The sequence below is a fragment of the Pipistrellus hanaki genome (assembly GCF_964339955.1).
Source record: "Pipistrellus hanaki genome assembly, chromosome: 2".
Taxonomy (NCBI): Eukaryota; Metazoa; Chordata; class Mammalia; order Chiroptera; family Vespertilionidae; genus Pipistrellus; species Pipistrellus hanaki.
Window position 1 is genome coordinate 39,343,462 of NC_140504.1, and position 69,898 is coordinate 39,413,359.

The 69,898-nt window shown below is 54.5% G+C and overlaps 1 protein-coding gene across 2 annotated transcripts; it reads left to right on the forward strand.

Moving 5' to 3' along the window:
* The first annotated feature begins 23,256 nt into the window (after positions 1 to 23,256).
* Positions 23,257 to 43,453, forward strand: EPHB3 (EPH receptor B3). 2 transcript variants are annotated; one of them, XM_084872988.1, is made up of 16 exons: positions 23,521 to 23,761; positions 32,232 to 32,296; positions 33,532 to 34,204; positions 36,466 to 36,621; positions 37,971 to 38,321; positions 38,484 to 38,608; positions 38,805 to 38,964; positions 39,046 to 39,154; positions 39,523 to 39,575; positions 40,549 to 40,671; positions 40,789 to 41,036; positions 41,468 to 41,683; positions 41,795 to 41,944; positions 42,036 to 42,229; positions 42,333 to 42,488; positions 42,594 to 43,453. In XM_084872988.1, the coding sequence occupies exons 1-16, from the start codon at positions 23,659 to 23,661 to the stop codon at positions 42,700 to 42,702; spliced, it is 2,991 nt and encodes a 996-aa protein (XP_084729114.1). In that variant the 5' UTR covers positions 23,521 to 23,658; the 3' UTR covers positions 42,703 to 43,453. The 2 variants fall into 2 exon arrangements, with proteins under 2 accessions (XP_084729115.1, XP_084729114.1); XM_084872989.1 differs by having other exon boundaries at positions 23,257 to 23,761; positions 41,468 to 41,944.
* Positions 43,454 to 69,898: the final 26,445 nt, after the last annotated feature.

The following is a 69,898-nucleotide window of genomic DNA, read 5'->3' on the forward strand; positions in this document are numbered from 1 at the left end:
AGTCCTCCAAGTGGTGATATGAGAGTCTGTCTTGGCCTCCACATCTCCATCGAGTGCTTCCCAAGATGCGAGCATCTGTCTGCACCAAGCCAGCCAGCAGCCGGGTGAGAGCTTGGAAGAGGCCCTGCCTGGGAGGTTTCAATGGGCCACGCCTGGCTGGGGCATGACTGCTGCTCTCACTCGGCTGGCTCCGATGTAGTCACACACAGGACTGAAAGGCAGGCTGGTAATTGTAGTCCGGACAAGAGCCATCGGAGAAGATGAAAAAGGTTTGTAAGTGAGCAGTTTCTATCACACCGTATTAAACTCTCATACGAGCTAACACGTGTTAAACCTATACTATTCATGAGCAACTGTTTAAGAGCTTTACCATCTTCAAAAATTCTTTGAGATACATACTAGTTTAATCCCTGTTTTGCAAGCGAGGAAACAGAGGCATAAAGAGATTGAGTTATCCAAGTCATTCGGCTCTTAAGAGGAGGAGCTTGGATTTGAACTCAGGCAGCCTAAGGCCAGAGCCGGTGACCATAACCATTACTTTATGATGCATCCATTTAAAGATTGCACAAAAATTTTAGATGAGTCAAATTTTTACTTAACCATCTTTATATTGTTAGAGATGTAGGTTATATATTGAGTAGGTAGGGCTGCAAATAATGCATTGCTGAATATCTTCAAGTTCCCTCCTCCCCACATTATGGATTGACTCTTCAGAATTCCTTTTTATTTTTTAAAGCTTGCTAACTTAGGCAGACAGGACTCTGCTTCCTCTCTGAGTTATGTACTGCATACAAATGACCTCATTATCGACAGGACATTCATCATGAGATGTTAAATGTTTTTGGTTCAGCTCTCTCAATTTGCAAATTGTTCTCTACAGAATATTAATCTGCTTTTGGTTGATATTTGGCCCTGAAGGCACTTGAGTAGACAGATAGTTTCCCACTTTACACAACAGAGTTATGAATTTTTCATTGGGAAAGATCTCATAGCCTCGCTGGTCCAATTCTTTAGCTGATGAAGAAGGATAGATCTAAAAATGTCAGGACAAAAATAGACATTTTAGAAGTGGAATCACATTATTTTACTTGCTAGAGGAGCTTGCTTTCAAAGGGAGGCCACGAGAAATGCTGCAGCAAGCGAGGATGTAGCTTGTGGACAATTAACAGCTGTGACAGTCAAGATGCAGAAAGGGACCAAACTTTGAACTGACAAACTGGACCTCAGCTGTAAGTGGAAGTGACTCGGCTGTTATAAGACGGTTACCATAGTCCCAGTCCTAGCGTGCGCAACACTTTGCTCACATTCTTTGTCTCATGTGTCCTTGCAGCAAACCTATGGGGCATATATCGTTAGTATCCGTGTTGTACAAACAAGGATATGGAAACCTGCAGAGGTTAGAGGCTGATGCATTACTTTTATTTATTTTAATATATATATATATATATATATATATATATATATATATATATATATATATATATTATTGATTCTTTACAGAGAGAGGAAGGGAGAGGGACAGAGAGCCAAAAATATCGATGAGAGAGAAACATTGACGAGCTGCCTCCTGCACACCCCCAACTGGGGATGTGCTCGCAACCAATGTACATGCCCTTGACTGGGATAGAACCTGGAACCCCTCAGTCCGCAGACCAATGCTCTCTCCGCTGAGCCAAACCAGTTTTGGTGATGCATTACTTTTAAAAGCAGAAAACTATCCCCACCAAAAATAATTTGTGGAACCTCATTTAAACAATATCTTTTATTATTATTATTTTTTAAAACCATACTTTTATTATTTTCAGAGAGGAAGGGAGAGGGTGAGAGAGATAGAAACATCGATGATGAGAATCATTGATCAGTTGCCTCCTGCATGCCCCCTGCTGGGGATCAAGCCCACAACCCAGGTATGTGCCCTTGACCAGAATCAAACCCAGGACCATTCAGTCCATAGGCCGATGCTCTATCCACTGAGCCAAACCAGCCAGGGCAAAACTATATCTTTTTAAATTCTTTGTTTGTCAGTCAGGGTGGACTAGGAATTCTACTCAGAAGATTATTCCCAAACCCTAAAATTCTCTTAGTTTCTCAGGAAAAAATAAATAAAAAAGGAATAGGATAAAACATTAACTGGGGGGGGGGGGGCAATGGTAAAATATGTACACAGATAATAATTTAATAAAAAAATAAATAAATAAATAAAATATATTTTTTTAAAAACCAAAAAACGTTAACTAGAATGGTAAAAATCTAAGCTTTCTTGAACTCAGAGTGGGAGAAACAGGCTACTAGTTACTAATTGGTTGATGACCTTTTAGGAAAGGCTGACCCACCAGGAAGTCTATTGTAGTTTCCATTCTCTGTCACTTGCTCTTTCTGTGTCAAAGCCCTCCTACCAGGTGTCTGGGGGAGCGGGGGTCCCTCCTTCCTTTCTTTTCTCCTTCACCTTCTCCCACAGCCTCTTCCCAGCTTCTTTCAGGCACAGCCTTCCCTGCCAGTCTCAGTCCTTCCCTCTCATTCAAGCCACAACCCTGGGGAATCTTCCTGAACTTTTCAGAAGGTAGAGGCTGGCTTCCATTAGCCTCCATCTGTTAAAATGCGAAATTTCTTCCCAGACGCCAACCCTTATCCCAAAGCTCCCTCTCCTTGGAACACAGGTGTGTCCCAGGGGTTGTCTGTTTCCCTGATGTTTGTCCTACAGTCTGAGGCACCACCGGAGGCTGAGCTGTCGCTCACAGGGGCCAATGGGGGAGGCAGGTTGCAGAGATAAGGAGCAAGGGGTTCTTTCTGGTGCTCCCGTGGGCACTGTGTGGAGCTGAGGGCAGCCAGGCAGGATGAGAACTTGGCTTGCGGGTAACCTCCTGTATCCCAGCCTCAGGGCCTCTGGTGTCCTCACCTGGACTGTGGCAGAGGAGATTCCAGGGAGAACGGGCTCAGGGGGATTGGACAGCGGGGTGGGGACTGTGTGGAGGGAGCCTCCGTGCCAGCCACCCGAGTCCAAGCCCGTGCAGCCCAGCCAAGGCGGTTGGGACATGTGGTCTGGGGTTAGTATTGGCTGGGGCGCTGGGAGGTCCCAGGAGGAGTCACACAGGCTGACTTCCTCGGGAAGCTCACGGTCTCCTTAGGAAGGAAAGGCATATGCCTGCAGGCTTGCTCACGCACACCGTGCTCACACACACAAAACGCAAACGACGTGAAGACACCCGAGCACAGTGAGGAGCGGACCGGCTCATGCGGCAGTGACTGGACTCCGCTACCGTGGGCTGGTGCCGGGTCTGCCGGCCCCAACGGCCTTGTAGTCTCACCAGACCCAGCTCCCAAGGGGCAGTCTGGCGGCGTGGGCACTTGGCCCCTGAGGGAGTCCGTGTTGTTTGGTTGGCGGATGCATAGATCTCTGCTGCGTGTGGCGTGGCCTTGATGGAGAATCCCAGGGGTCTCCTGGTGAGTCTGCCAGAGGAACGTGTCACCAACCCCACAAGACAGCTTTCCGGTCGCTGACATCTTCAGCGCCATGGCAGCGGGTTACGAGGCCCAGGTGACAGAGCTGCTTGTATCTCAGGAAGCAGGGGGCCACTTGGAGACAGGGGGGTGGGGCAGCCTGAGTGGGGGTTTCCCCTACCTTCTCAGCTGAAGCTGTGCAGACTAAACACGTTCTTAGAAAGAAAAGAAGTTGCTCTTTCCTGTATTATCTTGTTGGATCCTTTTATTTACCCACCTCCCAACTAACTGAATTCCTCTAAGGCAAGATTAGAATTCCAGCCGAGCCGGCACCGGTTTGGCTCAGTGGTAAGAGCGTCGGTCTGCGGACTGAAAGGTCCTGGGTTCGATTCTGGTCAAGGGCATGTACCTTGGTTGCAGGCACATCCCCGGTAGGGGGTGTGCAAGAGGCAGCTGGTCGATGTTTCTCTCTCTTCAATGTTTCTAACTCTCTATCCCTCTCTCTTCCTCTCTGTGAAAAATCAATAAAATATATTAAAAAAAGAAAAAAGAATTCCAGCCGATCTCCTTACCTACCATATAGTATGTAATCCTGGGCAAGTCACCTCACTTCTCTGAGCCTCAGCATCCCCTCTGAAAACGGGGGGTAATGTTGGGGCCCAGGGCCCAGGGGTGCTGTGAGCGCTGAGAGAGAGAAAGCTCACAGGACCTGGCACCGTGTCCGCACACAGTCTGTTCTCCGTAAACGCTGGCTATCGTTCTCCTTCCCCGTGGCCCTCTGACAAAAGATTCCCCACGCCAGGCCCAGCACGCAGTAAATCTGTGCTAATGTGTTAGTGGGTGTTGATGAGTTCATGTAACCCTTGGGGTCACATGTGGTTAGCATGTGTGCATTTTAATAGGCTCTTTTACAGTGACTCTAATGATGTGTGGATTGTCTGGGGGCTCTGGGGTTGTTCTCTCAAGTTGTAAACTCACCACCGCTCTATTCCACTCTCCTGGGAGTCTCGCCACCTCCTCGGCAGCCCGGCGTCTCTGCAACCCCCATCTCGCAGACGCCAGGGTGTATGTGGTTTGTGTACATGGGTATGTGTGCTGTTTGTATACATGTGTGTTGCCTCTGTGTTGTAGGAATGTGTGTGTGTCCTCTATAGTTCAGTTGCCAGAAGCAGTAAAGAGCTGACCCTTCCTGGGTGCAACTTCCTCACTCACCTCCGAGGGCTCTGAGCCCCTCCCAGCTGCCCCAAACTGGAGTGTTGCAGCATATGTGATCCTTGGTCTTTGTATTTCAGAACTTCAACCAGGACTTTGGCTAAACGGTGCTCAAAACAATGGTACTTTTTAGCTAACTGAATGGAAAAAAGCAGTGCTGAGATAGCGTTGTCTGGGCAATGCTGCAGTGCCCTCTAGTGGATATTTCCAGAACTTTTCAGTGTTTGCAGTTATGTTTGTCTTTGGGCCCAAGAGCTCAGAAGTTTTTCCTGGGAATCCAGCCAGGCTTGGCCTCTGTTGCTGTTGGTCATTCCTCTGCCTCGAAGAGAGCACAGCTCAGTAGGAAGTGGGGGTGAGGCTGGGGTCAGGCTGGGGAAGGAGTTGATTTGAGGAGACCAGATCTGAGCCTGCGCAGCCCAGGAGACAAGGTAGCAGGGGACAGTCAGACCTCTCATTTTCTCTGCATCTCTCTCTTCTTTTTTTCCCCCTCAGGAAATGATTTGACACATGGCTTGATTCTTTTAATGAAAACAAGGATACCTAAAACAAGATGACACATAAAAGTTGTTTCTCTGACCAGGCACATGTAATCCATCAGCCAGTCTTGGACACAGCAAGTTCTGGACCCAAAACATATCTCAAATCCATCCTCACTGCCAGGCCATTGCCTAAGCCACCATCACCTCCTGGATGAATTATCCCCACAAGCCTCCCAGTTCCCACCCTCTGGATTCTACTCTCACTTTCCTATAATCCAGACTACACACACAGTAGTAAAATGTTCTTTCAAAATAATAAACAGATCCCGTTGCCCCCCATTTAATAATGCTTTATTTGTCCTCCATTTCACTCGAAATAAAGTCCACACTCCTCCCTGCATCCTAGAAGGCCTTGTGTGTGGAATGAAGGAAAGCTGCCACTCTAAAGGGTGGAACTAGGACCAAACGATAGAGTTGTAGAGCATAAGAGAGAGCCCCCTCCCGAGGAAGAGAACATTTCTAGTCATCAAAGCTACCCAGGTGGTCTGCTCAGGGCGGGGTGCGGTCCTGCCATGGAGAGTACAGAGCTGCTGCTGAGAGGTTGGCTGCAGACTGGAGGAGGTGCCCCCCTCTTGCCTTCTGCACCAGAATTCTGTATCTGTCAGAATGAGAAATGTGGGAGGAAGTCCCCACTTCACTCGTGGTGAAGAGACGCACAGATAGGATCTGAGCGGATGCAGTAGCTCTTTCGGAAGTGCCAGCCGCGACCTCGTTGGGAACTCTTCTTGCAGGGAGGAGCGCAGTGCCTGGGGGGCAGCCCTTTCTGTCGACACCTCCAGTGTGGGGAAGGCCAAGTCTGCCTCCTCCCTGAAATGTCCTCCTCTCTGGCTCAGTTCTTCCGTCATACAGGGTACCCTCTTCTGAAAGCGTGCCAGAGACTGTGCTGCAGGTCGGGGTCACTGAGATGAAAGGTGTAAACTCTGCTGTTAGGAAGGCCTTGGCTGAGGGGGAGCTGGGCTGGCTGGCAGTTCCAGCACCACAAGGTCACTTGGACGAGGAGTGCGGGGTGGTGAGCGTGAGGGGCAGAGCTCACAGGAACTGGGCCCAGGGAGCCCTGTGGTCCTGGTGTCCCGAGAGTCCCAGGGCGGGGGGCTAAGGCTTTGTTGGTTTTGAAAGATCCCCAGGTGGTTTCTAAGGTGACTATGGTTGTGGAATCCCGGCTTAGTTGGGAAAAGCATTGCCTTTGAGACACCTGGCTTAGAATCCCAGCTTTGTCATTGGGCGCTGGTGTGCCTGTGGCATCCACCTCTCTAGTCCTGTGAGTGAGCAGGAGGAGGACAGGGAGGAGGGAGGGAGACAAGGAGAGATTTGTTGATCAGTGTCCATGGCCAGGGTGTCTTTGCAAATGGCCACATTACACAGGCCCTGCTGTACCCTAGGCCAAGGGTATTGGCAAGGGTACCCATTCAGTCCAGTTCCCATTTCTGAAGCACTTGCTGCCAGGAAGAGCCAAGATGGCGCCTTTATGTAGGGAACACTGTAAATTCTTTAAAAAAAATCATGAAAGGATTTCCCCAGCCACCCTATGTGGTGGGCACTTCGGGATCCCATTACAGAAAAGGAAATGGGTACACTGAGAGGTTGGGAATTGTGTCTAAGGAAACTGAAGTTAGGTACTGGACTGGCATTGGAACGCGGCCTTGTCTCAGTCAAAAGCCTAGAATGAGTCTTGCTTACCCACCATCCAGCTTAATAAATGAAATATTACACGGTTGAAGTCTCTGAATTCCCTTCCTGATCCTCTCAATCCCCTCACCTCTCTCCCTGCAGGCCGCTGTCCTGAATTTGGTGCTTATCATGTTCATGCATGTTTATATACATTCACCACATATACAAAGATCTATAAACGGTGCATAGTATCTGACTCCACATTTAGAGCCTCTTATAGACAGTGTCAGGGAAAAGGAATCCTTTTGCAACTTTGCCTCTCAAAATTGCCTTTGACATTTATCTGTGTTGACACAGATCTCCAGTTTATGCATGATCACTTTTTATTTTTTTTATTTTTATTGGGATATAATTGACATGCAGCACAGTATTAGTTTTATGTGTACAACATAATGCTTTGATATATATATATATATATATATATATATATATATATATATATATATAGTGAAATGATTACAATTTACTTAACACCCATCACCACACATAGTTACAAATCTTGTGATGAGAACTTTTAAGAACTCTCAGCAACTTTCAAATATACTACATAGTATTGCTAGCTGTAGTAATCATACTGTACATTACACCCCCAGGATTATTTATCTTATAATGAGAAGTTTGTATCTTTTGATTGCCTTCACCCATTTCACTCACCTTCTCCTCCCCTCCCCCCAACCTCCCCGCTCTATCTTCTGATACCAACCAATTTGTTCTCTGGATCTGTGAATTCAGGTATGTTCCCCCCCGCTGCCCCCCTTAGAGTCCCCATGTGAGTTAGATTATATGGTATTTGTCTTTGTCTGTCTGGCCTATTTCACTTAGCATCATGCCTTTAAGATCCATCCATGTTGTTGCAAATGGCTGAAATCTGTGGTGGGAGAAGGCGGCCGCCCCCCGTAACCAAGGTATCCAGTTAACAGCTGTGGGTGGCCTTAGAAGTAAGTCCACAAAGAACTTCCAACTCAGCCGCCTAGCCTTCTACTTTAAAGAGTAGACCCACTGAGGGTCACTCCCACCAATGGCGTTTCAAGACCCCCCTGGGGGTCGCCGCCTTCACGCAGCCTTTTTTATGGCTGAGTAATATCCAGTTGTATACATGTGCCATATTTTATTTATTTGTTCATTTGTAGATGGACATTTAGGTTGTTCCCATGTCTTGGCTATTGTAAAAAAAAAAAAAAAAAATTAAAAAAATGCTGCCATAAACATGAGGGTGTAAATACCATTTTGAGATAGTGATTAAGTTTCTTTCAGAGACATACCCAGCAGTGGACTTGCTGGGTCATATGGCAGTTCTATTTTTTTTTAAAAAAATTTTTAAGTCAATATTTTTATTAATTTAAGAGAGGAAGGGAGAGGAAGAGAGAGAGATAGAAACATCTATGATGAGAGAGAATCATGGATCGGCTGCCTCCTGCATGCTTCATACTGAGGATCCAGCCTGCAATCTGGGCATGTGCCTTGACAGGGAATTGAACCATGACCTCCTGGTTTAGAGGGCAATGCTCAACCACTGAGCCACGATGACCAGGCTGGCAGTTCTATTTTTAATTATTTCAGGAACCTCCATGCTGTTTTCCATATGGCTGCACCGATTTACATTCCCACCAACGGCACACAAGGGTTCCCTTTCTCCACATCCTCGCCAACACCTGTTATCGCTTGTCTTTTTGACTACGGCCATTCTAACAGGTGTGAAGTGATAACTCATTGCGGTTTGATTTGCATTTCCCTGATGATTTGTGATGTTAAGTGTTTTTCCCGTGTACCTGTTGGCCATCTGTGTGTCTTCTTTGGAAAAATGACTATTCTGATTCTCTGCCTATTTTTTTTTTAATGGGATCGTTTGATTTTATCATCACTTTTTAAAACCCATGACTCTGTTGATGGACCTTTAGGTTATTATCACGTACTTTTTTTAGACAACGTTGCTTCACACACTTTTGTTCAGGTAACCTTTTGCACACGCATAAGCGTTTCACAAGGGTGTACACCCGGAAGTGGAATTCCTGGGCAGAGGGCATGGGGCTCTTTACATTCATTTTGCATTTCCCCTTGTGTCAGCAGCATGCCAGAGTTTCTGTTGCTTTATGTCCTCACCCACACTAGGATTGCCAGATCTCACACGTACAAGCCTACCTTCTTGTTCTATGCTTAATAGCCTTTTGTGATTAAAAAAAAAAAAAAAATCAGTGGAAGAATAGTTACCCAAGGAATGCATCCAAATTATGTTCTTGGCTATGTAATCCTCAGAGAAGTCTGGATGGAGGTCTAAGGCAAGCTTGCCATTGTTAATTCAGAACATTCTGCTATGAAACATGGAGTGAGAGACATGAAGCACACAAGAAACTGGACCAGCTTGTTGGAGATCTCCTCCAACAATCTGTCTCAAGGCATCGTCCTTTGGTCGTGACCTTTTGTTTGGGGGAGTACATAACCACAGGCCAAGGGAGCCCAAATGACTGTGTTTTCCTGAGGAGGCCACAGTCCTCTGCCAGCTGTCCCAGAAAACCTTCTAATCGCACCTCTTTGGACTCTTCAAAGTGTTCAAGTTTGAAAGATACATTTTAGGGTCATGTGAAAGATAAAGGTGGCAATTCAGGTCCATTTCCTATCCAGAGTATTTAGACTTCTAATATTCTGCGGTGGTCAGTGTGGATATGATTTAAGGCCAGATCATAGGGGAAGAGCTACAATGGTTGCTACAACAAGGAGATATAGGATGGAAGTAGGAGAACGTGGGATCTTTTCAGAGAGGGAGCTAGCTGACCACAGCTCCGAAGCTCTGTTCCCTGTGCTCTCACTGTGGAGTTTCAGGCCCAGCTCCTTGCTCCCTGCCCCTGGGAGAGCCAGCTCCAGCGGCAGGTGGTGCCGGGAAGCCTGATAGGTGTTCCCCCTCCCAGTCTCCTCAAGATCAGAATCCGTTCCAGGCCACCAGACAGCGCTCCCTTGCCAGCCCTTTCACGACAACAGTTTCTGGATGTGCTCCGTGAGTGGTGGCCAAGCTCTTGTGACAACACCTCCTGGCACAACAAAGGGATCCTTTGTGGGCCGCCAGCTCCAGTTAACAGCCTGTGGATGGCTGGACTCCCTGGCACTTTCTCCTCTAGACGGCACCCCGTCCCCCGTCGCCCATCTATTCAGTTCAAGACAATCCGGGATCCCACACAGATAACTGGGCCATTTGAGCAACCTGAGGAGGTAGGTCAGGGCGGCCTTCCAACGTGAGAACTTCCGGAGGAAATGGCAGGACACAATGGGAGGCCTGTGGTGGGAGGCCCCGCGGCGGTGAAGGCCTCCAGCTCAGCAGCGTGCTCCTGGAACAAAGGCGTAGCCTTAGAAGCAAGTCCACAAAGGATTTCCAGCTCAGCCGCCTAGCTTTTACTTTAAAGAGTAGACCCATTGAGGATCACTCCCACCAGGGGCGTTTCAAGACCCCTCTGGGAGTCACCACCTCCGTGCGGTCTTTGTTGAGCTGCGACCCAGCCTGGCCCACATAACAGTGACTTCTTGCTTTTGTGCTTCCTTCATTATCCACTGTGTGTGTGTGTGTGTGTGTGTGTGTGTGTGTGTGTGTGTATCCACACACATGCATATGCCTATCACAGCACAACGACTCCCTCAAAGACAATGACGGTGTCTTACCTTGTTTCATGCACTAGGAGCCCAACAAAAGGGTGTTAACATTAAGAAACGAATCTGCTATTCCCCTAGAGGGAGTTAGTCCCAGAAGCAAACTGGATAGAGGAACCCAAATGAGATCTCAGGTCTCTTGTTGCCTTCTGCCTTTCTTCTCGGTCTCATTCTCTGTCATGCAGATGGACTGTCCTGGTATTGGAGGAGGCTGGCCACCAGGAAGCCCCAAGTCACAGCATTACAGCCCTGGGAAATGAAGGCAGCTGCATGGTCTCCCCCTAGGCTCATGGTCATCCCAGGGGCCATCGTGTGGGGTCCACTGACTGAAGGGTTCACTGGGATCATATGACTAGACTGGGAAAATGGGGGGATTGAGGAGATCCTGAAGAGACAAGAATAACAGACATTTAGAGCAATAGCATTGGAGCTTGGGGAATTCCTGGGATGACAGATTGAGAGCTGGAGCCCAGGACTGATCCTGTCGGAGGGATGACTCTGGCACCTGTAATAACCACAGGCCAAGGGGGGTTGTTGGTTAGTGCCAAACCTCTGTAAGAACAGCAAGTGGTTATATCTGCAGACTCTGAACATCATCAACAGTAAGCAGATGTTTGAGAACCTACCAAGTGCCAGACACTGTGCAGGCCCATGGGGAGAGGTGGTCACCAGTCAGCAATCCTTGCCTTCATGTGACTTGCCGTCCATTGGATGCCCATGCTCCACTGAATGGCCCCCACTGAGCCTCACTTCCCGGCAGACTTGGCTTCTGGGATGACTGTGGGGGGAGGGGCTGTGGGGCTGTGGGGCTGGAGGTGGGAGCGGGCAGTCATCATTCTGAGAGCTAACATTCTTGGAACTGAAAGCCCCAGTTCATCATGGCAACAGGGCCATGATGTGGATTTGTAGGATGTAGGATAAAAAACAGGCCCTAACTTGAGAGAGAGAGAGAGAGAGAGAGAGAGAGAGAGAGAGAGAGAGAGAGAGAGAGAGAGAGAGAGAGAGAGGAATGAAAGAGGAAAGAAAGAAAGAAAGAAAGAAAGAAAGAAAGGAAGAAGGAAGGAAGGAAGGAAGGAAGGAAGGAAAGAAGGAAGGAAGGAAGGAAGGAAGGAAGGAAGGAAGGAAGGAAGGAAGGAAGGAAGGAAGGAAGGAAGGAGTTGTTGAAGAAAACGATGGACAGCCAGGCACTGGGATGGGTTGGGACAGGACCAGGACTTGCTGTGGTCTGGATCCTGTCTAGAGGATGCTTCTCCTTTGGCTCAGCAGGAGCTGCCTCCAGTCCCTGGGCTGTCTCCTCAGTCCAGCTCCCGGGAGAAGGCTCTGATTGGCCTGACCTGGGCCAATGCCCACCCCTGTGATAGGGAGCAGGCTCAGTGATTGGCAGCCCCTCCATGGGGAGTTGAGGAGAAGCGGGTCACCCATAGGAAGGATGAAAGGGAGGGAAGTATGTTGGATGTGACAGAAACAGCAGTGTGTTGTTTTATCTCCATTTTCTATTACCCAGGTGCTGTTTATCTCGGTTCTCCAGGTGAGGAAACTGAAACTTAGAAAGGTTATATGGCATGCTCAAAGTCACACTGATGTGTGAGAGGACTTAAACCCAAACTAATTGATGCAGAGTCCACACTCTTCATCTCTGTACCAAGGGCGGGTGGCTGGCAGGGGCACCTCACTCAATCACAAACGGTAATTTAACAGAATAACATAGTGGTTAAGAGTTCAGGGACCAGTTAAAAGACAATTGCAATCCAGCAGGCAAGACAGGGAGGACTAACTTATACTGAGGCAGCAGCTAAGATGTACAGGAGGATGTGAATGACTAGAGAACACGAAAAGGTTTGGTAACTGAAATCTGTCATGAGTGACAGCCAATAGGATGCATGAAGGAAGGGCAGGATATGCAGACAGTCACTCAGGTTTCTGGTGTGGGCACCTGGTGGATGGAAGTCCTTCAATGAGATACAGAATTCGGAGGAGGAAGTGGTGGGGTTGGGAGTGGTAGGGAGATGCTTATAATTTTGGACATCTTGGATTTGGAGGTGCCTGAAGGACACCCGAACAGAAACATCCAGGAGCCAGTGGGTAGATGGGGTCAGGAGCATGGGAAAGGGTCATGGGTGTAGCTGGTCCCTCCCCCCGCCCCCCCAGGGGCACTGACAAAGGCCTGAGGGTCTAGCCTGGGGAGTACAACATTTCAGCGCAGTTCAGAGTACTTTCTGGGTTCTGCAATTTTGTGAGACAATATCACAAAGGGTATCTCATTCATTACTGTGCCTCTTCCTGCTCTGCCCCTTCCCTATCTGCCTTACCTCGGTAGGCCAGTCTCCCAGGCTGCCTTACCTGGGTAGGTCAGTCTTAACATGGCATATCCTGAGTAGAGCCTTGTCAGATCTCCTGAAGCTGCTTTATAACATTGTACACTTCTGCACAGCACTCATGCCATTCGAATAATTTAATCTCATCAGTAATGCTTTCCCCTATAGACCAGAAGCTCCATGAAGGCACAGATCATACCTATCTTGCTCTTGTATCCAGTGGGATGTGGAGAACATTCCCCTCCAGGCCTTTTTCTTGATCCCTCAAATCCCCCAACTTCCAAGGATGCTGATTTACTTGGCCAGTTTCCAAGGTACAGACAGGGACAGGGTCACGGCATGTGACAACCCACCTGCATTCCTGTGGCCCTTCTTCTGCGTCCTTCACCTGTGCCTCTGGGTCAGTGACACGGCCTGGGCTTTCTGGGGGCCAGCATCTTCTCCTCTCCTGTTTTCTCCCAGAGCCAGGGCACTTGGAAGGGCTCCTCCCTTGGTCCAGTAGCTCTTGGGGAGGCTCTGTCCGGGGTGTGAGGCTGTAGGAGGTACTGCTCACCGAGAGGCCTTCCTTGGGAAAGCGTGTCCTCTCCCAGCTAATAATAAACTGGCCCTTCGGTTTCTCACTTGTTTTTATCCTTCCAGCCTTGGAAACTTTATGGAAAGAGGGATGACTGGAGGCTAAGATTTGGCCATTTCTGGGCACTCTGGTCAAATTCCATCTACTAGACCTTTCACCTCATTTAATTTCTGCTCAGCAAAGGAAGGAAGGAAGGAAGGAAGGAAGGAAGGAAGGAAGGAAGGAAGGAAGGAAGGAAAGAAAGAAAGAAGGAAGGAAGGAAGGAAAGAAAGAAAGAAAGAAAGAAGGAAGGAAGGGGAAAATACATAAACCAGAGCTGGCTTCTACCCTATAGTCACGATCATTGATGATTTGTCTCTGGGAGGATCAGTCTTAGAACATTTGAATATGATGCAAATCCTGGGTTTTTGCTCTGTGTGTGTAAACTGTGTGCCAGACGACGGTGATGCTACTGCAACTTTTGGGGTTTATCCTGATGCCATTTGAAAGGCCCCTGTCAATCCAACAGCCAGCAGTGGTGGGAAACATCCATAATGAGCCGAAGTCAGTAGGACTGAAGGGCCTGTTAGGTCTTCAGCATTTTCTCAGCCCACGAGTAGCCTTCAGATCTAATAAAAAGCTGCCTGCGTGCTGCATTCATAGCAACTCCACAAGCTGGGCATCACATCTTCTCCTTAGTCTACAGAAGAGGACACGAAAGCTCCAAGAAATTCTGTAATTTAGCAGTGCACCCAGCACTAGTAATAATAATTAACATTAAGTTATAATAGTAAGTGGTAGTACTATTTATTGAAGTCCTACTATGTGCTGGGTACTCTGTTCAGACTTTTACACATTTCCCTCATTTTATCCTGAGAACTGTCTGCTGAGACTGGTGTCGTTATTTTACAAATGAGGGGATGGAGACTCCAATGAAGTGAATTGCTGATGGTCACACAGCTAATGAGAGGTGGGGTCAGGTTTCCAACCCAGGCCGGTCTGGCTCTGGAGCCCTTATTTCTTTCACTCCTTCCACCTGGGAGCAGGGGGTGCAGCAAGGACTCCGAGCAGCAGGAGTGACCCAGCAGGTCTGACAAAATGCATTCTGAAAAGGAAAGCGCAGGTAGGCCTGACTCCAGAGGGTAGCTTCAGAAATCAGGGAGAAGAAAACGCCTCTCTTGTACTTTGCCTGCTGGAACACGGGGGCGGATCAGGTGCTACGTCTGGCTGGGCTGGGAAAGAAGCCCAGGAAGAAGTTGGCCAGAGCCAGTACCTGGGCAGACGCTGGGAATAGGGACGGCGAGGAGGAGGGGCGGGGCATCCCAATGAACCTTTCCCTCCTGAGACCTGCAGCAGGGCCTGGCAAAGGCCTCTAGGTCTGCGGAGGGAAGGAGAGCAGGTCCCATTGACGCTGGTGGTCCGGAGTAGGGAAACTTCCACATGAGGTGAGGATGGGGAAGGGAGGAGGAGAAGTGCAAGACTAGAAGGCATTTTAAGTATATATAGAGAGATTTCAGAGAGGAAGGGAGAGGGAGAGAGAGACAGAAACATCAATGATGACACAGAATCACCAATGGGCCACCTCCCACACACCCCCTACTGAGGATCAAGCCTACGACCTGACCAGGAATCGAATCTGACCTCCTGGTTCATGTGTCGATGCTCAACCACTGAGCCACAACAGCCGGGCTAAAAGGCATTGTTTTAAAAAGCAAATGTGACTGACTTTCCCTCTGCTGGAAACCTTAAAACCCAAATGAGGCTTCCTATGTCCGTAGGGCTGGATTCCAAACTCCTTACCTGGGCTGGTGGAGCCCTGGGCAATATGGCCCTGTTGATCTTGCCAGTGACCCCTGAATTGTCCCCCCAGTGCAGAATTTATGATCTGGCGGTTCTCCCTATGGACCCCTGACTTTAGACCCACCTGGGGAGCTTTTAAAATACATCAGTGGCCAGATTCCGAAAACTGGACAACCAATGAGGTCCTGGCTGCCTGTCACTACCTGAGCCAATGAAGCAGAGACAGGGTTGAATCATATATGAGTGCTTATTCCAATAATGCTGGCAGTATGGGAGAGCAGCAGGTCATCCACAAAAATCTGCTCTGCCCCTCCCCATCAGCCAGCTGCTGATGTTGGGTAGAGGGACAAAGAGTACAATGGAAAGTAAGAATGACAGGCATGGGGAAGTAGGCAAGGTATAATGGTTATAGGTTATAGGCAGAGTGGGTTGGGGAAGGGGGGTTTGCAGAGGGCGGGTGCCTCAGGGCACCTTTAGGACTAGACTGTTTAATCTCTCCCTAATGACAGGCTGTTCTCAGAGAAGGAGGAAGGACTGCATTCTGATATTGGCTCCTGTGTCCCGAGGCGTACAGCTCTCAGCCAGGTTAGAAAGTGCTTTCTCTAATCATAAAGAACCATCACAGTTAGCAGAGCATGGTTAATATTTCTTTTTCTTTTTTTCTCATTTTTTTAAATTAAGGTATTATATGTGTACATACCTTACCAATCCCCACCGCACCCCCAATCCCATGCATGCCCTCCTTCCCCAGAGTTTTTCCGTCCATCGGTTATGCTTATATGCATGTATACAAGTTCTTCGGTTGATCTCTTATCTCCCCCAGATCTCCCTACCCTCCCTACTGTAATTTGATAGTCTGTTTCTTTTACTGTCTCTGTATCTTTTTGTTCATCAGTTTATAATGTTCCTTATTATCCATAAATGAGTGAGATCATGTGGTGTTTTTCTTTCATTGACTGGCTTATTTTATTCAGCATAATGTTCTCCAATTCGGTTAATATTTCTTAACAATAATAGCTAGTCCCTACTATTCCATTTCTGCCCCTAACACTCCATCTCAGACCAGGATCTGGGAGGGGGGAGGAGGAGGAAGTGGGCACCCTTCATTTAAAAAAACTCCTCAGGTAATTCTATTGTGTGTCTAGGGCTGAGGGCCCCGTGGCTCAGCCTTCGCCTTCTGCCATCAGTCCTGGCCAATTCCTCTTCATCTCCAGCCTCAGCTTGGTTGTGTTACGCCCAGACTTCGTGATCCCCAAGGACCACCAGGGAGCCGAGTCCGATGCAATAAACAAAAGAGCCTTTTCCATGCTAGCATGGGCTCTGTCCCACTCACACCGGCAGCATGGCGGAAGAGAGAGCAAATTTCACCCAGTTCAGGGGTTTTACTCCAGTCAGTGGTGATGTCACTGCCTCGGCTAACCCTGATTGGTTGGGTGAGGGCTAGGGTTCAGTTACAGAATGGAGGATAACTCCACCCTGCCCCACAGTGGAGTCCCACCCTGCCCTCTCAGTTGCAGCTCCCAGTCTGCCTTTCATGACCTCTGCCCTGGACCCCCTCCTCAGCAGGGCCGTGCCTGTCTATGCTTGTGGCCCAGAGCACAGAGTAACTGTTCAATAAATGGGCTGAAGTGTTGAGTATCGAGTCAAATGTCTGTCTCCCTAAAAATCTCCTAGTCCTTGCTATTTCCTCCTTTCTAATTAAACATGAAAGCCCCAGTCTTTTCCATTTTTTTTTTTTTTAACTTTCCCCACTGTCTACGGACACTAGCCTTTAATTAGCACTCCTGCACCCCACTGTCCTCCTGAGCAGGGAGCTGGCTCTCTGTTCCTGCAAACATTAGTGTTTCCCCAAATAGCTCCCAGAAAAGGAAGTGCGGCTTCTCCACCAGAAAAAGACGGTTTGCAAACAAGGGCTCTGCACCGGCAGGCTCAAAGGCAAGCGGAGCTCCCCACCTCCCTCCGGGAGGTGTCTAAGGCACCTCCACTTAAGATCACAGAGAGGCTTCGTCAATACTCATCCATTTCCTCCTCCACCCTTCCCCGGGGGAAGCCAGAACCAAGCCCTTGTCAGAGAGGGTACTGGCTGCAGAACAGCATCCAGAGAACGAAGGGGGTGAACCAGGTAGGATCAGAAGATGATGATGAAGGGGAGCAGCGGCCAACAGGGCATTCATTGTCTTTGGTAAAGCTAAGAGCCATGAGAGCTGGCCCAAACAACCCGAGGCAATTTCCGAAAGCAACTGTGGAGAACGGAGCCTGCACCTTTCCCACCTGCTTTGAATGGGTGGCTCGGAAGTTGGGGGAAGAAGCCAGGAATCCACAGGGCATCCTTCTCCTGCCAACTGCCCAGGGCCTGGAGGGAGGCCAGGCTGCCAGCCCCCTGGAGCTTGGGAATGTGTCTGAGTAGAAGGAAGCTTCAGCAACCCCCCCGCCCCCTCCCCATCCTGGAGAAGAGGTGCTGAAGCAAGTGCCCAGGCCCCAGGGAGAGACATGGCTGCTGCCAAAGCGCTGGGTGTGGACAACTAATCATTGTTGGATTTCTGGCGCCATTGGCTGTCCTTCTCCAAGCTCAGTTTCCTCGGCTGAACATGAGGATTTTGTTGGACCAGGTGCCAAAGGTGCTTCCGGCCTTGCCTTCTAGGACTGGTGAGGAAGCAGGGGAAGAAGAGAGAGAGAGAAGTGCAGGAGAGGTTGTGACACAAGAGAAAGAAAGGATCTGAGGCCCTGTCTGGGGGATTTGGCATGTCTGCACATGGCATCCAGCTCTAGACCTTTCATAAAAGAGGGTGGAAAGATGCCCCCACATCTTGGGGGACATCGGATGAGGAAACTGAGCCCAAAGAGCTTTAAAAGCCTCACACGAGGTCACACGAGTAGCAGGCAAGGTACCTTTGCCCACTGTGCCGCAGTGACTATGGGGATGGCAGGTCCGTGACATTTCATGCACCAGCTCTGATGGATTGACAAGCACTGTCATGCTGGGAGGTGTTTAGAGCACCTCCACTTAAGATCACAGAGCTGTTCAGTCAAAACGCTTCCATTTCTTCTCCACCCTTCCCCAGGGGAAGCCAGAACTGAGACCTATGAGCCACGTCTACCACAGGCTTGGGAAGAGGGAGTAAGAGGTAGTAGCAGCATGGATAGCACAGATTCACTGTACTTACTGATTCTTTCAGAGCAGTGGTTCTCAACCTTCCTAACGATGCGACCTTTAATACAGTTCCTCGTGTTGTGGTGACCCCCAACCATAAAATTATTTTTGTTGCTACTTCATAACTGTAATTTTGCTACTGTTATGAATCGTAAATATCTGTTTTCTGATGGTTTTAGGCTCTATAGATATTTACATTAAGATTCATTAACAGTAGCAAAATTACAGTTATGAAGTAGCTACGAAAATAATTTTATGGTTGGGGGTCACCACAACATGAGGAACTGTATTAAAGGGTCGCGGCGTGAGAGAGGTTGAGAACCACTGATTTAGAGAATTGTTGTTGAGATGCTGCTTCATACAGAGCACTGGCACTACACTGGGGATTCAGTGGTAAATGAGACAAGCCCCTGCCCTCAGGAAGCTTACATTCTAGAAAGGGAGAGAGACACGACGCATGTAACCAAATGACTAAATAGCATAATCTCACCTACTGCTGAAGAGTATAAGGAAAATAAAACAGTGCCACAGGCTAGACAGCAATGGTGTGGGGAAGAGGGAGAAGACCAAAAGGGTCAGGGAGGTAACCTGTAAGCAGAGACCTTCATTCTCAAAGGAGACAGCTCTCTAAGAGCTGGAAGAAGAGCAACCAGGCAGAGGGAACAACCAGTGCAAAGGCCCTGAGGAGAGATGAGCCACTGAGGCTGCTTAGAGGGCAAGGAGGGGTTCGGTGGAGGAGATGGGAGTGGTGAAGCCAGCTGTCGGCTCACGGAACTCATTCAGATGTATGACAGGTCGCCCAAACAGCCAGTCCAAAGTGACAGCCTCCGTCCTCAGCACCCTCCTCCCGCCAACCAAATTGTTCCTCCCTCTTTCCTTCTCCTAAAAATGACCACCCATGCCATTGCTCAAACCACTGTGCTACACACACCCCAAGCCCTGTTACCATCAACTCTGGCTGTGGCCTCTTCACTGGTCTCCTGGCCTTTACCTCGATCCTCTACCAAAGCCCCTAAAACTCTCACCGAACCAATCCCACTATCGCTTTATTGCTCCAAAGCTCTCTTCTCTCACTTTGTTTGTATTTCTTGCAACAATCCCAACCCACAAACTCGGGGGCACATATTTATTATCTTTTTAACGGAGAATCTGAAGTTGATCACAGCCACAGGGGCATTGAGCCCCTATTCAGTTCACACACATTCCTTTAGCGGTCCCTAAGCTGACAGTGTTTCCAGCATGGCGCTGGGGACGGGGCATTAATTGTCGTAAGACTGTTTATCAGGCACCCACAGCACTCCTGGCCGTGTGGCCAGAGCTTTACAATGACCCTGCAAGGGAGGTGTGATCATCATCCCATTTGGACTCAGAAAGGTTCGGCTTCTTATCCTAAGTCCCCCAGCTGGCCCTCGCCAGATTGGCACAGTGGATAAACAGAGCATCAACCTGTGGACTGAAGTTCCCTGGTTAGATTCTGGTTAAGGGCACATTGTAGAGGGCCGCCTGAGAAGGCACACAGGCATCTTCCTTAAATTGTCAGCTGAGTCCAAGATAACTGGCAGAGCCGAGGCTCAGACACACATTTCCCCAAGATGGCAGAAAGTGTAATCAGCTTGGCCTTCATATCAAGCCTAGGAGTCAGCAGAGGTGCAGAGGCGGGTCTAGATATGTAAATCCAGACAAGCACCAGGAATGCTAAGGCCTACTTAAGAATGCAAATAAGCTCCTTTGACCCTAAGTTTTGGTGTTACTTCCTGGTATTGGGGGTATAAAATAAATGCTCTGGGAGGGATCAAGTTGTCCTCTTCTTCCTGCTTTTCCAGCAGACAGGATGGCGGCCCACCCAGCTCCCAGCTTTAAATCTATCTCTGTGTCTTCTCTATTTATTTCTATTATTTCTCAATCCCTGGCCACCTCCATTTAGAATCCGTTCGTTCATCTCTCTTTCCGTGCTGGACATGGAAAAGGGAGATCCCTGCCATGTCTGGCCCCTGCAGGGTATGCCTGGGTTGCAGGCTCGATCTCTCTCATCATTGATGTTTCTATCTCTCTTTCCCTCTCCCTTCCCCTCTGAAAGGCCCTGCCCACTCCAGGCCCCATCCCCCAGCAAGGATTTGGTGTTGGGTCTCTCCGATGCCAGAGCCCAAGCTCTTGCTTCTACATAAACTTCCTCCAAGACTCAAGTGGGCTCGGAGCGGGGTGCCTTGACCTCAGACCTGGGTGATTGCCTTTCATTCCAAATCAAAGCCTGCTCCCTGGGTTCCTTGGCACCTCCTCAGCCTGGCAAGATAAGAAGTTTAGCACCTTTTGTCTACCCAGCCCTGAAGAGATGAAGGTGTTCCAGTCCTTATCTGGTCTGGCTTTCAGGCCCCGTCCCGCCACCTGCCCCCTCTCATGTGCCCTGTGCTGCCAGGTGGTCACCTTCCTGACATAGGCTGCTGTCGCCAATACCCAGATGCCCTTCAGCCTGTCGGCCTCTTGATCAGGAAGCATTCCCGTGGGAACCATGGTGCCAACATCCGGTCAGAGAGGGCCTTCTGATACCTGCTGGCCCTGCTGCCTCTGTTTTCAGGCCCAAGAACAAAGGAGCTCGGTGCCTGCCGCCCGGCAGGCTGTGTTTGTCCAGGGCGAGGCCTAGCCTGGCACAGATGCTGCGCAAACAGGAGTGTCGGCTTCACAGATCCGCCTCACGACCAGCGGGGCTTCAGCTCGGAGGTGTTGCTGCTAGGCCACCTGCTGAAACGTTACCCTGTTCCAACCAGCACCCCGGGGCAGAGGGGACTGTAGGGCAAGCAGCCCACTCTCTAGGCCTCAGGCTTTCCGGCTCTGCAATGGGAGCCTTGTACAAAAGATCTGTAAGACTCCTTCTGTGGCCTAGGACTGGAGAACGAATCTGGGAGGCAGAGGTACCGGGGTTGGGTATGGGATCTGGGCTTCTGTCTCATGGCATCTCATCTCCACCCCTGATTGAGCCCCCATCCACTCCACATTGCCTCTGTCTGGCCAGCAGGACTGACCTACCTCAGAGCAATGCCCTTGAGTACTGGATCCGTGACCCCGTTTACCCCAATGGAGCTTTTAGGATGGGAACTAAGTTACTTCACAGTAAAACGATTAAGTGGTACCATCTTGCTACTGAGGCCTAGATCTGATTTTCTCACTCTGCCTCCAGAAACCTTAGGGTCACTGGGAAAGGCTCAGAGGGACCATGGAAGGATGTTTCTCTAGTTAGGACAGTGAGAAGCTGCCTGGCGATAGTGATTCCCAGATTTTAGTGAGCATCAGAGTCACCTAGAGCCCTTGTTTAAAATACCGAATGCTGGGTTCATTATCTCAGAGATTCTGAGTTCCAAGATCCGAGGTGGGTTCAGGATTCTCAGTTTTTAACAAGCACCTAGGTGATAGTTAGATCTCTGATGAAGTAGAATGAGCATGTCTAAAAGCTATGCAGCCCCGGGTTCAAATCCCATCCCTGACCCTTATTAGCACTATGACTTGGGACAAGTCACTAAGTCTTTCTAGATGTCAGTTTTGTTTGTGAAATGAAGCTAAAATAACATCTACCTGGCAGTAAATGAAACCTATTGTTTCAGAGTGTTTATTGCACTTTGTAAATGTTTGTTGAGCAAACGGGGTAGAAGTCCATTTGTTTAAAACTTGCGGTTCTCCTTGATGTCTCCATCTACCACTCAATCACAAATCCCATTAACTCTACCTCAGAAAACACATTAGACCTGCCCACTCTCCTCAGCCCTAGCCAGCTACCACTCTAGCCCAAGCCACCACCTTCTGCCTGACCACTGTACAGCGTCCTCTCCGATCTGATTTTCTCCAGGACCTTCACATACTCTTCCTTCCCAGAGCAGCCATGCGAATCCGGTTGGGTAATGTCTCTGCCTCCAGCCCTGGCCCTCAGAAAAGCCTTATGATTCTGGAAAAAATTCCCTCTGGTTCCTCCACACCTACTGCTAAGCCCTTTCCAGCCCTTCTCAGACTCTGCACTCAAGATCTGAACTTCTTTCAGGTTTCTTCCATGAATAGCAGCTTCTCTTAGCTTGGGACTTCACACAGAGAGTGTTTGCTCTGCCCTGAAACAGCCACCGCCCCCACTCCCAGGACACACACACACATTTCACCTATTCATCATTCATATTTCAGCTTGAATGTAATTTCCTCAGGGCCAGACATAGCCATCCCCCTCACATGTGCTCTAGTAACTCTGTCCTTCCTTCATAATACCTGATACTCTCAGCTGTGATGACTTCATGCCTGCTTCCACCAACTGAAGTAGCTCCAAGGAAAAGAACACACACCTCTGTCTTATCCATTGCTGTAGCGCCAGGTACTGGAGTCTTTGGCTCAGAGAAGGATGAAATTGACAGCTGAAAAATAATGAATGAATGAATGAATGAATGAATGAGCGGGAAGGCTTTGGTCGCAGGATTTTTGGAGGTGAGTGCCTCCTGATAGTACCTGAGCTGAATTTAGGGTCTGGATGTGCCTGGAGAAAAGACAGCCACGTGGGGGGACGGCTCTGGACATGTACCGGCCACAGGAGGGCGCCCCCGGTTCATTGTACCTGGGTAGTAGCTCCTCGATTACTAACCACCCACAGGCGACGGGAGGCGGGTTTTCCATCTGATGGACGGCGTTGCTCCGCCCAATCTAATTCATCTTTTCCTCGGCCCCGCCCACCCCAGGTCTTGCAGACCCCGAGGATGGGCTCGCTGGAGGTGCCGCCAACTGAGCTCCCGCAGAGCGCGGTCCGGGCAGAGCCCGCCCTCCTGGCGGCCTGTGAGTGGGCGGCCGGGGGCTGGGGGCGGGCCTCAGGGCTGACGGGCAGGCGGCCGTCCCCGCCCCCCTCGCCCAGAGCGGCCGCGCCAGCGCCGGGCACAGCAGAAGTGAGTACGTGAGCGGCGCAGCCAAGACCCGTCCTCGGACCCCTGACGCACCCCGAGTCCCGGATCCGAGTTTGAGCCCGCGACGTACCCCGGATTACCGTGCACCCCGAACGACGCGACCACCTGCGCTCCTTCTCGCTCCGGCTGGCCTCCCCAAGCCCTCTGGCTCCGAGCTCTCCAGCGCCCAATCCTCCTGGACCGGTCTGTCCGGATTCCCGCGGGAGACCGACCAGCCAGCCAGCATCGCCGGCTCCAGGCGCTGCCGCCTCGGTCCCGGAGCCGCTCGCCTGCATTGCACCCGCTGCCGGCCCGACCGACCTCCCGGGGACTGTGCGCGACGCGAGCCCGCCGCGGAGCCCGAAGCGCGGACCCTCCCCCGGGCGGCCGCCCGCAGCCCCGCCGGCGCGGCGAGGCGCGGCCCGGCCCGGCTCCCGGAGCGCCCCCGGCCATGGCCCGAGCCCGCCCGCCGCCGCCGCCGCGCCTGCCGCTGCTCTCGCCGCCGCTGCTGCTGCTGCTGCTGCTGCTGCCCGCCGGCTGCCACGCGCTCGAAGGTGAGCGGCGTCGGGGGGCGCGCCCGAGAGGGTGCAGGCGCTCCGGTCGCCCGGGCGCGGGCTGAAGGGAGCCCGCAGTGTGGTTCCGATCCGGGCTGAGCGCACGCCGGAGGAGGGTCCCCCACCTGCGCCCGCTCCCGGGGCGGGAGGAGAGGCGGCGAGGGCGCCCCCCGAGGCGCCGCGGAGGCTCCGGCTGGGTCCGAGGCCGGCACTTGCACGGGTTGTAAGATTGCGGGCCGCTGGACTCGAACGTCTGTCTCCGCGAGTCCCAGCCGCGCCGTGCACTTGTGCAGCGAATACCCCGCGGGGAAGCGGGGCCCTCGGTACTTCGGGGAGGCCAGGACGTGCGGGCGACCCCAGCCAGGCGGAGGCTCCGAGGCTGCGGCAGAGCGGTGGGGAGCGGGACTCCCCAGGTTTGGGGTGGGGTGGAGGGTGGGGGGGGAAGACAGCGTTGGTTAGGAACCCGTTGGAGCTCATTGTGAGCGTGTGAAGGAGTGCACCCCGCTTTGTCAGGGGGTGGCAGCGGGGGTGGAGAGGCGGGGGCCTGTTATTGTTGATGGTTTTATTGAGTGCCAGTTGCACCTGAGGTGTTACGGGCGCTGCACACTGCTCTGCGGATCCCCCGCCTCCACCTTCTGCCAGGACACCCCCCAGCGCTCCGGTCTCCATGGAACCCCTGAGGTGGTGGGGTTTGCCCCACGTAGCTCTGGATGGAGCCCTGTGCCTTCCCCATTAGCCCAGTGGGGAAGGCCGGGCTTCTCAATAGCCTCTGTGAGCCCTGCCAAGACTGCTGCTGAGAGGGTAGCTCCAGCTCCCTGATGGCTGTACTTGGATGAACGGCCCGAGTGTTGTCGGCGCTGGCGAGGGAGCTCACTCACGGCCACTTGACACCGGCCTGCCAGGGACAGGGGCGCTGACATTGGCCGCAAACGAGACACACACACACACACACACACACACACACACACACACTTTCAAAAATGCCCCAGCCATTAAAATGAGGGAAGAAAAAAAACCTTCTGTAAGATGGAGGGAAGGGCACCCCCTGAAATTTGGGGGACATTAGCATAAAGGCAGTCCTTATGTTTTGATATCTTTAACAGATCTAGCCACATTCTTAACTGAAGAACAAAAACGACTTCAGTGTAACTTGATTTGTTCACATGCTCAGCATGGGTAAAGTTAAAGGTTGGAAGGAAAAAAAAAAGAAACACAGAGAAAGGCATCTTCGGGTGCTTCCTGATTTTCTCCTATGGACCCCTACCCCCCCTTTCACCTCTGAGCCCGCTGGTGCTGACAGACCCGAGTCCCACCGGTGGACACAGGCAAATTCAGACAGACACACCAAGGTCGCGCCCACACTTGTGCACACTCATCCACATGTGTGTGATAGGATCGCTGGCGTGAGAAACCAGAGTGGGGCTTTGTTGTTGATTGCCTCAAGGGTGTGAGCCAGGGAGCCTGATGGAGTTCCCAGGTCTGTGTCTTAGCCCAGGAGAGGCGACACAGGCACACACGCTGCTTATGGGGCTGTGTGTGCCAGGCCCCAGGGCCCTTGTTGTGGGTGTGGTGGGTGCTGGTGCCCAGATTAGGGTGGGGGTGTGTGGTTTTGGTCAGGTGAGGTACAACTACCTGAGGAGGCTCTCCCCCCCCCTTCCCGCCTTCGCCCCCACCCCCACCCCCACACTCTGTCTTTTCCCCTCTGTCCCCATCCCTCTCACCCCTCACAATTTGCGGCAGCCCCTAGCAGGAGCTGGCATCTGGAGACCTAGGACCTGAGGGGCTGGCTAGGAGGCAGAGACCTGATGAGCTGTAGTCTCTCCCCATCCCTTCCCGCCCTCTCAGCTGTGAGCGGCTGGGCCAGTGTGCCCCTAGGAAGCAGAGGGTGGCTTTCAACAGTTCCAACCTCAGACCCTCCTGCCTTGGGTTTGTGTGTGAGGAAATGAAAGGAAGAGGAGAGATGCCTCAGGGCATTGATCCTAGCCCTGCCCGGACCCCTACTCTCCCTCCAGCTCCCCCTCACAGGGAGATGGAATAGGAGAGTGCCCACCTCCTGTGGCTATTGAATCCTTAATGTGTGTAAAGTTCTTAGCACGGAGCTGTGGCTATTCAAGGATTCGCTGTTATTGTTATTACTACCCTAGGGTTTGCTCCTTGGGGAACCTCAGAAGTGGAAATTTATGTTGTGTCCTTACCCCGTCGGAGGGCAATCACTGGAAAGAGAAATGGGGAAGGGAGGGATGGGAAGAGAGCCGGCTCTGACTCCAGCCTGTCCCCCACTCCTGTTCTGGAGCTGGGAGGTGGGATGGGTAGACTTGGAGGTCCTGGGCTGTGACCAGAGAGCAAGCACTGGGGATTTCTTCAGCGCCCGAAGCTTTAGGGGCAGGCGGGCGGGGTGCTCCAGTCTCCTTCCATTTGGCTTTGCCAGTTTGTTCTGGGCCTACGGGAGACTTTGGCTCTTGCAGGGGAATGGAGGGGGGGGGGGCTTATATTTAGGCTCAGGGAGGAGGGCATTATATTTAGGCTCAGGGTCCTTGGGCTAAGGGTGCTGCCCCTCACGGACCCACTCATTAGACATTGCCTAGTACCGGTTGCTCTTCCCTCCCTGCACACTTGGGGTTCAGGAAAACTCCGTATGGAAGGAATTGCATTCGCGTTCTGTGAGGATGGAGCCCACTAGCTTGTCCTCCCTCCTCTGGCCCTTTGATGGATTACCCCACCCCCCAACACGCTCGAGGTCACACACACACACACACACACACACACACACACAATTGTCCTCGGGTGTACCCGCTGACACAGGGAAACACTTTCCTTTCGAGTAAATGCTCTCTCTAGTGTCCTAAGCCGGGATCCTTCTCCGTTTCAGAACCAAGAACGGGTATGGGAGTGGGACCCAGCAGGCGAGCAGACCGGGAACGGGGTGTGGGGTGGGGAAGGCTGTTTGAACCGTAGGTCCCTCATACCTGTGAGAGGCTGGGGAGGCCCCTGTGGGAAATGTCAGAGCCTTTGGAGAAAAGAGAAAGGACAGCGAGATGGAAAGCCAGCGCAGCCCCCTCCCGGCTGGCCGAGCCCCCACGGTAGCTGAGCTGCGGCTGCAGGGGAATGGGTCCCTGAGGGAAAGGGGCCGGGTGTGAGTCCCGCTCTTTCTCAGGCGGCAGCCGTGGCCCCTGTGTGGGTGCTGGCCGAGGGGGCGGGGGACAACAGCCTGGGATTTGTGTGGCTGGCTCCCTTGTTTGAGTTGCCTCTGGCGGCCCCCACTCCCCGTCCCTGTTTGTTCTGAGCTGGCACACCGAAGAGCTGCTGCTGAGGGACAGTGGCAGGCATTTGGGGAACCAGTTTGTTTGCCACTGCCTTCCCTTTAGCCAGAACTACCGCTGCCGCCGCTGCCGTGGCCCCAGTGGCAGTGAGCTAACGCCGAAGCTGCCGGACCGCCACCTCCGCCGCCGCCGCCACCGGCCTTATACTAATTAAACAGCGCGAAGAGGCTGAATCACCAGGCCTCTGCATAGTTTTAAAATTGTAGCCCTGCCTGTTGTGCTGAGTCAAACTGGTTTGTCGGGATCGGGCAGCTGGGGGAGGGAAGAGTGTGGGGAGGGAGCCCGGGTACAGCTGGGCACCTGATGGGGTGGGGGAGGCCCCTTGCCCTGGGGGTGGCCCTGGCGCCAGGTCTCCGATTGCCTCTTGTCCCCAGACTCCTGGCCAGGCCCACGGTGACCTGGATCCCTGGGAAGGGCTCAGAGACCTCCCCTAAGGGCCAGCTCTCCATCCATCCTCGGGGCTGGGTGGCAGGGTCAGGACTGGGGTGGGGGCATGGGTGAGCCCGGAGGCATCTGGGCCCCCTGCCCTGCGCCTCTTCCTCCCTTCGCCTCCCTCTCAGGTTTATTTAATTATAAATCCCCATGATCTGAGGGGAAGAATGAAAAGCAAAATGTGTTCTCTGTTCTGAGATGCTCCCCACTCCTCCTCCTTCCCAAACTGGAGGGCTGCAGCGGGGGCGTGTGGATGGGGGAGGTGGCCTTGGGTGAGATTCGCTCCTCTGGGCCCCAGGGCAGGGTTCCCCCAAGACCCCTCGCTTCTCAGGCTAACCAGCCCGAGTGTGCAGGTTGGTGCATGCATGGATACCATGAGAGGAGACGGGGGACAGATTCCTGGAGTTGGTTGGCTGAGATATGGACCCCGTGTTGTGTGTGTGTGTGTGTGGAGGGGGGGGGGGTGCGGTGCAACTCAGGGATGGCATGAAGTTCATTCTCTCTTTGCAGGCAGGACTCTGGGATGCACCTCCTCGCCCAGACCACAGCCCCTCTGTCCACCTGCCCCTGCACACTCTGCTGCCCCAGCCCTGGGGAAAGACCTTTTCCCCACCTCAAGGTCCCTGGGCTGGAATTTGGCTTGGAGGCCTCTTGCTTGTCTCTGGAATTTTTTGGTTCCTTGAGTTTTCCTGACACCCCTGTCCCTCCGGGTAGGGTGCTGTGGGGCCTGGCAGGTGCGACCAGGGCAGGTGGCAGGCTCCTAGTTGGTGTCCTTGTACCAGGGTGGCCCAGTGAGGCTCTCAGACACAGGCCAGCTGCCCCGTTTTCCTCATCTGGGCCCCCAACTTATGTGTGGAAGTGTTGTCTGAAGTTCCCGGGGCTAGATCTCTTCATGATGCCACCCCCTCCCCAACGGCTCAGGGGCCCTGCAGACAGTGCCATTGTGCTGGCAGGGAAGTGGCCTGCTGCTGGCCAGGGGCTCTGCCTGGAGAAGCACCATCTTCATGCCCCTGTGCCACCCCCAGCCTTGTCACCTGTGACAGCTCCAGCATGTGCCAGGGTAACAGGAAGCAGGTCTGGTCCAGGCTGTCCAGTACCACTGCTTTCTTAGCACACACTCCCCCGCCCAACTCTTCCCATAGAAAGACTGTATTTGCAGTGTGTGTGTGTGTGTGTGTGTGTGCATGAAGGATGAACCTCTGAGGCTTTACACAAACTCACACTGTGTCTGTATGCTCCTGTGACATGTCTCAGGGCAAATGGGCCTCCGTGTGTGTGTGTGTGTGTGTGTGTGTGTGTGTACCTGATGCTAGTGTGTGTGACTACGTAAGAGTCTGTACAGGAAAATGGGTGTTTTTGTTTGCACTTGGCTACCCTCAAAACGGTGCCTTGTGGCTGGCAATAGTGTGTGCAGCCGGGTGTGTGAGGAGAATGTACAGTTGGGTGTGTGTCCCTCTGTGTAATGCCTATGTCTCAGGAAATCTGCACATGTGAAGGCTGTAAGAGTGACTCTTGGTGTAAGGCAAGCCAAATCTGTGTGTAGGAAAGTTTCACTGCATGTGAGCGTCTAGAGAAGACTAATCTGTTTGTGCCATGTGCATCCGAGTGTCTGGGAGAGACAGACCATGGCTGTGTGTGAAGCTGCGTGTGTCTTCGGGCAGCTGTGGCTTTGTGTGTTTTCAGCCCCCCTGTGTGTTGACTTGTCACTCTTTGGCCCCCATGGTGGGGGATGAACCTAGCCACTGAGAACGGGGTGAAACGTGTGTATCTGTATGTGTGTGCCCAGGCGCGGGCCACACAGCTGCTGCCACGTGGCTTCTCTCTGTCGCTCGGAAAGTGCAATTGCTTCGTTTCTGAGCATTGAAGGCCCAGTTCCAGAAAGTCCCCAGACCTGGGGTCCACTTCCCTGCTTGCTTTTTTTTTGGGGGGGGGGGGGGCGGTTTCTCTGCTTGACCAAATCCTGTATCTGGGAGTGGCCAGCTACTCTCTGGTCTGCCTGCAGCAGCCACATGGTGGAACAGAGGAGAGGGCAGGGGTGCAGGCAACAGCTGGAGAGTTTAGAAAAACTGCTCGCTCACTTTTCTTTTGTCCTCATCCCCACACTTCATATCCTTTACCCCAACCCCAGCACACGCATGCGCACGCGCGCTCACACACAAGCGCACACACACACCATGTAGCAGAAAAAAGGTGGGCTCTGCTGGGTTGGGTCTCTCCCTCCCAGTGCCACAGATGGGGGGGGGGGATTCTGCACCCCACCACACACACACACACACACACACACACACACACACACACCCCTCCTGAGGCTGGGACACAGGCACCTGGGCCTCTGTCTTGCTGAAGGAAGCCAACCCCTCCCCTCCCCGAAAGAGCAAGCCCCCTCCTCACCGGGGTGACCGGAGCCCTTCCTCAGGCGCACATGACTCGAAATCCAAGTCCTCTCCTCATTAATGGGAAAAATGTGAGGAGATTGAGCGATGGCCAAGGCTGAGCGATGGCCAAGGGCCGGTCCCCTCCCTCGCTCCCTCGCTCTCTCCCCAGAAATTAAACAGAAATGAAGAGCCTCCCCTTTCTCCTGCCCACCCCCCTCTTCCCACCTCCCCACGCCTCCTCCCTCCCCCCCTCCCTCGGAGCCAGCGCAGGGCTTGTTTTAAACTGTGGAGGAATCTGGCTGAAGGGGGGAGGGGGCCGAATATTTGGGTTTAAACAGTTCCAGATGGGTTTGGCACAGGCTGAGCAGAAGGAAGTGCGAGAGAGGGAGGAGGGAGGCAGTCCAGGGAGCGGTGGGAGCCTTGCCTGCTCGGGCGGGCGGCGGGCGGGCGGGCAGCGGGCAGACTAGCAGGCGGACTGGCTGGCGGGCTGGGGGAGGGGCGCGCTCGGCTGGGCCGGCTCCCAGGGCCGGGACGCTCCTTGGGACTGCTGGCCGGGGAGGAGGCCGCTGGCACCCTCCCACTCTGCCTCTGTCTCCTCGGGCCTCCTTGTCTCTCCATCTCACTGTCTTTTGTCGTGCGCCGCCGGCCATCCCAGCTGTCTGGTCCCCGCCCCGCCCGCCCGACTCTCACATCTCTCCTGCCCGGTGCCGCCCACCGACCGCCTCCAGGAGGCCCCTGCTCTGGCCGCCAGCCTCTTTCCTTGCTCCTCTCAGGGCCCCTGCTTCTGCCCATCCCCTCTTCCCTCCCCATGTTGGTGTCTGTCTGCCAGAGGGACCTGTCCGGCCAGCCACCAGCCACCGACCCAAAGGCTGGCAGGACTCACCTGCAGCCTGACCCCGGGGACCAGCGCTGCTGCAGGGAGAGGGCGGGCCGCACTCACCGTGAAAGGCTGCTGCCTGGCTCCCCCATGGCCTCCGTGGGGCCCCCCGGGCCACAACTGCGTCCTCCACCACCCTCAGCTCAGACCCCTCTGCAGGAAACCGAGCAAGGCTGCGAGCCTGGAGCCTGTGGGGTTCGGGTCTTTTCCCTCTGGGTGCTCTCAGCCTGCCCCACTGCTGATGGAGAGGCCTCCAGAGGTTCTGGGGTGACTGTGCCCAATTCCAGCTCAGACTCGAGGGGAGGATGGCTGGTTGCCCTGTCTTCTCGGCTGTAAGAAAGGAGTTGACACTTCTATGCCCTCTTTCCCCGCTCCCAGGTCTGATCTTGGGGTCACGCTGTCAGAGAGCAGCGTTGTCCAGCCAGAGCCCAGAACCAGGTTCTGAGGGGAGCAAGTTTTATGTCGGAAACATTCATGGGCTCCTCCTGTGGCGGAGCAAGGGGAAATAGATAAAGAACCGCAAGTCAGAAAAGGATTGGTTCTGTGGCAAAGCCCCTAGCTCTGGGTGCCCAAGGAAGGCACCCAGCCCTGACTAAGGGGTTCAGGGAAGGCTTCCTGGAGGCGGTGACAGCTTGGTTGAGACTTAAAGGATTCACAGCAGCTTCCCCTGTTCCTCTTTTACAGAGGAGCACATTGCAGCGAGCGTGCCCTGGGTGAGGGGTTAGCTGTGGAGTCAGATAGACCTGGATTTGAGCCACCACCTTCCAGCCCTTCACCTCAACTCCTAGCAGTTGCACACGAGGCCATGCATTTATCTGAGCTTTGGTTTTCTTGCCTGTGAAAGGTGTACACCAACAGTACCTTTCCCTAAAGATGGTGGGGGGAACTGCACTCGCTCTCAAGGAGCTGGTCTGGGTCATGGTGGCCTTCCCCCCACTCTCAAAGGGCATTCCTGCCCCATCCCCCGGGTGGCTGGGGGGGGGGGGGGCTGCGGGGGAGTGGGTTCTGGCCTGTGACTGCCCTCCCCTTCCCCAGCTTGTGTGGGGCTGGGCCTTTGTGTTGGGAATGGAGTCAGGGGAGGCCTGGGCAGCGGGGTCTGAAGCACACGGCCCTTTGTTTCCCGCATAAAGGCCCTGCTGGCCCTTTGTGTGGAGATTAGCCGAGACTGGAGGTGTGTGAACTGGCCCCGGCTCTTGCCTCATTAACCCAGGCCCGGGGTCAGCAGCAAACACCCACGCTCAGCTGGCCTGACCTGACATCTCAGGGGCCCAGGGGCTGTGACATCTCTGGCGAGGGCGGCAGGATCTTCTCCAGGGCAGGGGAGCTGGGGGGTTTTGGGGACTTAGGGGAGGGGTGGGGTGGTGCCTGGGGGGGAGTTGGTCTTGTGTTTGGCTTTTCCTGGGGGACCTCTTCCTTCCCATCCTGAGCTTGGCCCCTGACCTTTGTTCTTCTGTTTGCTCCCCCAGAGACCCTCATGGACACAAAATGGGTGACATCTGAGTTGGCGTGGACATCTCATCCAGAAAGTGGGGTAAGTCTTCCTTCCTCACCGTCTCTCCTGAGTGTTGGTTGCTCCTTGCATGTCCAGCATCTGTCCCCCTGGCCATACCAGGGCTGGAGAACAAGGCATGCGCTCTCTCTCTCTCTCTCTCTCTCTCTCTCTCGCTCTCGCTCTCGCTCTCGCTCTCTCTCTCGCTCTCTCGCTCTCTCGCTCTCCCTCTTGCTCTCGCTCTCGCTCTGCCTGTCAGTTTCACTTCCCTCAGCATCTGCATCCTTTTCACCTGTCACCTGCCTTCTTTGCCTGATGGCCCATCTCTCATCCTCCAGCCTGCCTGTGTCTGCCTGCCTCCCACATACATGATCTCTGTCCCATTCTCTACCCACCCCCCAGCCTGTCGTCAGCCTATTCCCATCCCCCTCCAGCCTGACAGCCCTTTGCTTGTCGGCCCTGACTCTCTCCCTTCTTCCTGGGTCCCTGGGAAGAGCACTGGCTCGGGAAACCAGGAAACCTTGGTTCCAGATCTCGGAACTTGCTCTGTGACCTTGAGCAAGGCAGTTTACCTTTCTGGGCCTCCATTTCTTGATGACTAGATCCCTGTAATCCTGACATCACTAATTAACCTCCCCACTTGGCCTCCGTAACCACATGAAGCCCCGGACAATAGGGTTTGGTGGCACTTCAGGCCTTCAGCCGCCAGGCCTGACGGTGTGAGCTTGGGCAGATCCCTGCCTCTGTGAGCCCTGACTACTGCTTCTCCAGAGTGGGGACAGCGGATACACCTTCTCATGGGGCTGTTGGAAAGGATAAGTGTGCTCGCCCATTTTATTGAATGCTTGCTCTGTACCAGGCACCGTTACCAGGACGTTACATGCTTTACTTCCTCCTAGCCTCATTTACTCCCACTCAGCCCCTTTTTACAGCCAATGACACCAAGGCAAAAAGATAATAAACATTGCGGCTAATACTCACATAGTATTCATCAAGTGCCCTAAGTGCTCCGTTCACTTAAAGCCATTTATCCCTCGCACGTCTTTGTTCTTGCCGCGTCACCGGCGGGGAAACGGAGGCACGGGGAAGTCCGGGGACTTGCCCAGCGTTCCACTGCAATGCAGAGCCCTGGGATCTGAACCCAGACGGCCTGTGTGTTCCGCTACTGCGCTGCCGAAGCATCTCTGTGGAGTAAAGATAGCGGATCTGGGCATGTGGCGAGCACCTGGCAGACGTTGGCGCTCACTCCCTGTCTTTTTCACTCGGCCCGTGCGCAGTGGGAAGAGGTGAGCGGCTACGACGAGGCCATGAACCCCATCCGCACGTACCAGGTGTGCAACGTGCATGAGTCGAGCCAGAACAACTGGCTCCGCACGGGCTTCATCTGGCGGCGAGACGTGCAGCGGGTCTACGTGGAGCTCAAGTTCACGGTGCGCGACTGCAACAGCATCCCCAACATCCCCGGCTCCTGCAAGGAGACCTTCAACCTCTTCTACTACGAGGCCGACGGCGACGTGGCCTCGGCCTCCTCCCCCTTCTGGATGGAGAACCCCTACGTCAAGGTGGACACCATCGCGCCCGACGAGAGCTTCTCCAGGCTGGACGCCGGCCGCGTCAACACCAAGGTGCGCAGCTTCGGGCCGCTGTCCAAGGCCGGCTTCTACCTGGCCTTCCAGGACCAGGGCGCCTGTATGTCGCTCATCTCGGTGCGTGCCTTCTACAAGAAGTGTGCGTCCACCACCGCGGGCTTCGCCCTCTTCCCGGAGACCCTCACCGGGGCCGAGCCCACCTCCCTGGTCATTGCCCCCGGCACCTGCATCGCGAACGCTGTGGAGGTGTCGGTGCCGCTCAAGCTCTACTGCAACGGGGACGGGGAGTGGATGGTGCCCGTGGGCGCCTGCACCTGTGCCACCGGCCACGAGCCAGCTGCCAAGGAGTCCCAGTGCCGTGGTGAGTGGGAACTGGCCTGGGGGGGGCGGGGGAAGGGCAGAGGGAGGGAAGAGCTTGGGCCACAGCCGCTTATTGCCCCCTGTCCGCTGCTTCCTACGTGCCAGGCAAGGTAGTCTGGTGTCAGGGCTGGGGTGGGGGAGGGAAGGGAAGAGGGGTATCAGGTGCAGAGAATGTGCTGCTGCAAGGAGGGAGCTGAGAGACGATAAGGAGAGGTAACAGGATGAAAAGAAGAAAGAAAAGAAAAAAAAGAAACTAAATAGAGAGGAAGGGAGACGGGAGAATTCTGGACCAGGGGACCCTGGAGAATCTAGTCGGAGAATCTATTCGGAGACTCGGGAGGTCGGCAAAGATGCCTGTTTGTCCCAGCCCCAGGGTACGCCGCACCCCGGAAATACAGCTGTGGGAAATACCATGTGCTTGGCCCTTTCACCTTGGGGGTCTTATCTGCTCCCTGAAAGGCGGTACTTAGCACAGTGGGCAGGGACCCAACCTCTGAAGCCTGCGTCCTGCCTCTGCCCTGCGAGACCCTGGGCAAATGGCTTAACTCTTGAACCCCGGTTTCCGCATGTGCAGAACAGGGACAGTACCGGGTTCTCTGTGGAGGCCGAGTGGGGCTTACCTGAGTAGATGCCCGTGAAGCCTTGGCGCCGAGCCTGGCGTGTGGCGGGCACAGAGGCTGTGGGAGCTCACTGGACTCTCGGGAGCCCTGGGGTGCACGGGGACCAGGGATTGCTCTGTCTGTATTTCTCACGCGAGGAGGTCAGGAGGCTTGTCTCTGGCGGCTTGCAGTGTACTCCTAAGACCTTACAGCGTCTTACTAGGCTTCCCCTAATTGAGTCTCACCACAACCTTTTGAGGCTGATGCCAGTTATGTTCCCTATTTTGCCAACGAGGAAACTGAGTCTCAGAGAGGTTCTGCACCCAAGGCCTCCGAGATGGGATCGTGGGAGCTGGGCCCAAAGCCTTGTCCAGCGCTTTACCACGCAGCACAAGGTGCCTGGGCCTTTGTCCGGTTCTGTTGAGGGATGGGAGCTGGCCCTAGGCGTAGCCGGAGTGGAGGGGCTGGCTGCCCCAACCTGTCTGTGAGGGCCAGGGTTGGATGTTGTCCTGAGAAGGTGAACAGTGCCTTACCAGGCCCCTCTCACTTTTCTAAGGGAACCTGCCCCCAGACTTCCTCTCTCTAAGTGGAGAAAGGTGGTGGGGGTGATGAGCCTGACAGCCTGAAGAGGGGCTAACACTCTGCAGGTCCCTGGCAGGAAATGCATACTGGTTCCCATGGCAACCAGGCTGGCCTGGCCTCTGCCCCCTCCCCCACTGGCTCAAAGGAGCTTGGATGGAATATCACCTTCGTGAGGGGAGATTAAACCCCAGGGAAAGGCGGAGCCCCAACCCCGGGTGGGCATTCCATACTCTGGATGACCTCCCCAGAGGCAGTGCTTGTGGAGAGGGTGGCCACCTGCTTTCGTGTGCCCAGGGCATCCCTGGTTTATGCCCCTTGTCCTAGCATGATTATTACTAACGACCCCTTTAACTCTGGGAATATTCTGGTTTGAATAATAAGTTCTATGGCCGTCATAGATCAGACAGAGCCCAGGTCCCGGGGCCCAAGCGCAGGTGCTAGGTAGCAGAAGAGGCGGCAGGGAAGGGGTGTTCAAGCATCCAGCTCTGGGCTCTCTGAAGCCTGGGGTTCCCCTGGTGGATGCTGTGAGGCCTCTGAACTCCAGGTGACCCCAGCTCTCCTGCCTGCTTTTTTTTCTCTCCTTTCCTCACCCCTCTTCTGCCCTCAGCCCTGCCTAAGGGCAGAAAGAAGCTGCTGCCCTGCGCCTGGCAGGTGGGGAGAGAGGTTGGTTGTGAAGCTCAGAGGCCCCCGCCTCCAGTCTGTCCTGGCATGCCTTGAGGGTCCCAGGGTTTCCCTCGGGCCTCGGAGAGGGGCGGGGGCAGCCCAGTGGAGCAGAGGGTGCTGCCAGTTTGCTAGTGGGCTCTCCCCACTGCCCTGTCTCTACAAGCCCAAGCTGTCCAGGCTGAAGTCTTCAGCATCGGGGCACCGGGCTGGGGGCAGGGTCAGGGAGGAATTCGCTGACGTGGGGTTTCCACGGGGAAAAAGGGCCTTTTGTAGCTGCGGTGGGAGTTGGGCAATACCAGCGTGGCCCCCACAGTCTGGAAGGTGCTGGGGAAGGGCCAGGTTCTCACGGTGGTGCGGAGGATTGGTGTCTGAGGAGAAGGAAGGGAGCTGAGCACGCCCTTCTTCCTCTCCCCCACAGCCTGTCCCCCGGGGAGCTACAAGGCGAAGCAGGGAGAGGGGCCCTGTCTCCCCTGCCCCCCCAACAGCCGCACCACCTCGCCAGCCGCCAGCATCTGCACCTGCCACAATAACTTCTACCGCGCCGACTCGGACTCCGCCGACAGTGCCTGCACCAGTGAGTGAGCGCGCCCCCGCACGGGCTCTGGCTCCGGGCCCTGCCTCGGCCGGCCAGCCCGCGAGAGCCCACACGGTCACGATGAACATCTCTGTTTTCCATGTGGGGAAACTGAGGCTCAGCTAGGAAGTGACCGGTCCTTCCACCCACGTTTAATGAGCACCTACCAGCTGTTGAACATCAGGAACGGGCTGGGGCCTTCTGGTCCGCCTTCCTCTGTGCAGGACGGTGGCTCTCCTAGCCCAGCTCTCACCCTTGAGCGGTCCTCACATCCATGGAGTCGCCTGGCCTTCCGCTCTCTCCCTGCGCTGGCCTTTGGTGTGCCAGACATGGAGCCAGGCACCAGGGATGTGGAAGAGAATAAGATACAGTCACCGCCCAAAAGGCAGCCTGGTGGGAGAAGCAGATACAAAGGCAGATAATGACCATATAATGTGCTAAGTGCTGGGCTGGAGGGATGCCCAGGAATTGTGTTGTGGGCGTGCGGAGGGCAGGGAGAGGGTGAATTAGGAAGGCTTCCAGGAGGAGGTGGCACCTCACCAGGAGTCTGCCCGATGGAGAAGTGCATGTAGGAAAGGCACTCTGCTTACCCTGTTTCCCCGAAAATAAGACAGTGTCTTATATTAATTTTTGCTCCCAAAGATGCTCTAGGTCTTATTTTCAGGGGATGTCTTATTTTTCTATGAAGAAGAATACGGTACACATTTATTGTTAAATAAAAAGAAAGGAAATTCATTACCTGTATACGTTACGGTAGTACGGTAGTTGTCAACACAAACCAGACAAACTGTGAATCCTACAGTATCAAGAATTTACTCATTTATTCAATGACAATCATGTCATCATCTTCTGGAACATGATCATAACAATCCAATTCCTGAATTTCCTGGTGAATTTCTTGTGACTCCATTTCTTTCAGAATCAGTGGACCAAATCTCTCATGTTTAGCAATAGCACTGTCCTTAAATGAGTACTTCTTGTCAAGGTAGCCTGCTCGCAGTGCATTTGCAATGCAACTGTCAGTGATTTTCTCCCATGGATTCTTCACCCAACTCACAACTTCTTGCAGTTTAGGTTTCACAAAGTTTATGGTAAATTAGTTTTCATTCTGAGACAGAGCCTAGGGGGGCCTTATTTTCAGGGGGATGCCTTATATTTCACTCAGAAGGAAACCTGTAAGTAGGTCTTATTTTCCGAGGATGTTTTATTTTCGGGGAAACACAGAGGTATTAACACAGAAGCGAAGGCGAGGAGGGAAAGGCAGGTTGGAGGGAGCAGGAACTCTGTGCAGAAGGAGGGTCCTAGGTCCCTTAGCTCTCTGCCTTCTCCCTCCTCCTCCTCCTCTGCAGCCGTGCCATCTCCGCCTCGGGGTGTGATCTCCAATGTGAACGAGACCTCGCTGATCCTCGAGTGGAGTGAGCCCCGGGACCTGGGCGGCCGGGACGACCTCCTCTACAATGTCATCTGCAAGAAGTGCCACGGGGGCCCTGGGGCCGGGGGCCCCTCGGCCTGCTCCCGCTGCGATGACAACGTCGAGTTCGTGCCTCGGCAGCTGGGCCTGACGGAGCGCCGGGTCCACATCAGCCACCTGCTGGCCCACACGCGCTACACCTTTGAGGTGCAGGCGGTCAACGGCGTCTCGGGCAAGAGCCCTCTGCCGCCCCGCTACGCGGCCGTGAACATCACCACCAACCAGGCTGGTGAGGAGGGCACTCGGGAGGGTCGGGCCTGGGTCACCTTCCCCAGACAGGGCTGAGGTTTCTTAGGGCCTGCCAATGGGCCACCAGGGGGGACCGTGGGACCTGGGTCCTTGGAGGAACCTATGGTGAACCTCCCCCCCCCCCCCCCCACTCTTCCCCTAGCCCCGTCCGAAGTGCCTACACTCCACCTGCACAGCAGCTCAGGCAGCAGCCTGACCCTGTCCTGGGCACCCCCCGAGCGGCCCAACGGCGTCATCCTGGACTACGAGATGAAGTACTTTGAGAAGGTCAGAGCCTCACGGGGCAGGAGGCGGCCTTGGGACAAGGAGATTACACCCAGAGAGTGTTAGGGACCCTAGGGAACAAGGCCTTGGGGTCCTGAGGTCGGGGGTGGGGGTGGGGGTCATGGGATGGGCCTGGGGGTGGGCAGGGGCTGACCGGCTTCAGAACCCGCTGAGACCCTCCTTCCTCCCGGTGGTGCAGAGCGAGGGCATCGCCTCCACGGTGACCAGCCAGAAGAACTCCGTGCAGCTGGACGGGCTGCGGCCCGAGGCTCGCTACGTGGTCCAGGTCCGTGCCCGCACCGTCGCCGGCTACGGGCAGTACAGCCGCCCGGCGGAGTTTGAGACCACAAGTGAGAGAGGTACATTCCCCGCTGTGCCTATTCGTGCGCCCCAGCCCACACGGCCCATCCCTCCCCTCACCGGTGCCCTCCCGCCTCCAGGCTCCAGCGCCCTGCAGCTCCAGGAGCAGCTGCCCCTCATCGTGGGCTCGGCCACGGCCGGGCTTGTCTTCGTGGTGGCTGTGGTGGTCATTGCCGTCGTCTGCCTCAGGTACGCCTGGGCCCACGTTTGCTCCCATGGCTGACTAGGGCTTGTCTTAGTACCCTAGTGCCCCGGTGAATCAGTGCCCACCTCACACACCCTGAGCCACAGCCTTCCTGGGCCCGGGCTCTCCTTGCTGGAAAGGTCCTCTCCAGTCCACGCCCACATCCTCACCTAGGCCCTCCGCATCCCCCGAAGCCACGGGCAGAGCTGCTTATCCACCAACCTTACAACCAGGCACTGGGCCACCCCCCCCCCCCCCTCACACACACACACACCCCGGGCACGCTGCCCCTCCTGTGTGCCCTCAGGTCCCCTGAAGCAAGGTTGCCGTGGGACTTGTCTCAGGCCTCCTCTCCCTCTCCTCCGCCCTCCAGGAAACAGCGCCATGGCTCTGACTCAGAATACACGGAGAAGCTGCAGCAATACAGTGAGTGTGTCTCCTTACGTTCCCTCGGTCCCCGCAGGGCTTGGAGATAGATGCCTCCTCCTGCTTCCAATCAGTGCCATTTCCGGAGCCCCTGCCTCCCTCCCACCAGCCTCAGGAGATGGATGAGGCGTGACCCCTGTCCTCAAAGGCAGTTAGTCCTGTGAAGAAGACAAGATGTGCACACATAGGAAACAATGGGAGAATAATTCAGTGTTAAGCTGGGTGTTCCTGTTTCAAGGGCGGTAAGGGTTCAGAGAGGAGGAAGGCTTCCTGGAGGAGGTGGCCTGGGGCTGAGCTGAGCCTGGCGGGATGAGTAGGGTTTCGGGTGAGGAGGGTTTCGAGAGGTGGGGGGGAGGGCATTCCTGGCTGGAGGAGCCTCTGGAAGGCCGTGGGTGGGGTCGGGAGAGTGCCCAACTGTGGGGGCAGTGAGAAGACTGGCTTGACAGCTGCTGGGAAGCGAGGCGAGGTACTGGCCGCCAGTCCTTGGAGGGTCGTGAAAGGCAGGCAGAGGAGTTGGGACTTGACTCCACCATAGGTAATGGGAAAGGCTCTCGAGCAGGGGAGCGATACAATGAGAGTATTGTTTTTGGGGAGACAGGTATGCGGGCAGATTGGTGGGAAAAGTCCAGAGGCAGAGAGCCCGGCTGGGAGGCGATTGCAATTGCTGGAGCGTTGAAGGCCTGGACAAGGACAGGAGCTGTGTGAATGAGGGGAGGGGCAGATGTGAGAGAGGCTTTGACACGATGAGAGATGAGGGTGAAAGGAGAAGAATCCTAGGTGCCTTTTATGGTCCCTGGTTCTCACAGAGGGGGTGGTGGGGAGGGAGGGGGCAGCGGTGGCTTTGACAGAGAGGAATCTGGAGCTGGCTTAGCAGGGAGGTCACAACCTGTGCTCCCACAGCCTGAGGGTGCAGACTGACTCAGTCTCCTCACCGAAGGGCCGCCCCTTTCACACCCGCCTTTCCTTCCTCTAGTCGCTCCTGGCATGAAGGTTTATATCGACCCTTTTACCTACGAGGACCCTAACGAGGCCGTGCGGGAGTTCGCCAAGGAGATCGATGTGTCCTGCGTCAAGATCGAGGAGGTGATTGGAGCTGGTGAGTCCCCAGGGGCACAGTGGGAATTGGGGGGGGCGGTACCCCAGGGAAGGGCTAAGGCAGGCTGGGTAGGAGCATTCCAGAAATAGCTTACTACCTGTGCCCTGTGCCCTGCAGGGGAGTTCGGGGAAGTGTGCCGGGGTCGACTGAAACAGCCCGGCCGCCGGGAGGTATTCGTGGCCATCAAGACGCTGAAGGTGGGCTACACCGAGAGGCAGCGACGGGACTTCCTAAGCGAGGCCTCCATCATGGGCCAGTTTGACCACCCCAACATCATCCGGCTGGAGGGCGTGGTCACCAAAAGTCGGCCAGTCATGATCCTCACCGAGTTCATGGAGAACTGTGCCCTGGACTCGTTCCTCCGGGTAAGAGCCAGCCTCCGGCCCCTCGCCTGTCTCCTGCCCCGAAAAAGATGGGTTGGGCAAACCACTTCCTCCCACAAGTCACACCGACCCTGTTCAAGTCCATGAATATGTTTATTAAGGGCACCAGCAGGGACTTCAGAGCCAGAGAAACCCCAGTTCGCACCCCGACTCTGTCCCCCCTGCCTGTGTGACCTCAGGCTTGTGCTTACCTTCTGAGTCCAGCTGCCTTGGTTGTAAAATGGGAGTCCTCACGGGGGTTGAGATGTTGTACAAAGATGCCTGCCACACAGTAGGGCAGCTTCCTTACTCTCGGTGCCCTCTGGACATGCTCACAAGGATAAGCAAAGCACAGTCTTGGAGGAGTTGGAGAGGGTGGGCAGGCAGGCGTTGGGCAGGCCCTGGGCCTGATTCAGCTTGCTCGTTGCCTCCAGCTCAACGACGGGCAGTTCACGGTCATCCAGCTGGTGGGCATGTTGCGGGGCATTGCTGCCGGCATGAAATACCTGTCCGAGATGAACTACGTGCACCGCGACCTGGCTGCCCGCAACATCCTTGTCAACAGCAACCTGGTCTGCAAAGTCTCGGACTTTGGCCTCTCCCGCTTCCTGGAGGATGACCCCTCTGATCCCACCTACACCAGCTCCCTGGTACAGCAAGCAGCTGGGAGGGAGCCTGGGGGCGGGGCCAACCAGGCAAGGGCTCGGGGCTGGGGATCAGCCCGGAGTCATAGGGTGAAGGGCATGTGCCCCCCCCACCAGGGTGGAAAGATCCCCATCCGCTGGACTGCCCCAGAGGCCATAGCCTATCGGAAGTTCACCTCCGCTAGCGACGTCTGGAGCTACGGAATCGTCATGTGGGAGGTCATGAGCTATGGCGAGCGACCCTACTGGGACATGAGCAACCAGGATGTGAGTGGGACCAGAGTGGTCCGGCGGGTGGGGGCTGGCTGGGGGGTGGAGTGGGTTGCTCACTCCAGGTCTCCCTGTGTTCTCTGCTCAGGTCATCAATGCCGTGGAGCAGGATTACCGGCTGCCCCCACCCATGGACTGCCCCACAGCGCTGCACCAGCTCATGCTGGACTGCTGGGTGCGGGACCGGAACCTCAGACCCAAATTCTCCCAGATTGTCAACACCCTGGACAAACTCATCCGCAACGCTGCCAGTCTGAAGGTCATTGCCAGCGCCCAGTCTGGGTCAGTACCTCTGCGTCTGCTCCGACCCTGCTCTTAAGCCAGCAGCCCTACCCCGGCTTCCTCTGTCTTTAGGACTTACCAGGTCCCTCCCTTTCGCCCACAGCATGTCACAGCCCCTCCTGGACCGCACAGTCCCGGATTACACAACCTTCACGACCGTTGGGGACTGGCTGGATGCCATTAAGATGGGGCGGTACAAGGAGAGCTTCGTCAGCGCGGGGTTTGCATCCTTCGACCTGGTGGCTCAGATGACCGCAGAGTGAGTGCGCCTCAGATTTGGAGGGGCAGGGCAGGGGGGTCTGAGCTGGGCACAGGGTAGTGAGCGGAAGGGGAGGGACTGACCCTGCCCTCGGTCCTTCTGCAGAGACCTGCTCCGGATCGGAGTCACCTTGGCTGGCCACCAGAAGAAGATCCTCAGCAGCATCCAGGACATGCGGCTGCAGATGAACCAGACGCTGCCCGTGCAGGTCTGACACCCAGCTCCCACCGGGTGTGCGTGCCCCGCAAGGACTACACAGGGACCCTGACCGGCCGGCTGGACGCTTAGACTTTCGGGTGCCCGGCCTTCGGCTGCGGCCCAGAAGATGAACGTTTGGAGAGGCCCATGCTGGGACTTCTCCTCCAGGCCTGTGCTCCCTCCCCGGAAGGTGTGCCCAAAACCTCTTCATATTGAAGATGGATTAGCAGAGGGGTGATGACCCCTCCTCAAGCCCCTCGGAGGGCCCAGGCCTTCCTGTTCTCCAGTGGGGGACCCCCCACCGCTTCAGACGGGGCTGTTCTTCAGCGGAGGCCCTGGCAAGGGCAGGTTGGGGATAAGCCTGGGTTCCATAGGGCCCAGCCCTGGCAGGGGTCCGGCCCCCCAGGTAGGAAGAGAGCAGTCCCTCCCTCAGGAACTGGAGGAGGGGACTCCGGGAATGGGGAAATGTGACACCCCCATTCCAAAGCCAACTGGCGCCTCCAGTTTGCACAGGGACTTGTTCTGGGGGCTGAGGGGCCCTGCCCCACCCCCGCCCTTGGTGCTGTCATAAAAGGGCAGGCAGGGGCAGGCTGAGGAGCAGCCCTTGCCCCCACCCCCAGAGACTGACTCTCAGAGCCAGAGATGGGTTGTGTGTGTGTGTGTGTGTGTGTGTGTGCAGAGAGCATGGGTGAGCGTGTAAAAGCTTGGCCCTGGACCCTGCAGTGGGGCTAGCTGGGCCTTTCAGCGGAATAAAGGCAGTAAGATGATTCTCTTGCCCCTTCTTATTCCACTCCCAAGGCGGGATTCCCTGGTGCCCTCAACTTCGCAGTCCCGGGGTGCCAGCTCTTCAGAACTTCCTGGAGTCACTGGGAGACCAGATCCAGGCTCGACTTCCCTGTTTTGCTTTATCATCAGTGCGTCTAACGTCTTGGCAGTGGGTGATGACAGTAGAGCAGAGCGCAAAGTACCCCTGAGCTCCCACTAAGGCCCAGAGTTCCTGGATGGAGGTGGTGGTGGTGGTGGTGGTGGTGGGGTCTAATTAGTGTTTTACAGACAACATCCTTTCACACCCATTGTCTCAAGTGGCTGAGGGCAGAGGGGGTTGGCCCACTCCCAGGGTCACGTGGCTAAGGACAATGGTGTTTAGCTGGAGAGGCCAGCTCCCTTCAGCAAACATCAGCCCAGACATGTGGCTCCTCTTTTCTGCGCATTTACTAAGCTCCAGGCACTGGGCTAAAATGCTCCATGTAGACACAGATCTTATTTAATCTCACAACAACCCAGCGCCAGGGAAGGAAGTATTTTTATCTCTTTTTACAGTGGCGGGGAAAGGGAGAGGTTAAGAAACTTGCCCAAAGTCGCTGAGCCAAATGAAGGAGGTCTGGGGCTGGCCTTCCCCCACCCGAAGACTGCCTGCACACCCGAAAGGTTCAGAGGATAAATAATAAGAACCAGGGAGAGGGTTAGGAAAACAGCTTCTGGAAATGTCAAAGGAGAAAACGTGGGGATGGGGGAGTGGGAGCAGGGAGGGGGCTTGCAGGTGCAGTCGCTTTCCCAGCGTCAAGAGGGGCTCTTGGACAGTAAACCCCTTGCGCGCGGCCTGGAGTAGGTTCCCCAGGTACCCGCACAGCCGGGATTAGAGCTCCGCCGGCTGGGCCCGGTGGGGGGAGGGGCGGGGACAAAGCCTTCTGGATCTGATGAAGCTCCTCACCCTGGACGCCTCCAGGCGGGCCGAGCCCGCAGGGGAATTCCAATTGGGGTGATAGCTAGCTAGGGGTTGGCGGGGCTGCAGGCCTGGAGGCCCGGGGGACCAGGCCCAGGAGGACGGAGGCAGCCTGGAGTCTGGGATGGAGGGTTTTGTTCGGTGCCCCGCGGCCGGCTGCCTGGGAGGGAGGGAGAGAGGAGCCCGGGAGGCGGGGCGCGGGGAGCGCGCTGTGCAGGCTCCCGGCCGCTCCCGCTGCTTAGCATTCCCGCCACGGAGCCCGGCCACGCCGCAGTGGCTGCCCGGGCAGGGGCGCCCCACGGCACCCCGGGGCGCGGAGGGGGTGGGGCTGGGGCTCCTTTGCGGGGCCTCCTGTCTGCCTGGTTGGGGAACTCTGCAGGAGGCGGGGCAGGAGGAGGATGCGGGGCCGGGGTCGCCCCGGGCTTAGGCGCCGGAGCTGTCCAGGGCGCGGGGTGTCGCCGGCCGCGGGGGGAGGGGATGCGATGCCCGGTGGCGCCCGGCACACCTTGCGCCGCATTCCCGGGGTGAAGGCTCAGATAAAGGGGTGGAAGGTGGGGGGCGATCCCAGCTCCCGCCCAAGTATCCACTTCCTACTTCTCGGGCTGCTCCGGCTCTGGGACGGGAGAGGGTCGGTGGCCCAGGTCTCCTGGAGCGACCCCCTCGCCGCCCTATGCTGCTCTAACCATGTTGGCGGGAGTATGGATTAGGGGCTCTGCCGGTAGAGGTAAGACGTCGCCCCCTACTGGGTTCGCAGGAAGGGCGGGATCGTAGACTGGGAGCACCAGAGAAGTGGGAGGGAGGACGGGGGAGCCACACACTGAACAGGGTCACTTGGTGTGTGCGGTGGGGCCCCCACACCTCCAGGCTGCAGATTTCGAGGGACATCTTGGCCCCAGAAATCCAGGGTGCGTAAGGTACTCTGCTGGATGTGCCTGGAGCCCATAACCTCCCTCCACGTGTGTCCATTGGCCTGGGTGCCCCACCCCCTCGCACACCTCGCTCACACACAAGGAAACTGCGGGCTGGGGCACGCCACAACCAAAGCCACACCCACACCCTGTCCCCGAGTCACCTCCCTTACTCAGGTTCACAAGTCTTCAGTTACAGGACCTTCCCTGGCCCCACCTTCCAACCCTCACGCCCTGAGAGGTGGTGGGGGAAGGGATGCAAAGGAGGAAGGACAAAAGCCATCGCCTTTCCGGAAGTGCTTTCCTACCCTGGCTGCTGAACCAACCAATCCAGCAACCTGTGTGAGGCCGCACGCCCTGAGCAGGGGTGCGAGGAGGGGTGGGCAAAGGAAGAATGCGGGTATTCAGGAGGGGCCTGGCTTTCCTGGAGGCAGATAAGGAGTGAGGGGGAGCGAGGTCTTAATCTGCCCAGACTTGGTTAATTACACACACTCCTGGGGATAAATGATTAGATCTTCCAAGTTAGTGCTTAAAAAGGGAAGCCAGTGTGTGCGTGTGTGTGGGGGGAGGGGGGGGGAGGAGAAAGGGGGGAAGGTTTGGAGTTGGAGGGAGAGGTGTTGAGATTTGGGGTAGGTATCTGTCTCTTACCCTCCTCCCTCCCCCCCCCCCATCCTATCTGCCCCAGAGAGGCAGTCGCAGGCCCAAATGACCCGTTTTGTGCCCCTCCCTGGGCCTGAACTCTGTATTGACAGGTAAGAAGAACATGCTGCTCTAGGCTGCTCTAGCCTCTGACTGCTTCCCTCTCCTCCAGGGTGGCCCCAGGAAGCAGGAACCTGGAGAGCAGCCCTTAGATCTAAGCCTGGATGTCCAAGTCCTGGATTAAAACCTGAAAAATCTGGAGCCACTGGGGTAGGGCAGTGGGAAAGGCATAGATTTAGAGCAGCGGTTGCCGACCTTTGGGACCTCCGTGGTCCTCGGACCGCAGGTTGGCGACGGCTGATTTAGAGCACAGGCAGAACTAGGGTCAAAGCCCAGCTTCCTAGTCTGTGACCTTGGGCAGGTGGGCCTCTCTGTGACTCAGGAGGATCTAGAAAAAGATACAGTGATCATTCCTACCTCAGGAGACGGTTACAAACACCAGTCAGTTGGTATAGGTGAAGGATGGGCCAGGATCATAGTGAGTACTCAAAAATGTCAGCGACTATTTTTTATTAATATGAAGCTTAAATAAAATACAGGAACAGATAGGAAAACGCTGAATACAGCTTGGCGCTCGCAGGGTTCAAAGGCACCAAAGCTCTTGGGGAAATCCACCCCCATTCCACCCATGGGGATGCCGAACGCTTTGATGCAGGCTTAGCCCGGTCCTTGGCCCACTTCCTGAGAACAGGCTGCTGGGGCCTGGGTGGTTTGAAGGCCACGAGAGTGCAGAAGCTCGTTATGGGGGAAAGAAGCAGCAAGCTGCTGAGGAAGCCTGGTTTCTTCATCTCTCCCTTTGGCCCAGTGATCCTGCTCCCCTCCTGGAGGGCGCTCTTCCCATTCATTGATTCTCCAAATATTTACTGGATATTTACTATGTGCCAGGCACTGTGCTGGACACCAGTGACACTGGGAAGAGCGAGAACAGAGAGACCTCAGTCTAATAGGGACATGGAGGTTGTTCAAACCATCATACAAAGAAATGTATATATAATCTCACAAGTCGGGGCAAATGTTACCCTTGTGGGATTAAATCACATCTCTAGGGACCTGAGCTAGTTTGGGGCAAGGCTGGGGGCCCTCTAACCAGTTATCTGATGCTTAGGAGAGAGAGCTGGGGCCCCCATTACCCTCCAGGTACCTTTAACTTTTTGGCATCGGACCCTGACTATATCTTTATTCACTTTCTCCCTTATTCATTTATTCAACAGACCGTCATTGAACCTGTCCATATGCCAGTCCCAGAGTGTGGAGTTAGGGAAGCGGAGATAAACCGGCTATAGCGCCACTCCCTGGAGGTACCCATAGCTCAGAGGGGACACTAATACTAGTATATAAATCAGCTAATATGATATGATGATGTAAATGCTACAGCGAGTTAAGCACTAGGTACTATAAGGAAGGGACCCAGGCTAGGAATTCTGTCAAAGAAGACTGCCCAGGAAGGTGACTTGAAGTAAGCCTTGGAGGCTGTTAGTAGTTAGCAAGAGGGCAGGAGAGAGCAGTATATGCAAAGGTCCTGGGACAGGTAAGAGCAGGGTAGTTTATTGATCAATGTCATATGTCCACGACCCTCTTCCTTCCTCTTCCAACTCAGAGGATGGGGAAGGAATAGGGTCATGGATATGTGACCTTGACCAAGCCTTTCATTCCCCATAATTCATCCCCAGTTGGGGCCATCTGCTTCCCATAACCCCGAGAGCCAGTCTTGGGCACCTGTTCCCAGCAGCTCTACAATTCCACAGTGTCCTTTGGGCATCCCATAGGTTGCTATTTCTGTAGTCCCCTGCTCTACCTCTTCTCTACTGCAAGTTGCATTTGCCCTCAAGTGTGTCTGAGAACATGATTCATTCTATCCCTAGTTCCACAGAAGAGCTCAGAGAGATTACATGGCTTGTCTGAGGTCACAGAGTCAGTCAATGGCAAAACAAGATCTGAATCTGACAAGCCATCCATGCTTCTGTTTTCTTCCCTCTACATCAGGATACCTTGGAAGAGGGCCGAGGGGAATCTAAAAATGTTGCACCTGGATGGTACATCCAGGCCCTTTCTGGGCCACTTCTGAGTGATGCTCTCCCCCCTCAGAGGGGCTCTGCACACAGCAAAGGCCTTCCTTAGAGCGAGGAGGGGAGAGAGGAGAGCCGGGGTCGGGAAGGTAGAAGGGTGGGGGCCCAGGTGCTGAAGGCACTGTCAGTCCAGTCCAGCAATGGTATAGGGTTCCAGCTCGGAGGTGTGGGGGCACAGGTCTGACAGGCAAGCAGCTCTGTCCCTCCACCTCTCCTCCCTGTCCCTCTCTGTTTCTCATTAATTATTCCCATCTCATGGAGTAGGAATGAAAACAGACTCAGGATCTGGCTGGAGGCCTGCTGTGACATCAGCCAGAGGTGGCTGCCCTGGCCCTGCCCGTTGGGGGCCAGGAAAGACCCCTTTCCCCACTTCTGTCCTGACAGGGAGCGGCAGGAGGCACGCTCCGTTCCCTGGGCACTGAGCTTAGAGTAGGTGAGAAAGGTGGCATTTGCCCGAGGGGACCAGGAACGGGTGTGTCTGAAGGAATGTGGGGGGTACAGGAGCTGGCTTTCTCCAGACACCACTGACTCCCACACACCCTGCCACTCCTTCCTCCACAGCCACCCCCGTACCACTCCCAGGCATTGTTCTCCCATCATCCTCTCCACTTCTTTTGAAGCTACCTACTCAGTTATTGAAATCTTACCTTATACTGCCCGTTTCCCATCCTGACCTGTCGTTCTCTCTGTGTCAGGCTTCTTCTGGGACTTGGTACCTGGCCAAGTCCAGCTTCTTGTTTTTTATACCCAGATATTGACCTCTCACCTCTAGTAACCTCTTTTATTCCCAATTGGCCTCCAACAACACAGTGGGCTGCACTTTGATCCTAGTTACTAGTATCACTAAGCCATTTCCTCCAAGGTTGCAATGATTTCCAGACTCCCATCACTTCCTCCTGTCTGCTATTGCCTGAAACCTCTGGTCCCCTTTTCTCTCTTACCTGGGGGCCTTCTGGGATAAACTTCTCTTCCTGCCCAATTTGGACTTTTCCTACTCCCAAACAGTCCCACCATGATCTCTCTGAGCAATTATTGTGCTGCTAACTTCCAGCAAAATTCCCCCATAGCAGCTGGTACAGACTTTTCTCTATTGCACCTTCTTCCGGGCACTGAGCCTCAGGCAATGGAGATAAATGAGCCACCCTCTAGAAGCCTACAGTTCAGTGGAGGAGGAAGATAAATAACAGGGTGACACAGGAATAGTCCAGGTGTCACTGGTGGATTTTGAAGAGAAGAGTGACCTCAGTGTTTTGGGAAGTGGAGTGAGGCAGGTGTCAAGGGTGGATTGGGAGATAGAGATGGTGGCAGGAAGGCAGGGCAGAAGGTCACAGTCTACGTGAAGAGTAATGAGGTCCTGGGTGGAAATGGGGTGAGGACGAGGTGCAGTAGAGGTGACAAAGAGGGGACAGGTAGGGGGGATCTTACCTTGCAGAGGTAAGTAGCAACATGCTTAGTGATTGGATGTGAGAGTATGGTGATTCTGAGACTTGGGCAGTTGGGTGTACTTTGGTACCATTTATGGATTGAGAAGGTACAAGAAGAAGAGCCATACTGGTATGTGTGGAGAACAATGGGGTTCAGTTGGAAGCTTTCAAGGAGAGATGCCCATAAAGCCATTGAATTTGTGGATCTGGAGCTCAGGACCCAGGTCTGAGCCAGACTGTCAGGCACAGCGTGGAGGCCAGAGATGACATGCAGAGAGTGGGCAGGACTGCCAGGAGAGTTGTAGAGAGAAGAGAAGAGGATGGGGTGGTTATTTGGGGGATGTCCCCTCACAGCCTACAGACATCCTCCATCCCGCTCTGAGAGTTCTTATCACACTGCATTGTAAATGTTCCTGCTTGTCTTCTCTGCTCCTTAGAAGAGGCACCGAATCTTTATAATGCATATTTCCCAGGGAGATGTGCCAGGGTCTGGCACAAGATAGGGGCTCAGCAATGCCTGTGGGATGGATGGATAATAATAATAATAATAATAATGTGTTGAGGGCTTACTATGTGCCAGGCACTATTCTAAGTGTTTTACATTTAGTACTTTATTTAATCTTCAGAACAACCCTACATTTGTGCCTCTCAATGGAAATGTACTCTTACCATTTCCATTTTACAGATGGGGAGGTTTGACTAAGAGAAGTTAAATAACAAGTAATTTGTTCAAGGTCACAGAACTAGTGTGTGACACAGCCAAGATCTGAATCCAGGTAGTCTACTTCAGAGCTGATGTTTTTTACTCCCACACTGTTCTGGTTCTCAAATAAAATCTTAGAATAAGAATAACATCTATGATTATCGTTATTGAGTGCTTATGTGTCAGACACTGTGCTTAGAACTTTATTAGATTAAGCAATTCTATATAAATGAGTTAATAGATGAATACTCTGATGGATGGAATTAAATACGTATGTATGCATGTACAAGAATGGATGTGTGAATGAATGAATGGGTAGATGAGAAAGTAAATGGGTGGATAGATATAGGGATAGATGGAGAGATAAGTGACGTGTGTATGAATGAAGAATAGTTGAATGAATGGATGATGAGTAGGTGAATAGATATGTAGATGGATGTATGAATGGTAGGATGAATAAAAGAATAGGTAAGCAGGTGTTTGGACGAGAGAATAAGTGGATGGATGGATGGATGGATGAATATGTGAATATTTGGAAGAATAGATGAATGGATGAGTGGATAGAGGATGGAGGGAGGGATGGAGGATAAGTAGGTAAATAGATTAATGGCTGGGTGAGTGGCTAAATGGATGGGTGGATGGAAAGATGAACAAATAGGGTGGATGAGTGGATAGACAATGGATATATGGATGAATGAATGGATAATTAGATGATTAGGTAGCTGGATGATTGGATGAATGGATGGTTGGATGGATGAGTGAATGTTTAGATGGTTGGGTGGATAAAGAGGATTGAATTCCTATATTTAGGGCTGTGAAAGAGAGTAAGAAAACCCACAAATTATAGTCTCTGCTCTTTCTCTTAGTTATATCTATGCTTTCTCTTGGTCGTTTCTTCCATATTAGTATATAGAATTTGTTCTGTCCTCTCCCCGCCACCCCCACAAAATTACGACTAGGCACTGAAAGTGGGTCCTCACCCACTGACTCTCATCCCTAAGCGCAGAGACATCCTGAAACGAATCCCAGTCATCTTGATTCTTTCCCTGCTCTTCTGCCTTGATGTCCAGGGAAGAAGGCAGGTGGTTACCGTGGGGGCCCCTCCCTCTGCTCCTCCTGTGGTAGCTTTAATAGGCCTCACCCTGGAGCGTCGTACCACGCAGATGCCAGGCTGGAGGGCTGTGATTAGAGCAGGAAACGAATGGGCATCACAGAAAGTGTTAGGGGAAGTGTCAGGGTGCGGGGTGTTCCGTGGGTCTGACAACCATATCTATTCTCAGAGAAGGGGTGTTAGGAAGTAGCTGTCAGGCAGACTGAGCGGAATGAGGCCTTGCTGAGTTAAAAGGCAGGATCCACCTCCGAAGGCGTCTGATTGTAAGCTCTCGGCTCTACCGCACGGGAGCTGCGTGGCCTTGAACAACTCACTCAGCCTTTTTGGCTTCCCCTATCTGCGAAACGAGTTCATAACATCGACCTCACGCGGTCATTGAGAGAATGAAACAAGATGATGCAAAGGAAGCGTGTAGCACATGGAAACCCTTTAACATATGCTTTCGAGAAGTAATAAAGTATGCACGTTTCATGTTTTCTGGGGGAGAGTAATCTGTGGAACCTATGCTCTGTGTCTGTTTGGGAAGAGTGTGGGTTTGGGGGGACGGTGACATTATAGGTCTCGGGTCCCCATGACCTCTGCGTACCAGCACAGCCTCATGGAACCTCCCTGGAAAGCCTTCTCCTGCTCCCTGTCCCCATAAGCTCTTCCCAGGGCCTGAGCAGAACAAAGTGGCGTCCGGGTGGAGGTGGGAGTGAGAGCTCTCTATGGAACCCCTGAGGAGTCCAGAACCTTCCTGTAGCCCCTGACCCGCCCTCCCTCTCTGGGCCAGGGGCCAGCAGGCAGGGCATCCAGCGCAGTGTCTCACAAAAAAGAGCTTCTTGTTGTGGAAGAGGAGTCACGGAGACCCTAGCCCTCTCATGGCCCTGGGACGAGAGAGAGAGGGGTTCCTCCGCTGCCCAGGAATGGGCCTTCTCTCCCAGCCAGACCTCAGCTGGAGCATGTGGATGCACAAAGGCCAGGAACTGGGATTTTTTACCTTTTCCTTTCCTGCGACTTTCTGTCACTTCTCATGTCTCATTTCATCTCCACCATGTTTACATGCTTTCAGACGGAAGAACAGGGGCTGAGGATCTTGTGTTGCATTTCACAGGCATCTATAATACGTATTAAATCTCTGGGTTTTTAACGCTGCTGGGGGCCCTTGCTCCTTCTAGACTGGGCTTAGTCCTGGACTTGAGCACAGGATATAAGAAGGGGAGAGGAGGGAGTGACTACATCTTGGACTAAACATTTTACATAGTTTTATCCCCATAACAGCCCTGTGAGGTTGTGAGGGAGATGCTATTACCCCGTTTTACAGATACGGAAGCCGAGGCCCAGGGAAGTAAGGAACCCAAGGTGACAGGCCTAATACAAGTGAGAGCTTGTATTTGAACCAGGGTCTCTGTCACTTGACCAGAGAGGGGGCCTTGAGGACAAGGGCCACGGGGGCCTGGAAGAGGAGGCGAGGGGCTCTGGCGGCAGGGGGAGGAGTGGGGTGCGGTGCAGTCTGACCGAGCACCAGGGCTCCTCGTACCACACGCAGCTCTGCACTGGGAGCCCGGCTCCGCGGAGTGTGTGAAATGAAGATGCTGAACTGGTGCCAGCAGGGCCATACCCAACCCCAGCCCCCACCCGAGGGCTCAGGAAATGACACACCTGAACTGCAGAACAGATTGTTGGACCCGTCTCCAGGATCACCTCCCAGGGGAGGGGTTTGCAGAGGTCTGTTCAGCAGCTCCTAGGAGGGAGGAGGTCAGGACTCCTGGGCTGAGGAGTGCCCTCCAGGATGACCCAGACCCAGTGTGGTGTGCACATCAGCCTGTGGGGCAGTTGGTTGGTTGGGACTCACGTCTGCTGTGCGATCTCTGACAATGTGGTTAAACATCTCTGGGCCTCATACTTGGTTTTGTAAACAAAGGGTGACATAGTTCCGTATTTCCTGCCTACCTTCTGAGCATCGGGCCTGGAGGAAGAGACCTTCTATCCCCTTCACCCCCCCCGGGGGTGTGTGTGTGTCTGACTCTGGGTCAGAACCGTCTCTGGAAAGAGATGGGGGAACGGGATCTCTGCCTGCTTTTTCTAGGACCTGCCTGTAACTTATTTCACAAACATGGCTGAGCAGAAGGGACGGCTTCCTCTTGATACCCTTGCTACGAGGTCTGAAACCCGAAGCTTTTTCTGCTCCCGGGGCTAGAGAATGTGCTGAGAGCGGGGTGGGCGAGGGTGGCGGGTTGGGATGGGGATTTGCTCTAACTTGGCAGCGAAAGTCGACTGTGGGCCGGGCTGGGCTCCGGGCTCAGCTCTAAAACATCATTGGCTCCTCTCACAGGTGACGGAGACCCCAGTGGGGACGGCCTGCAGAGCCCAGGCTCCCACATTCTCAGGCCTGAAACTGAACTCTTGAGGGGCAGCCTCCAGGGCCTCCCTTTTGGGGGTGCCAGCTGTGTGGAGGCCAGGAGCGCCCAGAGACTGAGTGGAAGTGGCCCCTGTCATTTCAAGTGCTTGCAGGGGTCCGTCCCTTCTCCTTGCACACCAGCCTTGGCTCAGGCAGAGAAGGGAGGTTGGGGGAGGGGAGGGCAGAGCTTGCAAAGGAGGAGGCAGGAATTCTGGTTGGAAATAATTCAAATGAGGCTATGAAACCAGAACCCCGTCTCAGAACAAATTGGCCAGATTTGGCCTGGGGGGAGGAGGGTTACAGGGGAGTGGAGGAGGTGATCCCTGGCTGAGGGGGGAAGGGTTGGCTGGACGTGGAGCCCAGGCCTGAGCTGCCATGGGCAGAAGGGGGCAGCCGCCCCCCTGCCACCCACCCTCCCCCCACCAGTCCCTGCAGTGATGTTGGAGGGAGAAGCCAGGGGCCCTAGCCACCCATCTGGCCTGTCCTGGGGAAAACAGGTCTAGTCCATCCCCGATGCTCTTTGGAACAGCCAGGTTGTGGCCCTGTCCCTGCCTCCAGTCCTGCTCTGCCTCTGAAGTAGAGGAGCCCCCGTGACTCCATCCTATCTAGTATTCTTCAAAAGTTCTGTTTCCCTTCTAAGTCCCCTGCTCCGTGCAGAGCCCGGGGTAAAGGCGAGGTGAGGAGGTGTGACTTTAAAAGTGGATTCTCACCAAAACCTGTTTGGCTCAGTGGATAGAGCATCGGTCTGCGGACTCAGGGGTCCCAGGTTTGATTCCGGTCAAGGGCATGTACATTGGTTGCGGGCACATCCCCGGTAGGGAGTCTGCAGGAGGCAGCTGGTCGGTGTTTCTCTCTCATCGATGTTTCTAGCTCTCTATCCTTCTCCCTTCCTCTCTGTAAAAAATCAATAAAATATGTTAAAAAAAAAAAAAAGTGGATTCTCATTTCTTGTTCTAACGGAGGAGGAATCTGGGGGCCTCTCGCAGAGCAGGACTGCCCGGCAGCCTGGGGAATGCCTCTCCTCCCCAGTCACGGGACGGAAACAGAGGAGGGGTGGGCAGCGGGGATTCACACGGGGTCAGGCAGGGGCCTGTCGTCGAGGAAAACCAAGGCCTTCAGAGACCCATCAAAGGCGCGCTGTGTGAAAGAGGCAATCTCGGAGGGGTCACCGGGTTCACACTGCCTGGAGAGGGATGAAGGCCGGTCTGGTTGGGAGTGGAGGGAGGTGGCCGGGGGGAGAGGCTGAGGGAGGCCCAGCACAGCAGGCGCCTGGTCCAGCTCTGGCTTCCCCTCCAGCGTCCAGCGGGCTGGCCAGCTGTAGGTGGAGCTCCAGAGAGCTCTTCTCCAGGGAGAAGCTCTGTCTGTCTGTCTGCCTGTCCTGGTCTGGGTGCCTTGGCCCCTACTGAGAGCGAAAACAGGGTTCCTGGCCACCCCACCCCCATGCCTCCATGTCTCCTCAAGGGCCAGAATCAAGTGTTCCAGCCAGACGGAAGCAGGACTCGACCCTCCTCCCCACCTCACCCCCACGCCTTTGTGCTCTGACCCTTCCCTACTCTGATCCTAGCCCTGGGGTCTGTCTGGCTTGCTGCTCCTTCAACACTTCCTACATCGTCCAGGATTCGGCCTTTGTCTTTCTTCCATGTGACTCAAATCCCACCCCGTGGAGAGGGGGCAAGAGACAGATTGGGACCCTCTTTCCCGCTCCTCCCGGAGCCCACTAACCACCTGAAGAGCTAGCTCCCCTCCCATCTCCAGGGCGGGGGGGGGGGGGGGGGGGCGGGGGGGCGCCCGTTCAGAGGCCTCTCTGCCCTTTCCCCTCCTTTTCCCCTCCTAGAGCCATGAGAGGTTCCGGAATCCTCTCTGCTTTATCCTCAACATGGATTCCCAGTCTCCACTGGCCGGCCTGCCCCCTCAGAGTGTGGGTCTCTTCACTATTCTTGACACCCCTCACCCCACTTCAATGAGGTCTCAGAATTCTCTCTGTCTCCTCCCACCCCCCTCCCCCAGCCCCAGTGTGGACTTCTAAAGTCCTCCTCTGTGCACTCCCCAATGGGAACCCCAGAAGGAAGTCACTTCTGAGGGAATGAAGGGGGGCAGCCATGGCTCCTGATGAGAAGGATGTGGGCTTCTGGCCCCTCCTTGGGGATCAGGCTGGGCCTGGACTTCTCCTCTCAACCCCTCCTCTCCACTGAGGGGGCCATGGTGGCGGCGGCGGGTGGAGTGAGCTAGAGGGAGAGGGGAGGGGCAGGGGAGGTGGGGGAACCGGTCCTGTGTTGTTCTTGGCTTGGAGCCCCCCGCCCCAGGGAAATCCTGACTCTGTGGAAAACTGAGCAGGCAGTCAGGCCGGGAGGAGGAGTTGGGAGAGGAAGAGGAGGAGAAGGGGGAGGAGGACCACGGGCTCAGGGTGAGGTGGGGGTAGGGCTCCTCTCATAAATCAATCTCACCAGCTCTCAGGCCTGACAAAAACCAGAGACCCCGTGTCCCTTGGGGGCTGGGGGAAGGGAGGGGTGCAGATCGTCCAATGGGCTTTGGGGAGAAAGGGATGAATTGAGGGACAGCATCCTGCTCGGAGGGACTTGATTCAAGCCCCCCAACACAACAGGTGTGTGCGCAGCAAACGTCACAACCATGGAAGCTGAACCGGCGTGTGACAGATTGATGGTGAGGGGGAGGAGGGTGACCCACAGGTCAGCAATTCAGAACATTTTTATTGCCTTGAAATCTGCCCCTGGTTCAACTCCTGAAGGGCTGTGTGACTTCAGACAAGTTGTTTTGCCTCTCCAGGCCTCCGTCTCCCAGATGTTTGGGGGTGCAGGGTGGATAGAACCCCCTCTCTGGCATCTTCCGACACTCCACTACTGCCCTCTCAGTGCTTGGCAGAGGAAAGAATATTGCTCTGGAGCTGGCAGGACAGCAGTTATGAGTCTAGGCTGACTCATAACCGTGGCCTTGGGTGGGTCGCATAACCGCTCAGAGCCTCAGTTGCTCCCTCTGTCCAATGGGTCTAATACTGCCTCCCTGGCATTGCTGTGATGCCAGTGAGTGAGACAATGTATGTGTGAGTGAGACAATGTATGTAAAGGGCTGGGTGTGGCAGAATATCAGTCAAAGGTCATTGTTATTTTGTGTCTGCCTCTTGGGTGTTTGCAAGTCTCTCAGCCTTCCAAGGATCACCTCTTTCCTTTAACACACAAGTATCTATACTAATAAAAGGGTAATATGCTAATTAGACTGGGAGACCTTCTGGACATCCTTCCAAACAAAGACATGGTGGCAGGGCCAAGGCAGAGGCGGTTAGGGGCGATCAGGCCAGGAGGGGCGGGAAGTTGGGGGCAAGTAGGCTAATTAGACCAGGGACAGTTGGGGGTGATCAGGCTGGTGGGGAGGGGGCAGTTGGGGGTGAGCAGGCCAGTGTGGGGGGCCGTTGGGGGCAATGAGGCCGGCAAGGGGGGGACAGTTAGGGGAGAGAAGGCAGACAGTCAGAGTGGTTAAGGATGATTGGGCAGGCAGGCAGGTGAGCCGTTGGGAGCCAGTGGTAAGAGGGATCAGGACTAAACTGGCAGTTGGACATCCCCTGAGGGGTCCCAGATTGGAGAGGGTGCTGGCCGGACTGAGGGACACCCCTCTGCCCGTGCATGAATTTCATGCACTGGGCCACTAGTTAATAATCATCAAGCAGCTCCAGCTCTCAAACTGGCAACATAGAAACCCTTACAAATCACCCCTCAGTATTTGCAAGGACTCTTGAGATGTCTGTGCTTCTCCTCCTCCCACTCACCTCTCCTGCCATGGCCCAGGTATTTCAACCAGCAGAAGGGGCCAACTTTTGAGGCATATTCTGGGCTTCTGAGAGAAATGCTGAAAGGCAGTCCTGAAGGAAAGCAAGACCTGCCAGGAAAGGGAACCCCAGCTAGAGGTTTCAAGAGGGATCACACCCACCCCCTCCTATTCCCTCCAAGCTGTGTTCTCAGTGTGGCCCGGCCCAGTGGGTCTGTTCAGACTCAGGAATAAGGACCTGGAGTGGCCTAAGCCAAGGCTACCCCTCTTCCTCACCACCCACATACACACTCTAGGGGTTTCCTGAGACCCAAAGAAAGAGATGAGCCTGTGGGTGGGGAGGTTAGCTTAGGGCAGAAGATGGGTTGGTCCAAGCTATTTTTTCTGAGAAATAATACTACAACACAGTTGCAAAGAAAAGATTATTTTTTAAGGAAATAAACACAACTTGGTACCTCGAGGCAAATATGAGTCTGAACCCCAAGATGCAAGGGGCAAGGGAATAAGAGACCTACGAGGGGCTGGATTCCTCTGGGTGGCTCTTGTGGGGACCAGATCCACTGTTGCAGAGGCATGGGCTCCCCAGGGTGAAGGATGCACGAGGACCCCAGAGGAGCAGGATGGCCCACAGATTCCCAGGTAGTGCCTTCATACATGTGTCTCCTCCACTACATGCTCGCCCCTCAAGGGTGTGGCCCATACAGGCACCTGTGGTGGCCCTTGGGCCCCTGGGCCCCCTGTGCTTATGAGGCTTATCTTCACGTGGGTTGCCCCCGGGGCCGAGAGGAGTCCAGCCAAGTCAGCTGGGAATGCCTAGAGAGACCATTTCTCAGACCAGCTGGGGCCTCCAAGACAAGTGGGCATCTAGCCTTTGCTTGACCACTCCCAGGGACGGGGCGCTCATCACCTCACAAGGCAGCCCCCTGTCCTCGCGGCTGGGTAGCTGAGATGATGGAAGAATTAGAAATGGATAATCCTACAAGCATTTCTAGCTGGTCTCTCTGTGAGAGTGAAGGGGGGGTCAGGGAACAGCTATAGGTGGCTCTTTAGGGTGAGGCCCAGGATCCCAGCAAATAGGCTCAGGAAAGCAAGGGTCGGGGTTTGAGTCTTTGCTCTACCATGAACTCACTCTGTGGCCGCGAGGGAGTCCCTCAGCTCCTCGAGCCTCAGTTTCCATAACTGTGAACTTTACGGGCTGGGTTGGGGGGACTTGGAAAGGCCCTGCCCCTGGCAACAGATGCGCGTCCATGAGTCTATGAATAGCTGGCACAGAGGGATCAGGTCTTGGTCCGTGGGGGCTGGGCCGGCAGGAGAGTGCTCAGAGAATGGGCCCTGTGTGGGATGGGACAAGGTTCCCTTTCATTTCATGAGGCCTTGGAAGCAGCCCAGGGCCCACAGACTCTCCCTTCCGCCAAGGTCAACCTGACCCTGACCTGGGGGGCACAACTGCCTGGGGCAATTGAGGTCAGGAGCTGGCAACGTGGGAGAAGGAGCCAAGTGCAGAGGTTCAGGCTCCTGTCCCCTGGCCCGGGTGAGGGTCTGAGCAACTGCAGCTGTGTGCCTCGTGCTCGAGACAGGGGCCCAGGGCCCCACCCCCCGCAATCTTGGTGGCCCCAGGGCCCCACCCCCTCTGCTTGGCCTAAGTGTCAGACAAACCTGGTATGGAACCCAGACCTGCTATTTACTAGCCCAGTGGCCTTGGGCAAGTCACTGCCCTTCCTCATCTGGAAGTCAGAGACTCTAATTTCTACCTTGCATGGGGACTGGGACTATAAAGGCTCGCGTGAGCATCATGACAACAGCATGGGCTCCATGAAGACTGGACTCGTCCTGCTGCCTCAGCCCTCTGCTCTCGGTCTTGCTCTTTGCTCATTTGGGTATTGGGGGCTTCCAATTTTCAGGTCCTAAAATCTGCACAATTTAAAATAGTCAAAACAAACCCTCCACTCTACTTAGCCTGAGAGGGAACAAGCTCTGGGCCCAGCCTAATGGGTTCCAGGTGTGCTCTGTGCCCTGCAATGGCTGAACCTGCCTTAGTGGCTGAGGCTGTGCCTGCCCGGCTGGGTGGGAAGGCTCAACTAGCCAGACCGTTCTACCCGCAGTCTCCAGCCTGCGAAGAGTGTAGAGCTGGGCCAGGCCCTACCCAGTCTGGTGGAACGGCCAGCTTTGTGCTCAGAGAGCCTGGGGTTCAAAGCCAGGAGGCACTGTGCATACCCGCAGCAGTATGTGGGGGTCTCCCACACCCTCCCTCCCCGCCTCTCCCCAACTTCCCAAATCCATGCTGAGCACCTACTGTGTGTCCCGCCTTGATCTCAAGAGGCTCTGGCATCGCTGAGACAATTTTCAGACCAATAAATCTCCTTCTCCCAAGAGGTCGGCCGTGGGAGTGAACTTCCAGAGAGGCTCAGGGAACCAGGTGGGAGCCCAGAGGGCATAAGTAAGGTTTCTTTTATTACAATTATACAGTAATTATTGTGTTATATAATCAGAGGGACGGCCATCATTTATGAATGGTGAACCATGGGCCAGGTACTATATTTGGTGCTTTCCACACATGAGCTCATCGAATCCTCCCAGCCGTACATGGGGACAGCTCCTGTTCTCTCAGGGAACAGGGAGGGGGCAGGAGGCTCAGGGGGACCAGAGTCCTGCCTGAGATTAGACTGCAGGGGGATGTGAGCGAAAGGCTGTCTGACCTTAAGGCAGGGCCTGCCCAGGTCTGCTATACTTTACACAGGTCCAGCCCTTCCCTAAAGTCAGTGAGCATGCATGTGTGTAGGCGTGAGGATCTGATCAGAAGGCAGAACAGGGAGTGATTTCTCCCTGGAGTGATGCCAGAGACTCAACACCCATAGCTAGGCTCATTGCCCCTCCTCCCAGTGCTCTGTCTCAAGCATGTGCCCTGACCCTACTTGAGCTACTCTCTCTCTCAGCTTTCTCACCACCTCTGGATTGCCATCCCCCTCCCCCCAAGTCTTGAGCTGGGTAGTGGAGGGCACTGTTTGCATTGGGGCCACCATCTAATCACTTGGCTCCCAACCATGTCAGCTGGGCCCTCCAGGACAGACTGTGCAGTCACTGTTGGGGGAGGACTGGAGACCCGCTCTAGAACTGCAGGTGGTGTGTGAGCATGACTGCAAATGAGAGGTTGCTCTCAGCCCTCCTGTTTGGGTAATTATTAGTAACTAGAGGCCCGGTGCATGAATTTGTGCATGGGTGGGGTCCAACAGGCCCGCCCTGATCCAGCTGATGGGACCAGCTGGGGGGAGAGGATGCAGGAGGTTGGCTGGCTGGCCCTGCCCTCTGCTCGAACTCCTGGTCGAGGGGACAATTTGCATATTAGCCTTTTATTATATAGGATAACAACTTGTAGCCTCTATTGCTTCAATAATCATCCCACACATATAAACTAATTGTCATAACTTCTCAAATCACTTGGTACTTTTCTTCATAACACCAATTTGTAATTATAAATGCATTTACATTATTTTTTTGCAATTTTAATTTATTTACATTATTTATTTATAATTTTAATCTTTTACAATTAATGATTAATTTATTTACTATGTGGTTAATGCTGCCTTCCTGCTAGACCGGATAGTCTGCTTTTTGCTGTATCCCCAGTACCTGGCGCAGTATTGGTGCATAGTAGGTACTTGACAAATTTTTGAGGCATGTATTTATGGATGGATGAATGAATGAAATGGAGTCAATGGGGGCTAAGAAGAGATAGGGCAGGACCAGAAGGCTGGGGAGAGGAGGGGTATGAGGATGAGCTTTTGGAGCCTGTCTGTGGAGCGGGGAATGGGGGGGTGGGGGGTGGGGGATGGTTGGGTTGGGACAGCATGAGCAGCTGTGGAACGGGGCAACGAAGCTGTAGGGCCCCTTCACTAGTCTGGAGCGGAATGGCAGCCTCTCAGGTAGGAAATCAGAGGGATCTTCTGGCTCAAGTCCTCTCTTGTATCTCTACAGTCTTACAACCTAGAAGGGCCAGCAGCCAACTTTTTCTCCCCTCCTCCCGATGACACTGTTAGAAGGGAATTTAGGAAGAATGTCCATATTTGGGCCACTTCAGAGAAGCCATGGAAGACCTATCTACAGTTACAGGATGGGGTTTTCCCCCGCCTGTGTCCCCTTCCCCTGAGTCTCTAGATCTGTTGAATGCATGGCACTCTTTCTCCATCCCTCAATCTTCACTCCTTAGTCAATATTCTAGAGATGTAGAGAGGGAAGTTGTGAGGAAGATCAGGGTTCAAAACCAGCTCTACCACTTTCTAGCTGGGAGATCTGGGTACTCTTAGCTTCTCCAAGCCTCAGTTTCCTCATCTCTAGCTTGGAGGTGCTAATCCACGTGACGTGTTTGCTGAAGGGTTCAATAAAATAACGTGTAGGGCACCTAGTAGGCACTCAGTGAAGGCCTGGGCTCCCATTCCTGCTCTTGGTGCCACCTAACTGTGTGATCTTGGGTAGGACCCCTCACTTCCCTAGCGCTCAGCTGCATCTGTCACACAAGAGGGTTGAATCAGATCATCTTGAAGGCCCCTTCCAGCTCTGACTTGCTTGGTTCTATTCTGAGCAGCGAGCCCCACCTCCGGGGCAGGGGCAACACGAACATTCTTTCAGCTCAGATTCAACCCAGGCACATGCTTGCCCAGCCCCATCCTTCACATTTAGCCCGAAGCTGTTGCCACATTGGCCGCACCCTTGGCACCATGTTTTCCCCCCACCCCCACCCCACTTGCCAGGGCCACAGGCACAGGCGGGTGGCTCGTCCTTGTGGGGCTGAAGGAGCCCGGGAGGAATAGAGGAAAGGGGTGGGAGAGAAGAGGGAAGCCGGCAGAGAGCAGTGAGTGGAAAGGATGGGCTGTGACCTTGAGCCCTGTGGAAGTCTAGCTCTGCCACTTTCTCCTGGTGGGTGTCCCTGGGGAGAAGCCTGTTTCCTCATTTATGAACTAATAATAATAACAATTAAAAAACCATTAGGCTGCTGTGAAGATTAAATGAAAAAATATATGTCAAGTGCCTGGCTTTCTAGTTTCGTTCTCTGCGGGGGCTGGGAGGTGGTGGTGGAGGGGGTGGTGGGGACAAACACCCTTCCCTCCATCACCAATTCGGGGGCAGTTCCAGACAGGCCCTGTGGGGGCGCTTGGCCGACTTTTCCCGCGGGCCTGCGGTCCTCACCCGCAGCAGCCCAGTCGGAGCCCCCTTCCCGGGGCTGGCAGCCTGGGGAGGGGGGTCCTTGGCCGGGGAGCCCAGCCCGCAGAGCAGGGGAAAGCTGAGGCCCGAGCCAGCCCCCGCCCCCGCCTCCCCCGCACCGCCCCGGCCTCTGAACGAGCGTCTTTGATCTGTAACCTTCAGGGGGATTAAGAGCCCGAGAGCCCCTCTCCCCGGGGTCCCCCATTCCTCGCCGCCTCCCTCCGGGCTGACCTCCCAGCCGGCGGCCCGGGCTGGGGCTGGCTCCGCCGCCGGTGGTCCCCGCCGCTCCGGGCCGCCGCGCGGATTCCGGGGGGCAGCGGCTGCGGCCGGCGGCTTCGGGGAGCCCCTGGGCCCGGGGCCCTGGGGGGGGGGGGGGGCGGGATCCGGGGTGGGTGCCGGGCCAGCGCCTCCCGGCCGCGTTGGCCGGGGAGTCTGTGTGTAAAGTGTTTAAAAAGAAAAACTCTCCGGAGGAGGACGTAACCTTTTCTTAACATCTGGGGCTCAATTAGCTAATGACAGCAAAGCCTTCTCCGGTGTCGCTGACCCCGCGGCGGCGGCCCCGCTCCGCAGCCCCGGTATTTGTACAGCTGCGGCCCCTCGCCGGGCGCGGGGCGGGGGGCGCGGCGGGGTTATCTCGGCGGAGATCCGCCGCCCACCCCAAAGGGGGAGAGAGAGGGGGCTCAGCACGGTCCCCCCAAGGCCCTCCGCATCGCACTCTCTCCCTTCCCCAGCTTGCTGCCTCCTCGGGCCTCCGGGCTCTCCCGCTCCTCCTCCCCTTTTTTCTCCTCCCCTCCCTTCTCTTCTCCTTCCTTCTCTTCTCTCTGCGCTGTTTTTTTTTGTCGCCTCTCCCTCCCCCTCCTTTCTTTTCTTCCCGTGGCTCTCCAGTCTCTCCTTGGTCTCGCCTGCTCCTCTATCTCTCCCCACTCTCTTCCCTCCTCTGCTCTTTCTCTTGCTCACCATCCCCTTCCTGTCAGTCTGTCTGTCTGTCTCTTCTCCCCTCTTTCTCTGCCCTTCTTTTCCCCCTCTCTCTCTCCCCATCGGCCTCCCCTCTCTTTCTCACTCTGAATAGCTCCCTTGTTCGCGCTCCGGGTTCCTGTCTCTCCCTCTCCTTCTAGCGCTTCCTCCCCACCTTTGTCTCTCCCCGTCTCAACCTGTGAATGCCTCTCTGTCTGTCCTCCCGAGGTGAGTCCTGGCCTGGCTGCCAGGCGGATACCCCCAAGGGGAGCAGGCCTGGAGCCCCAAGGCGGAACTGGGCGGGGCGGGGGCTGAGCACGGGCTGGGGGAGCCCAGGCCCAGTATGAAAAGTGTGGGAGAGCCCTGGCTAAGGCGCCCCTGTTCCTGGTTAGAGCCAGGCGGGAACCTACCCCAGGGCTTCCCGCGATGCCCTGACACCCCAGCCCCTGGAATCTCACCTTCCCTGCCACTCTGCCCACCCCAACAGCTAGCTAGGGGTTTTGAGCCCAGAGGCAGGTGCCGACACACACTTTCCTCTTTGTCTTCCTTCAGCACAGTTTAAGACAGGCTGGAATCTCAAAAAAAAAAAAAAAAAAAAATCACCAATACTAAGAATAAAAAAGTGATAAGTGCAGAAACTATAAATAGCATAACACAGTCATGTCCAAAGGCGGTGTAGAAAAGCAAAGAAGAGCACGGGATTTGGAATGAAAGAGAGGGTTTCGACTTAGAACTCTCTTTTTAAGAAATAACCATCTGTAATCTTGGGGGAGGCATTTGAGCCTCAGTTTCCTCATCGATAAAATGGGAATAATAATAGCTATTGCAGTCTATAGGATAAGTCTGAAGTCAGTGCAAGGTGAAGTTCTTTCATTAGGGCATTTGCTTTTTTGTTTTCCCGGAGAAAATCTTGGAGTCTATTCTTTTCCTAGGATAGAACCGTGTTTCAAAATTCTATGGGTTCCTCTCACTACAAAATTCTTTCGCTGACTTCCACAGAAAAGCTCAGGCCGATAACCTTGGCAAGCAGTGTGGGTTGGGGGAAGGTCAGAGAGTCCTGAAGCCCTTGGGTGGCCGCTGAGCAGGACCCTGGGCTCCCCGTGCCCTGGGCACTGCTGGCGAGTGCTTCCGACTCATGACCGTGAATCCTCCCGAGAACCGACCGAAAAGGGTACCGTAGCCCCTGTTTTACACCCGGGGAAACGGAGAAGCAAGGGTCCAAGCACCACAGCTACCTCAGGGCGGACCTGGGGCTGGAACCCAGGGGACAGTCTCGCCTCTGGAGCCTAGGCGGCGGTCTCCCCGCAGATACAGGGTACAGAGGGAGGGGCTGTCGGACCCCCTTCCGTAGTCCCAGTGGGGAGAAGGAGGGGCACAGCTGGCCCTCTTCCTGGGAGCCAGCGGTGGGTGGGCACCATCCTCCGATCCCCAGCCGGCTGACTCTGGGTGCAGGCCGGAGGGGGCGGGGAGGAAGGTGGGGTGCCGAGCCCTGGCTGCAGCTGCGCCGGTCCCCCGGGACCGGCCTGCGCGCCGGGCGAGCTGCCGGCCCCGGATGGAGAGTCCGGCGAAGGAAGGCTGAATGTGCAGCAGGAAGGCGGTCTCATCAGATCGCGTCTCCCGCAGCCAAGCGCTGCAGCTGAGGGGGGGGGGGGGGGGCTGGACTGGGCTCCTCCCAGCATCCCCCCCCCCCCCCGCCCCCGGGCCCTGGCGGGGAGAGAAACCGAGATGGTGGCAGCAGAAACTGGAGCCCGGCGCCGGGCGGCCGCGAGGGGCCGAGCCCTCCGAGGGCTCCGCTGCGGCTTGCCAAGGTCAATCACACCGCCCGCCGCCGGGGAGGGCGGCCCGAGGGGGGCGTCCGGGCGGGGCCGCCCAGGGTGGGGGAGAGCCCAGCCTCCGCGGAGGCTTCCGGCCCCCTCCCGGCAGGTGCTCGGAGACCCGGGGCAGGAGGAGGAAGGGGGGCGCGGGAATGATGGGATGGGGGTGCTGGGGCCTGAGCCTGGGACCTAGGCTGCGGGGTCAGACCCATCCAGGCGGAAACGGGGTCTAATTAGGGACGTTTTTATGCTAATATGCACCTGGCTGGGCTTTTTTTTTTTTTTTTTTTTTTTAAATTTAAATTTAATTTTTTTTTTTTAGGGTGTCGAATAGAAGGGAAGAAGTTCCGGAGAGCCGGAAACTTCCGGAAGTTCTTGATTCCCTGATAAAAGACAGCCGGCTCCACAGCTCACCCCGCTGTGTGGTCTCGGGGAAGTTACCTGGGGACGTTATTGGGCTTGAGTTTCCGCCTCCGAAAGAGAGAACACGGGTCAGGTTTCTTTCCAAGCTCAGTCACCATGTCAGCAGAGAGATGGAAGTCAGCCCGGAAGATGGATGGGAGACCGATGGCAGGAAGTATGAGGAAGACTTTAGAGGTGGCTTCAGCCATGCGAGGAGCTGTTTCCTTGGGCCTGTGTCTGGCTGTCTCCCCTGGTGACCAAAGGTGGCCGCGATGGTGCCAGGGCAGGAGGCTGGACCAAGGGTCCTGGGTTGATGGGTGGTAGGAGCAGCGGCAGGAGGAGGCAGCTGGGTGGCAAAAGAAGATGGGAGATGGGGTGGGGAGCAGGGTAGGGAAGTGGGTGTTTTACGGGGGTACTCACCTGAGCTTAATCATAGGTTAGGTGTGTGTGTGTGGGGGAGGGATGAGTTGAAGATTGTACGGAGAGAAAGGGGAGATGATTGATGGGGTCATGTTCTGAAGAAGGCAGAGGCTCAGGGTGGGACTTGGGCACAGGTGGGAAGGGATGGGAGACACTTTGGTGTGGTGGGTAAGGAGAGAGCGAGGATATTTTGATGGAGGAGGCACTCTTCATTGGCCTTCCAGAACTTACCTCAGTGTTGGAGGAGGCCTCGGTGTAGCCACTGAGGGAGGAATAAGGGTGGGCCTGGGGAGGACCCACCATGGAGACCACAGCAGGGTTAGAGTAGGGAGGAAGGAGGGGCTGATGAGCAGAGGTGCCGCCGAGGTTGATTATAGAAATTTGAAAGCAAAGTGAAAGAAACCTTTGAGGCCTGGCTTAGTGGCTCAGTGGTTGAGCATGGGCATACGAACCAGGAAGTCACTATCCGATTCTAGTCAGGGCACATGGCCAGGTTGTGGGCTTGATCTCCCATGGGGGTCATGAAGGAGGCAGCCAATCAATGAACCTCTCTCTTCATTGATGTTTCTATCTCTTCCTCCCTCTTCTCTAAAATCAATAAAACAAATAAACAAAAGACAATAAAACAAACAAAAAACAATCAGGAGATAGCGGGCACTTACTGAGGTGTTCTATACATTGTCTCATTTAGTTCCCACCACACAGTTTGATAGGTGTGATTAATCCCATTTTATAGATGGGGAAATGGAGGCTCAGAGTGACGAGGAACCTGGCCCACGGCCGGGAGCAGACGAAGGCACAATTTGAAGCCAGGCCTATCTGCCTCAGCATGGAGGCCACTTCCATTGTGCTCCGCTGGGTATGAGTCTTGACCCTGGGGCCTCAGCAGTGCTTCCTTCCCCAGGTGTGGCCATCCTGGGGCACTGACCCATTTGGCTGGAAGGAAGGGGCTGGGCTTTCAACCCAGTGCAGCCTGTGCTGAGCCAGCCTGAACTTAGCAGGAAGCCTCCGCCCAGCTGAGAGGAGAGAGAAGGGTAGGTTTTTGTTTGTTTTCTTCTCCAAAATGAGATCAAACTATATGTGTTGTTCTGCAACATGCCATTTTCTCCTATTTCCATACATATGCATATATTTAAGAGAGGAAGGGAGAGAGAGAGAGAGAGAGCGAAACATCAATGATGAGAGAGAATCATTGATCGACTGGAGCTGAGTTTCCAGCCTCAAGAATGTCTTCAAGAATGTGTTCAGGGAGTCCAGCCCAAGTTGGTGAGCTCCTTTTCCACCACACATTCCAGGAAGCCAACCACAGACTCCAGCAACCCATCTCTTCATCCGTCCACAGGGCTTCTAAGGCTCACTGGCCCACGGACGGGGGGCATTTACATTTTACTTCCATTCAACAAAACAGCCACATTCTGGTGAAAACCAAGGTGGATGGAGGTCGTGTCCACCCTCCCATCCCTTGTCCTTGAGCTGCAATAATAGAATTCAGGCTGGCAAGAGGTAGGAAGGCAAGAATCACAAGAGGCCTCTTCAGAGCTATCCTGCCCAGTATCCCGGGCTGGGAGGCTCCAATACTCATCAGCGAACAGGGGCTGGAGATTCCAGTCTTGGGCACAGACAGCCTGTCTCCAATTGAAACTTCTTCTTCTCAGGCTATGCCCACCCCTTTGGGCTGGAGGAACTCCTCCATCACTCAGGCCTCTTGAGATTGGCAGCTAATCCATCCTTTTTGGGCAGACAGGGGCTCACTGCCCCAGGACTAACAGGATACTGGAAAGGAAGTCAGAACTGTAAGGTTTGAGGAGCAGGGAACTGACCACCAAGACATTTTAAAGTAAAGTTTATTCCCCAGTAATGAGTGGGACTCATTAAGGAGGTAGAGAAATCAGAATTGAAGGAGTTGGGAGGGGAGAGGGACCCAGCAGGACTGCTGCCTGGACATGCAACACATGGGCTGGTCTGGGGGTCTTTTTAAGGGGAGGAACAGGAGAGGGTTGGACCCAAGTTGGAACAGGAAGGGGTGAGCTCTAGGACACTTTGGCACATGCTGATTGGTGGTTCAATGTCTTAGGGATGTCTCTGTGACAGATGTCAGTAATGTCATAACTCCGCCCACCAGTTGGGAGGAGGGAGAACCTTATAAGAAGGAGGCTGGGTCCCAATGCCTCGAGTCTTGGGCCCACTTCTCTCAGCAAAGATGTGGAAAGAACAGGTTAGTGTGCCTATCATTGATGCCCCAGAATGAAGACTGTGAAGCCAGATTTGCCATGTCTAGTCTAGGTTTGGTTGTTGCTACCATGATCACAATCACTGTCACCATTTTCACTTCTGCCACTGTCCTTGTTTGCATTTCCACCACCATTGTTCCCACCATCTCTCTCATACCACCACATTAATCTCTACCATGATCACTGTTTCCTTCTCCACCAATATCTACCTCCATCTCTACCACAACCACTACTTCCATCTCCATTACCATAACCACCCCACCTCAACACCCACCGCTGTCAATATCTCCATCATGCTCATCACTATCATCTCCACTTTAATGATCACTGTTAGCATTTCCATCTCCATTTCAACATGATGCCCATCTTCACAGCCATCACTACATCTTTTACCAACACCTCTACCACACCATCGCGTCCATCTCTATCACCGTTATCACTACCTCCACTAATATCACTACCTTTATTATCAGTACCATCTCCACTACCACCACTGCCATCTCCATAATTATCACCACCACCACTACTACCCTCTCATCTTCCCTAGCCCTCTGTCTCCTGCCATCACCAGCACAGTTACCCCACTCACCCCTACCCTATCCATTTTCATCCATCCACATGACATAGACAATAAAGAACTGCTATTTGGGTTAGCCCTTCAACATCTTTTCATTTGCTCAACCCTAGAAAGGCCAAATAAAGACCCCGTTTCTCCCATTTTTCTTTCAAGACTTCTCATGGAAGATGAAGTTAAATGCCTTGCTCTTCAAGTTAAGGAAGATTATGTGTCTCTTGCCATTCCCGATTCATCAGGCCCATCATTCTGTCCTGGAAGGAAATTGGATTACTCTGACAGAATGTGTTCCTTGGAAAGCAGTGATGGTTATTACCTAATTCCTTATGACCCTGTGTTTGTAGATTGATTTTTTGACGACGTGTCCCAGTAGTTTTCTATTAGAGCAGCTCTCCTGATGGGTCTGGCACTTCCAGAGGCATCTGCTTTTCCCCAGGTTTAAAGAGAGGCATGGACAGGCTGCCTGAGTCTCCCCTTCTGGCCTCCAGGCCCCTCACCAGTTCTCCATTAATCCCCTCGGAGCGAGAGCTAGTGATCTGACTGCACCTTGGGCCAATTCCTTAAGTACCTAAGCATGTAAGTCATCAGGCTCTGTGGATGTGAATACACAAGTTCTTTCCTCATTCCCTCTTGGCTTCCCGCCTCCTCGGGATCCCATGTGGTGCCTCTTTCAGTTTCAGATCACAGATGACCCTTTTAGACTGAGAAAAAAAATTAAAAGCCTCTGCGTTTTTAGTGTCCTTGCTTTATAGGCTTTCTCTCCCCAACTTAAAAAACGAGCCTGCAATCTCCTGATCCCCTTTCTTTGGCCTGTTAGAGTTACAAAATGT

What these genes read in the sequence shown, in the direction of transcription:
- EPHB3 (XM_084872989.1), top strand. Translation starts at nt 23,659, where the DNA reads ATGGCCCGAGCCCGCCCGCCGCCGCCGCCGCGCCTGCCGCTGCTCTCG. An exon ending in CATCACCACCAACCAGGCTG is followed by an intron (nt 38,322 to 38,483) that starts GTGAGGAGGGCA and finishes CTCTTCCCCTAG; the next exon opens with CCCCGTCCGAAGTGCCTACA. An exon ending in AGATGAAGTACTTTGAGAAG is followed by an intron (nt 38,609 to 38,804) that starts GTCAGAGCCTCA and finishes CCGGTGGTGCAG; the next exon opens with AGCGAGGGCATCGCCTCCAC.